The following is a 72,089-nucleotide window of genomic DNA, read 5'->3' as shown; positions in this document are numbered from 1 at the left end:
AATTCTGCCTGCATGATTTGACCTTTGTGTGCACAGAGTGTTTTCCTTGGCTTTTTGGAAATAAGCTGGATCTTCAGATTTTTTTTTCCCCTTACGTTTCCTGGAATTAAATCCCAAGATTTCATTCCGACTTCCTTCAATTAAATGGCCAGCTTTTACTCTTCCACTGCTCCCAAATATTTTTTTGCTAACTATTCAACTGCATGTTTACATTAAAAATGTTTTCCTGTTCAGAGTGTAAAACTATTTCTCGTGATAGGCAGTATGAATACTACAGTTAAGATCAGCCTGAGTGATTTGATTAGTAATTTCAATTGTCTGATATAATGCCTTTGCTATTAGTGCAGTTATTGCTAAAACCTAGGGAAGCGTGTTGTCATTTCACAGTTAGTTACTGTACTTTACTGTGCCTGGAACAGTAGCTGATCAGAGCTTTCAAAACAGAGGTCAGTTGTTATTTCTGATTAGATTCTTTGCTCAGTTCAGGAGGATGTTTTGGCCCTGGCTCCAGCAGCCTTCAGGGAACAGCAGCAGCAGCTTTTGGAAGGACTTCACCATCAGGCTCATCCCCAGAGCCCCCACAGGTGCTGGCCAGCATGGAGTGTGCCGTACACATCTGTACATTTACCCATGGCACATCTGTCATTTACCCGTGGCACATCTGTACATTTACCCGTGGCACATCTGTACATTTACTCGTGGCACATCTGTCATTTACCTGTGGCACATCTGTACATTTACCCGTGGCACATCTGTACATTTACTCGTGGCACATCTGTCATTTCCCTGTGGCACATCTGTACATTTACCCGTGGCACCTCTGTACATTTACCCGTGGCACATCTGCACCATTTACCCATGGCACATCTGTCATTTACCTGTGGCACATCTGTACATTTACCCATGGCACATCTGTACATTTACCCGTGGCACATCTGTACATTTACCCTCTGCTTTACAAGGGCCGGCAGCCTCAGCACAGCAGGGACAAATCAACGGTGCAAAGCAGAAAAAAACATTAGCCCGAAATTCACCAGGCAAAGGTCCCTGCCACCACATCCTGCTTTTGAATGGACCTGAAATCCTCACGGAGATATCTCTTTAATAACAACATTATCTTAAAATTACGTAATGCCTTATCAAGGCAGCACATCTTCTGCACAAGCGATAACAATGATTTAACTACAACTCTGGGAATTTCATTAGCAAAGAGCAGGAGCTCCCCGAGCCCCAGCCCCCGTGGCTGTGCCGTGCACAGGGACCGCGGGAGGAAATGCGGATGCTCGGAGCGGCCGGCACAGCTCCCACCTGGCGCTTTTGGCCGGAGGGGCTCTTCCTTCCTGGAGACCCCAGCTCATAGGTTTGCTCTTTCGCAGGGGAGAGAGAACAAAAGAGAACCTCGGTGTGCACGGCCTTGGTTTAAATGGCAGCAAGGATGAGCTTGGTGTTTTGTTTCCCTGGATCTTTAGCCCTTGAAAAGCCCTCCCTTGCAAGCATCACTTTGTGTAGCAAAGGTGCCACTGTATTTGCCACCTGGTAGGAATATTTGCGGGTGTATTACAAAGTGTGCCTCAAGGATAAAGGCTCCAGAAGAAAAATAAATGTGTAACATGCTATTTTCTGGCCTTCTCATTGTCTTTCAAAGGTTTCTTGCCTCATCTTTCAAATCTCAAAGTTCTTTAGAAACTGTACTCAGTTACTACAGCTTCATTATTAATGTAAAATATCATCGCTGGGGTTGGGATTGGTTTCTAGTGTTTAGTTTGGTTTTTTTTATTTTGGCTCCTCTCCTTTTGCTGTCTTTCTCTGGGTGCTGAGCACCATGAGTCCAGTGGCCTATTTTCCAGTGACTTTTCTGTGATCCATCACCTTGTCTGAGAGTCTGGTACAAAATTGCTTCTAATTACTTGACATTTATTCTTCAAACCTTAACTAATGCACTAATCATATAGTGATAAATGAGATTTTAAAATTAATCACTGACATTTTTAAAGATTTATACACAACTGTAAAAACAGGTTCCCAGCTAGTAAATATAATGTTGTGTGAAGGAAAAAACCCCCAACCCACCATAAATTAAAGCTGTCCTGTATTAATGGGAAGCAGTAGAAGTGAAGACATGGTGAGATGTTACCTGATGAATAGGGGTAGCATCTTATCACAGTTAGTGTCTTCCTGCTACAGATCCCCTTGACAGGAGGAAAACAGCATTTGTAGAAGCCTTGTTACGTGCAGAATTTAATTTAGCTTTTAATGTGTAATTGCTGGAAGTTTGTGGGGCAGGCAGGGAAGTGGCCAAGGGCTGGATTTGGAGTTCACAGTATTTGCAATGGAACATTTATTCCTCGGAAAGCAGCAAGGCAGATTTCTGCCTCTTGTTCAGTAAGATAAATTCAATTATTTTAGCTAATTTAAAAGTCATCAATAAAAAGTTTGAAGGCTGACCAGCCAGCTTGCTAGTTATAATTAATATTTATGTAGATGACAGTGATTTGAATATAACATCAGGCCTATTATGAAACCCAGAACAGCCATTGCACATTGCCAGCATTTTGGATAATCTTTCTCCCTTTGATGACAGAACTGCCATTTGAGCCTGTCTTTTGGATGCTGCTGTTCATTATTAATGGCAAAATCATTTAAGACTGATATTACCAAACACTGTACAGGCATAGAGGGAAAGAGAATCCTGCATCAACTGCAGCAGCTACAAACAAATTTTGCAAATCAGACATTAGCAGTGTTTTACTAGGATCTGTCCTAGTCTGTAGATTTTTGAGGCTTTTTTTTTCCTTTTATCTGCAGTGTACAGACTAGCAAAATAACAGTTGTTAGGAGGAACTTGCATCTTGCATTTTCTGATAATTGCTGAAGAAAGGGAGATGTGTAGAACATCCACCACAGCTCCTGTTTTAAATCACAAAATCACAACTACCACATCAGATACTCACATTTGGCATCTTATCCTGATCCACAGGACTTGCACTGTGTTCCCACAGCTTAGAGCATATTGGGATGCAGTGCATGGCAGTGAAAGGAAAAATGGGCTTAACACATCTGCTTTTGGCTCTCTGGGTCATGAAAAAATGTTTGACAGAAATAGGTGACAAGGACAACCTTTAGATGTGGATGTTTTTTTCCTGGTTACAGTAGAAGTGAATGTCATAAGATCTAATGGGAAAAGCATACAAGCACAGTGTTAATTTTAAAACTAAACTAATACTGTTTACTTGAAATCTAAAGAATGTGATGTGTTTAGACTGATGTTAGGAGAAATTATGCCGTTTTTGAATGGAAGTGCATCAAAGGAAAAAAGCTCCTTCTTGCCTGTGTTTCCTGAATAAAGTCCTTAATGAAAGAATTCTTAAGGATTTTACATCATGACTGCACTTAATTGGATTTCCTAGCAAAGGAAAAAAGCTCCTTCTTGCCTGTGTTTCCTGAATAAAGTCCTTCATGAAAGAATTCTTAAGGACTTTTACATAATGACTGCACTTAATTTGATTTCCTAAATGAGCATAAATGTGTGAGAATTACATCATAAAACAGGTACTGTGCATAGGATATAGTTAATGCTACCTGTGTAGCATGATCTTAAACTTTGATGCTGACATGCACAGCATTTCTCTTGAAGCAGGTTCCAGGTGATCTTTAGAGCTAACAGTATCAAAACTATTTATAATTGCAAAGGGCTTGTTTGGTTTTTTCCCCCTATTTGCAGCTGCTCTGAATACACTTTAACACCAGACTTTTATGAGCTTTCGTATTGCTCATGTGCACACTTATTGGCATATCCCAAAAGCATAGACTTCTAATGTGAAATCAGTAACAAAATTATTGAAATACCAGGAAATCTCAAAATTGATTGCACTTTTGCTCAGATATAAGGGCTACATACTCTATGTTACATTTTCTAAGAATCCTGTGTAAGAAACACAATATGGTTTTGATTTCTTGTTTTATTAAGTGAAATGAACAGGCTAATTAAAGAAATTCCAGGAAGTTTCTGCTTTCTGTCTCCTAAGGACAAGCATCAAGTGTCAAAGGAGATAATACTGATGGCTATAAAACATCCAAGTGTGTTTATACTGGCTATAAAATGCAGCTTATACCTTCTATTTAATTTTCATAATATTTTGTTTTTATACCATGCTGAGAAATTCATGTTAAGCATTAGTTGCAGTAGTGCTTTGTGTATATTTGAAAAAAAACATGGTAATTGCAAGTTAAAAACAGAAGGCAAGCCCCTGGCAAAACAGTCATAGGAATAAACTGTTACGACTATCATTTCATCCATAATCATTAAAAACTAAGCTAGCCATCAAAAAACATAAAACCCTGCAAGATATTCTAGTCCCATGTATCAAAATGTCTTTAACGCTGAGTGATGATCTCCTAGTTGGAGCCATGAGCTGTGCCACAGAACTGGCAGTGGCTCTGCCTGCAATCATTTGAGCCTTCTAGAACTACAGACCCACTTCTAGACCTCCTGGATGGATCTGAGGATTTTTTAAAGAAATTGAACCTTCTCATAACAATTCAGCAATTCTGAAGTGCTGTATAGAACCAACACACTCTTGGTGCAATTATTTGATTTTCTAGTATCAGTCCCTCAAAGTAATTTTACATTCCTCGACAAGCCAATGTATGTGTTACTCAAGCCAGTCAAAAACAATGTTTTTAATGAGGGTATTAGCTATCCCAACTTGCTTCTCAGAGAGGGTTGCACCTTCTGCAATATTTAGTGTTCTTTGAGATAGTGTCCATGATTCAGATCACATGAAATATTTAGAGATATTTTAAGGCTCAGTAATGCACTTCACATGAACAAGGGTGTGTGGGCCCTGGTAAGACAAACTATATCAGATTTGAAGTTGAAGTTTTGTAACTGTTTAGAAAAATAAATAAGAAATTAATTCTAGAAACAGTGAGAATTTTCTGCTGTATAGACAGATGCAATCACATTATCAAGGGCCTTTGTAGAATGAAATTTAATGACTTGAAGATACTTCTGCGTCCAAGCCTCAAAATGTTGAGATAGCAGAAGCACAGAATCACTAATTAGAAGTTAAAAAAAAATCTCTGATACATGTGTTTACTTCCACCAGGAAGACTTTAGAAGGAGAATATAAAAACCTTCCAAAGTGAGCAGGCAAGCACATGCACCACTGGTACCTCCCTGCTTTACTGCACAGCTAACCCTGTGAGCAGCCAGGTAATGGCAGCAGGGCACAAAAGGCAAGAGAGTAATGTTGGAATATCTTTGAAGAACATCATTAGCTCTTCAGCGTTGCAGAGAGATGACATTAACCAAAGCAACTTCAAAGAGCTGAAGGAGATTAAAGTTTTTCATCTTAATGATTCTAAAGTGTTATTGAAGGGATCAATAGCTCTTCCTGTTAAATAAGCTGTTCAAATCAAGTATTCCTGGAGAGGAGATAAACCATTCCTGGAAGTAATAGTGAAATTTAATTAGGATTTGAAGTTTTTCACTATTCGTTAATTTATCTACCAGTATCACAATAGTTTTAGTAAACTGTAAGTTTACAACAGCAAGATTCCTTGTGAAAGGAGAGAATTACCTGATGCCTTCTTAGCCCTTAATTGTGCCAAAATACGTTATTTACTATGTCACCCACACAGAGAGGAGTCTCTCTTTCCTGTACCTGATGCCACTGTTTTTTTTCTGGGGGAGGAGGAAAGAAGGAAGACAGAAAAAACCCACATTATTTCCCCTTTCTTTAATAATAAAATAATTACATCCCATAGTGGTGCATGTTTTGCTTATTGTAAACCAAGACACGTGGAAAGCCCCTTAGCAAATCAAAACTAAATTAGACTATTACTAAGACTTTGCAATTTTTCAGCTGTGCAAGCAGAAGTTTTATTTTAAACAAAATCAGAGAAAACTGATCTTGCAACCTGACTTGCACATCACTACACCAAGCTCAGATCTGGAATTCAACCTCATGTATTCCATTGTAAAATCATGCAATCCTCAATCAAGGACATATATAGAAAACTAATTCCTGGTTGAGTCCTTCCCACACTCAGTTTCTAGTGGTTTTCAACACAGAGATATGATACCAATGCTTTCAGTGCAAACACAATGACTTCAGAATTCAGAGTTTATCTGCACCAATGAGCCACTGATAAGGGAAGCACTTTCCAAAGAGGTTTGGGTTTGTTTTTTCTTTTTTTTCTTAAAGGCCAAAAAATGAAGAAATTACATTTTGAAAAGCCACAACCAAGCAAAACTCTTTGGCAAACCCTGCGCAATATTGCAGGAGCAGAGGCGCCCAGGCCTCAGCATTTCTGTGGGCATTGCAGCAATATTTCAGCTGCCACTTTGCTGCTTGTTGTCAGACAACAGCTTCTTGGGCCCCCACAGGAAAGCTGCTCTCCTTTCTGCTCCCACGTGGATGCATTTTCATGACAAACGTGTCCTAAACTGTTCAAGGGTTCCAAGGGCCAAAAAAATCCTATCAGTTTATTGTCTGAGTGCTCAAATCAAAAGCAATAATCCAGATAATAATGTTACACAATATTAAAATAATTTCCTCCTTACAACATATAACCATTAGCCATATAAAGACAAAAGCCCCTACTAAAACACTGGAAGTAACATTGCCTGCATTCTGCCCAGTTCTTTGAAGGAATTAAAAACATTGGGTAGGCACGACATTCTATTTCACTTGTTTTTGTCTGGAGATAAACAGCTTCAAAAGCAGAAAACAGAAAACCTGAACAGCAAAGTTCAGATGGATCATTACTGAACAGTTGTTTTCCCTAGTCTTTCTCCTTTGTTTCAAGGCTTGATCACAAGGCTACTTGCTCTTAACATTTCTTTACTGTGTGCACAACAGAATGCCTTCCTTCTGACTGTGGAGAATCATAGCCTCCTTAAAGCACCCTGCTGCTCTGAAAACTTGACAGTGAAGGGCAGATACAGCTGTAACAGCTGCAAGACTGCAGTTGTTTCTCAGAGAAAGCCACTATTCTAGCTTTAAGAAATTGTCCCAGATCTAGGGATTTCCTCATCTATTTTTAGCAAGCACAAACAAGACAGATCTGTTGGTGCTTTTCAGACTGCATTTGCCAATCTCCCCAAACTCTTTTTGTTCTGCCTACTTAAATGTGCTTCCATGACAATTTACTCCCACGAAACCAGCGTTGCTCTGGTCCTGTTTCTACTCCCTCCTCTTTCTCTGCAGCTGCACTGGCTGTTGGCCAATGCCAGTGGCTAGGAAAACAACCAGCAGCACTCCAGAGGGACAAAGGAGCACGAGTGCTGCATCACAGCAACAGCAGCGAGCACAGAGCAGCCCACACTCTCAGATGACCCTTTCACTGACCTGTGCTCTGAGTGCCCTTGCAAACCAGGTGCTTTAGTCTGCTGCAGTTTACTCAAATACCATACAAGAGTCAAGGTTAAGGATTCTTTACCCATCCACAAACTCCTTCCCAGCCCACCAAACTGATGTCACGCCATCTTCAGAGACTTCTACAGTGACGTCAGGGGGACAGATTAGATTTCTGCACCAGCCTGCAGAACACATCTCAGAGACTCTCTGACTACAGCCCTGGCAACTGCTGCTGCCAGCATGGTGCAATGGAATAAGGCAGCATGGATGCAGGAATTCAAACACTGCATGGAGAAAGCAGATCCATGAACAACACAACTCCTGTCACAAAGAAGTGCAAACCCATAGAAAGATGAAACACTGCAGAGGTCTTTTCAGTTGGCTCCAGGTATAAAGCCAGACTATCTCCATCAGTGGGCTCATATCACTTGCAGGCTCCTATGCCTTATTTACACTTATGAATATATTTAAATAGAACCATAAAGTTTTATTTCTCTTATTTTTTCTTGCTGTACAAATAAAGTCTGTTATTCAACTCTAAAAGGCAGTTTATGGTCGTTACTTTTTCAGGAATCTATTCTAGAGGCCAAATTTTAGTTTTAAAACTTTTTTTAGAGTTTATATTCTACTCTGAGGAGTCAAGGAGGCAAACTATGTCATGGAGAATCTTATACTGTTCCCTGGTAGTTCATAAGAAGAGCAGAAGGGATGGCTTCCCCTATCTCCTTGGATAACGACAAGCCAGAGGGAAAAGCCTCCTACCAGAAGAGACAGATGAGCAGTCAGGGAAGCAGAGGTGGCTTTCAGCTCTTTTCATACAGTGATGGCCAAATTGTATTTTAGTATCAAGTAACAGTAGGGTGAGGCTACCAACTAGGTATGAAATTTTTTCCAACCCTGGGCAGGGGAATCCTCCCTGACCTGCCTGAGGCCAGTTGCAGAGGCAGAAAGAGAGCTCCCAAGCAGCTGGGCAGCGTGGTGTCCCTGCTGCACCTTCCCTCGAACTCTTTATCTTCTTCTCTCAAAACCTTAATGTGCTGTAAAGTGTAGAATACCGGGAAAAAAAATGAAAACTTGGTGTCAATATAAAAAACGCATTTGCTCAAAATATCCAGTAGTTACCACTAGATGGCATTTTGTTCCTGAGAAACCAGAAACACACAGGTTTGGGATTGTTACACACAGCAGGAAACAGTACAAAATGAAATTACTTACTTCATTCTAATAATCTATTATCCATTGTCTTGTAAGCAAAACATTACTAACAGAAGACATTTCGTTTGCAGATTGATAAATCCTGTTTATTTAACTATACCTTGAGACTCTTCAACCCTCCACTCAGTAGGTAGGGGTTTGAGCTGTTGTCAGCACTTACCAAAAATCTCTTCCACACTTTAAATGAAAGACAAATGTAGCCCAAGTCACAGACTTTGAGCATGCCATGGAAATCTGCCAGAAACTTCTTGCTCCAGTAACTATATACAGTATTTCCTGTGTTATTTTTGGATAAACCCTTAAAACAGATTGCAGTATAAAAAAGAATTTCCATTCAGGAAGAGAGCTGAAATAATAATTTAATAACATTCACTTATTAATATTATACTTTTCTGTGTTTCATTTTAGTTTCAGCTTGTACAAGCTGTGATGATTTACATTTTTAATCTCCACAGGGTACGATGTATCCCACCCAGAGGTGCAATGAAGCTCTGCTGGGTACATCCTGGGGTGACATGTAGGTGGCATTGTTTAATACAACATTGTTTGGCATTTGTAAACCTCTGTGTCAGATTATACCAAGCAGGAGTATTTCCCTTACTCTGCAGCAGGAGTAAGGAGACTGTACCTGATGATGCACAGCAAGTCTGTGCACTGCTCAAATTTTCTTTGACTGAATTGTGTTTACTGACAGAAGCACTGATGGTCATTAGCAGTGGCTAAATCAGATCCCGCTCTCGAACTTGCTTAGAAAAGACTCATTGTAGAAGGAACCTTACTTCACTAAGATAAAATTAATCCTCACTTCTTCATAAAAAAAGGCACAAGCTTCTTTGAAGTTGGGAAAGTACAAAAGCTGCTTTAAGTGAATTATTTTACAAAATTGCATGTTGCAACACTTCAAACAGATTTATATAGCCTTAGTGATTATATACCTGCATATTTTTTTAGTTTAAATTTAGCTTAGTACTATTCTCCATCAATATAAACTGGACTAGATAAATCAGCAGATGTGAAACTGAAAAGTTTTCAATTTGTGAAAGTTTGTAACAATCTAACTCTGACATTTTCTTCAACAGACAAGACCTGTGGGACTTATGCACCCTCCAGAACACGTCCGGGTGCCTGGCACATTATAAAGTGCATTTCCATGAGGGAGGGGTGTGTGCCCTTATCCAATATGTGAAAACAACAACAAAACCTAAACTAGACATGAAATTACAAGAGCGGGTAAAGATTGTGAATTTCTTGCTTGAAACGAAAGAACTGTGCCAGTAACAAGGAAATGTAACAAGGAAATGTACAGAATTTATATAACAAACTGGTACTTACAACATAAGGGAAGCATCCCAGTCAGTATAATGTGTTTGCATCCCAAGAAGCCAGTGCTGTGACAAATACAAGCCTGCAGTCAACTCAGAAACAGTATTCTGCTTGTATGGTGACTGGGAACACAGCTCAAGGCTCTGGGACCAGCAACCTTCCTACACAGCACTCAAGAGAGTGCTGCATAATTTAAAAAAGAGTAAACTCCTATTAGAATCAGGACTCTAAAAAGTTTGGGTAAATAGTTAGATACAGGAAAAAAGAAATGTTTTGCATATTCACAGATGTATTCAAGTCGTAAATTGTAAACTTCATTGCTTAAGAGCCATTAAATAGTCAACAAAATGAGCAAGTGCTCAAAATGTCATCCAGTGAAACAGACAGCATCTCCTCGGTATTTACAAGGGTTATGCAATTTTTCAGCAAAAATCATTAGCCCTCTACAGCAATTCTGCCTGAAAGAAAGGACAGAAAGCAAGAAGACTGAAATATTAGCCTTTTGCTTGTTTTCTAATCATAGCCAGGCTGACTATAAAGTCTCTTGGCATTTTACAGACAGCCAGAATGACTGTACTATACATTATATCACCTTTAAGAGTATCTTTCTCAACACAGCATTATGAATAACAGGATGTTTATACTACTTACCTCAAGTGAGATCAAAACATTTCTAACATCACTGTAAACATTTGGAAGAAACAGATCTTCACAGAATGCATCTTTGTGTCAGAGGAAAGGGCTGCTATAATTGAGCAGTGAAATGCAGCACCTTCTTGGTGCAGACGTCTCCCCCCTCAGTTTCATTTTCTCAGTTTATTTTGTTTGCTGCTAAGGCAGAGGGCTGACGTCTCCCCCCTCAGTTTCATTTTCTCAGTTTATTCAGGGCAGTTTATTTTGTTTGCTGCTAAGGCAGACGGCTCGTTCTCTTCTTGCTCATCTCCTTTTTCTCCTGATTAGAATCCCAGATGTAGGACAGATATATTTTCCTATTTTCTTTTTAAACATAAGCAAATTAGTAGGCTTTTTCCAAATCATTCAGTTAATACAATGCAGCAGCGCAGTTGTTTCTCAAAGGCAGTATTTTTTGCCTCCTGTAATGGTCTAGAGCAAGTGATTCAGCTTAAGGGAGGGAAATACTATTCAAGGACCGTGCCAGTATTAGCTTGCAGCAAAACAAGAGCGGGAACATTTTAGGCAGTAGGAAAAAAATACCCTTAACTTTCATCTTTCAGGTAGCTAAACACAGCCATCAGACCAGCTTTCAGCACATTCCACCCACCTGGGCACAGATGGTGTGAAAGGAGCGGTAATAGCTCATGCTTGTACTTTGATATACTGAGATAGCCACAGGCAAGAGTGAGGTGAGGAAAACCTGGCTACCTGCAATCCTGTTTCTCTGAAAGCTGTCCCTGGCACTGCCTCATTCCTGAAGCTCTCTCAGCCCGGCACTGACAGTCCTCCCTAAGCCAGGGTACTCTCCTTCAAGCTCCTTAATTGCAAACTGAGTATCAGCAGGCCCTGCTGCCCAAGGCGCTTACAAATCCTGCCCCTCTCTGCCCTGCTCTGCTTCTGCTGTTGGTAATAAAACCAAAGAAGAGTTCCTAGAATGACTCCTGTTCTTTGCTTCAAGCTATTCTGTACTTTTTACGCTTGTTAGCATTTTAGTCAGTCTATGCAGCTTAAGCTACTGTCTCTTTACCTATGGACTAAAAATTATAATCGTCCTTGCATAATGATTTTACACCACTTTTCAGATTAATGATTCATCCCCCACTAAATTAAGTTACAGGTAGTTTCTCTAAGAACCTTCTCTCATATGCTTCCTCTTCCCCCAAAAATGAATAGGATAAAGTGCTTATGACAATATACGTCATTATAGAAAATGGTAATAGAAGAGGGATAGTTTTTAAAGGGCACAAATTACAAAAACTGGATCAGGTTATGCATCTTCTTGTTCTACTGACAGCCATGTGATTAGATGATAACTCACCCCACACCTAGGAAGTTAAAACTCTTATTTGGAGAACGTTGCACTTTGCAGAGTTATGAAGTCCTCAGCATACAACCTGCACTCATTAGTTGTGCACAGCTACTGTAATGAAATCTTTTGTAACACTCCAAAGACCTTCCATACCTAATATACATTGTATAATGTAGTTTAGCTAGGAAGATGTAAATATCAAGGTAACATAAGCTTCTCCTATTTTAGCTGAAGACAAGGTACAAAGTGTGCAGAAATTCCTTTTCTGATTTCTAGAAATGCAAGTTTGCTATAGAGGGTTAACACAACTGAGAAGGAAGCAATATGAAAAAATAAAGAATTCCACATTAAATATTATAAACACTTTCTGGGGTTTGTCACACAAAGAAATATATTTTGAAAAGGAAGAAAGTAAAGAAAAAGAAAGGTCATAATCCTACATTCCATACAGGAAGGAAAAAATAAAAGGGGGAAAAAAAAAGAGTCACATTAAACCCTAAAATTAAAAGGAGAGTTACCACTGAAGAATATGAAACTGAAAATTTCATGATAAAATCAGCCGAACCAACCCTACAGTGTCATACAACACAGGTTAAATAAATCTTACCTGTGCTATTTTTGCTACAATGGTTAAAAACAGATGTAAAGACTACTGCAAACCAATCTTACACTGACTGTTCTGCAGTGTAAATGAGCACAGTTCCAATTATGTCTCTACTGAGGGAAGCAACAGGCAGCATATAAATGCAAACAGCCTTCATTAGACACATTGTCATGAGTATATTAATCATGTCAAGAAGCATTGCTCAAGTTTCCTTCAGTGCAATTTAACATACCTTACTTTATTAGGATGCACTTAATTTCACTATGCTTTCTCCTCATTATCATTTATGATGACCAATTAAAATGTTTGTGTCTGTCTCTAAGCAAATTACTCCTGCAATTCAGGTAGCTGAAATCACTGTTCATCCCACACTTCTGTCATCCCCTTCTCTCGGCATAATACATTCCTTTTAGAGACCCAGCCACTCTTAACATTGCAAACAGAAAAAATCCCTTACTTAGATTGGATAATTAAGATAGAAACCTGAGTCTTTTTATGGCACACACATTAAGAAGTGGGCTGGCTCTCACCCCTCACTCCAAGTACCCCTGTTATACAGCCTTTTGTTCCCTTGGAGTCACCAGCACAACTCACAGCCAGAAGAAGAATGTAACAATGCAAGAGAGGCCTTACACATTTTTCTTATATTGGGTTTCTTATATGGGTTAAAAGTTGTGTGCACCTTCACTTCATTTGGTCCATCATGGAACAAATGCAGACACACAGCAACTTTACTCTTTTGTTTCCTCCAAAGCCTCTGCACTGGGGCTCTGGCACAAGCTTTTCAAATGATAACAGAATGTGCCATTCCACACATGTTTCCAACATCCATAAATAAGCCCAAACCATTTTTACTATTCTAAACATCAGGTGTGAGGGCATGATTTTTTCTGAACCCTTGACAACACAACTGTGAGCCATTTATTTGATTACAGCTGTTATTTCTGGCTTCATGTATATTGAAATAAGATTAAAATAACTGGAAGTTAAGTGGAAATTCTGATTACACACAGTGCTTTTGCTGTGGAACTCAGGGCACCCAGGAATGGCTGAGCAACATCTGGGATCACCAAGCTATGTTTATGAACTCATTTATCTGCGGATTACCTTGGGCTCCTGGAACTAATGATACAATGCTTGTTCCTCAGCAGCTGCTGGAGCTCAGCTGCAGAGCAATGGTATTTACCTTATTTTCTCAGGAAACATACGTGTTCTCATTTACATAACATTACTTTGACATTACAGTAATGACTTCCAGAAAAAAGGCTAATAATTGGAAAGATGAAGAAAGAAGTCTGAAGACAGTGCGGCCTTTTAGAACAATTATAATTTCATTAAAATAGGAACATAACTTAAAGATAGATTTTATTCTCTTTGATGATTTACTCATGCAAACTGCACATAAAAGAAAACAGTACAGTTTGTGAAACATGTCAAATGTAAAGACCCAAAATGCTAAGTACAGAAGTAGTGTGACAACGTCTCAAAACGGAATCCATGGTAGTACGGCTAATACCTTTTCTCTATTTGCTGAACACAGATTTTAATGGTTCTTTTTCCAGCCTCATTGTTAAATTCATTAACTGTTTACACATCTCCTATACACTTATGTAGACTTATTTTACAAGCGCAACAGTTTTGTTATAAAAAAACTCCACTTATATGATTTAAAAGCCTTTGTGTTTAGGAGGGCAAATTATAGTATGATCAATGAGGCCGCATCTAGTCCACCAAAACTACAATGAAAAGTGACTGTAGAGCTTTCTTGCAGAATTCACATTTTGTGCCTTTGCAATTCATTTCTTTCTCGCAAGAGGTCCATTGTATTTAACCATCCTGGAAACGTTCAATAACTGTTACAGCTTTTTATCTTGAAATTGGGAAAGTAAGACTTTTAAACACATGAGGTTATCAACACAACTTTCTTAGTTTTAAAATACAAAATATTTAAATTCCCTAATATTTTCATGCTTAAAGCCCTGCAATGATACATATATGACTTAGATACTTTTTTGTCCAGTTTTCATTACAGTATGGTTGTATATATATTGCAGAAATTATATTTTCCCGTGAATCAATTACATTTTTAGATTTAAAACTGAACCAAATAGAAATCTGATGGCACTGACACTTAAAAAACGCATGGCATAGTGTGGAGAAGGAAGAGCAAATGAACTACACAACCCATTATAAATGCATTAAATCTTTGTTATATACATAATGGAATCCTGCTTTACTGCCAGTTGCTACTATGCATTTGTTTTTGCTATTATACAAAGTTTTCCGACCTGAAAGCACACATCTACTTTTTTTAAAACAACTTAATCTATTGTAAAATATTGTACTGTATTTTGAACATGAGTACAGAATCAAAATAGATAATGGCACATTTAAAAAACTCAGTATCCTACAGATGATTGGATAATGAGAAAAAGTGTACCTACAATCATCTCATCAGAAACAAACTACATCATGGAATGTTAGTTATCCAAGTTCGCACAGTAAATAACATTTTAAAACTGCAATCACCTATCAGCCAGCATCACATTGAAGGCATCTTTAAACATTCAAGCAAAAGACTGCTGGCATTAACTACTGAACCATTCTCACACACACACCACACACACCACATTATAATTACATTGTTTCCAAGATACGGTAGATACTGATTTTTTTTTTTTCCACAAGAAAGGTATCAAAATTTTTGCTACTAAAAGATGACAGTGCTTACACAAGAATTAAGTACAAGTTAGCTTGCAAATACAAGACAATGACAAAAAAAAGTCGAGTTGTCTGAAGAAGGATTTTAGGCTTTTCTGGCATCCAAAACCATGAGTAAACTCCTTAGTCTGCGACTCAAAAATCCACAAAATATCAACCTACTTTGGAATAACAAGTATTCCATATTTGATAACCCTGTATTTTACAATATGCTTACTGGTTTCAGCCTAGCAACAAGGGGTGGTTATAGATATCTATTCTGACTGGAGAATTAAAGCTCTCCTCCCACCAGAATCAAGTGTTGGAGTGGGAAAAAAACCCCCACGTGACATCAATTAAAAAAAAAAAAAATCAAATCTATTTAGTAATGATCCTCATCTAGGATTGGTATGTGCATAAGTACTGTATCTCATATACTGTACTGGCCCTATTAAACAAATTAAAGACCCCAACAGTTAAAAGCCAACCAAAATGCTATACATAAAAAACCCAAATGATTTTCTTCCAATGTTCTTCCTCTCATAATGTGCAAAACAACAAAAAGGCAAAAAGACTAAAAGCAAATTTACTGTTACTGTCTTTCTCTTGCCTAGTGCTTTATGACCTTGCTAACTTTACAAAGTCAATAGGGACTATGCAGAACTTTGGTATAAAAATGTCACATAATATTCCTATCACAGTCTTGGGGATGACCTTCAGTAATTCACCCCAATGTTTGTTAAAATAATACCAAATTAAAAATGAAATAAACCACATTGTACTGTACACACACTTTACACATTAAGCACAAAAAAATAACTAGTAAAACTAATACTTAAAAAAAAAAGTCTTTTGCAAAGAGACTAGAACTGGTGTTCTGTCTTATTTCCACCTGCCAATCGTTAAAGCCAAATTTAAGTTGGATTTTTAAAAATTAATAATTTTAAGCTACAATTTCTCCTAGATGGAGATTGGTCTGTTGTTGGTTTCCCTTTAAAGTCACAGATGTGTATCTAAGGAACTGATGCAACGCAAGTTTTTAATCAACTTCCCGACGGCTGGGCCTGGGAGGGAGGCGCCAGGACGATCTGGGACAGCACGGGCTCCGTGCTCTGGTCCGCCATCTGCGTGAGCACCGAGGTGGCCACGGCCTCCGCCTTGGACGTGGAGCTCACGCCGTTGGAAGTGCTGACGGAGCTGTGCTGGATCGCTTCCGTGTGCGGGCTGCTGGGCACCGAGATGTCCTCCGAGCTGTCGTCTTTATCTGCAGCTGAACAACAACAACTCATGTATTCTGTCCTGGAACTCATACTGCCTCCTCCCAGTAACAGCAATCGCCCCCTAAATAACTAACGCTCGTGCTGTAATGCAGCACAAATTGCAAAACAAGCTTATTTCCACTTTTTAAAAGGAAATACTACTTTGTAAGCAGAAAAACCAGACTGCAGTATGGACTATTCAGGAAACCAGAGTATTTTCACATCTTCAAAGCCATGATTAAAATTTCCTGCCTAGTAAATCAGGCAGTGGGTGCTATGCCTAATTCTAAAGATGCATGTTCACATCAGTAAGCATTATTCACAGACTACAAAATGCTATTTGTGGTGTCTGCTTAGTAATCAAACAAGAATAATTCTACATTCAGTTATAAATATTTGCAATCATGACTAAAACATCTGCAAAAGTATCACTTACACCACTATATTTACTGGACAATGCTTACAAGCTTTCAGCCCCTGTTCTTTTAACAGAAAGAAGGTCCATAACTTTACAAACACCTCTCGATAGGCTTGTAAACTGTTAAAACTGGTTTAAAAAATATTTCTGGAGTATTTCAGGTGTTCTCCACATAACCAAAATGAATTAGCCACACAATTATACTATTTTTTCCCATGCCAGAGGGTAAGCAGGTTAAAAAAAAAATCACTGTGCAAAACTAGAATTTCCAAAATTATGATTTAAAATGTCCCTCTTGCACAGACATTCTAGTGATGCTAAAATCATCCTTTTTTCCAGAGCTGCAGAAGTTAGCCAAGGTATTATGCAAACACTGCCAAACTAAAAGATGAGTTCAAAATTAAAAAACCAAGATCAAAAAATTATCCTACTGTTTTTCACTCAAAAACAGAAATACTAATGCTGAATTTCATTACAACTTTTTTGTACCATTTTGTGCTACTTAATGTTTGCAAGTCCTTTTCACACCAGTTTTATAAACAGAACAAAACCAGTACCCAGGTGGAATACTGGAAGTCCCTTTCAAACTACTACTGACTGCTGTGATACAAACATAGCCAGAAGCAGGCATGAACTATTGCTTGGGACAAAGCAATGGAAGAAAGCTTGATCTTCTCCAGTCTTATCTTTGCAATCCCTTTCCGATTTGCTCGAGACTGGCCTGCAAGTTCAGAAGTGTCTCAGAGAAGCAATGGGAAAGGATGGCACCAACATGGGGAGACAAGCAATGCTGTGGTATCACAGAAAGCCAGGATAACAGCAGCAACTAAAAGGAACATTAAGTGTCAAAAACCAATAAGGAAATGAAGTTTATGTTTTACTGAGGTTTATATGACATGCTAGCTCTGGGTAAGAAAATTTACTAACTTAGCAAGTCAAGACCCCAATATAAAGATCTTTGAGCAGCCCTATGCATACTAAGAACAAACTCCTCTTCAAAGCTTGAGAGCAACTGTTCTGTTATCGACTGCTTCTAGAAAAGAATGGTAAAGTCAAAAAGGATGGGTAAGCAAGGAAACTGCTAAATTTTTTTCTAAAAAATACTGCCTACAGGAGCAAGGTGGCAATCTCTCCTACAACTCCACTAAAAGAGCATGGACATAATAGCTTAGAAGTTTGAATGCTCTTATTCACAAGGCCAACTGTTTTACAGATCCTGCACTTTTTAAAAGCAGACCATTCAAACATTAAAGGAGATACTGGTGACACTGAACTAGATCTGCTGACAAGTACTGCATATCCAAAGGTTTCATAATAACTGTATACAGCAAGAAAATTAAGGTAGTTCCAAAAGGCATTTGTGACCCTTAGGAGAGTTTGCCCATTCAAGAACAGAAAGAATATGAACAAGTGTCAATTCAGTTAGAAGTACTCAGCAGGATATAATCCTTACCATACCTCTCTATCAAGACCTACAAGATCTCATGTAAAAATAAGCAAGAAGGAACACATGCAAACTTTGTTAAAAATAGAAATTCTAGTGCCACTTCCTGAAAAATATTCCATTACTAATTATGAGAGTAGCATATTTTTTTCTCAGACAGAATGAAATGGCAGCAAGGGGGATGACATGTATCAAATACAGTCTCCCTGCTGTAACACCTGCTCCTCCTCTTCAGAACTGCTGTTATTCTCCTATGAATCTCAATCTTCCTATCAGCTTCTTTTGCTGATTCCCAATGTCTGTGTTGTCCAAAACCTCCTCATTCTCAATAAAAATGGTTAGTTTTAAATGCTATGAGACAAAGAAGAAGTTGAAGTACATCACTGTCTTTCAGCCAGAGAAGGAAGGTCTTCCGCTGTTCTGTCTTCCTTAACATATATTTCTGAACTGAAAAGAAATGTCTGTAATAATATCACAGCGGTAGAGAACATAAGAAAGGCCTGGTTTTCTGACTTTGATGGGCTCTGGAAGATCCTACAAACAGTTATGAGTACAGAGATGACCACCAATGCACAATTCATATCACAGAGCAGATAAACAAACATGCTGTGCTGAAGACACAAATATATACAAGTCAGGTGTTTCCAGATGCCAGAGGGCAGAGAGGGGGAGCTTACAGCAAACAGGTGATTATATAACACATAGAGCTAACACTAATTTATGTTAATAAACTGGACTGGAAGCATAAATCCTTGTAAAAACTACAAACCAATACTTAGAAATGAGAAAGAATAGCTTCTCCAGCTTTGCCTCAAATCAAGGAAAACAGTCCAAATTAGAGCACTTTCCCAATCCATAGCTGAAGATGTAGTCAGAACCAAAAGCATCGTTGTCTGGAAAATAAAATTTTAAGCTGGCTGACTCAAAGTAAAATATCCATTTTTCTGGTTTCTCTGTCCTGATGACATCCTATTTTGAAGTGGGCACAAGACTCAAAAATAAGGAAAATGTGATCTAAAACAATTTCAGAAGAAAGGGCTGCATGCAGTGTCATGCTTTTCACTTGACCTGAGAAAAAAAGGTGTCTGGGAAATAGAAAAGATCTTAAAAGATACATAAAAGTGAAGGCCAAGTAATAGATTATTTGCTCCTATTTAAGGGCATAATACATGAAAAGCCATCAAATTGTGGACCTGGCTGTTAAAAAGTGGTCTATGCAGTGCACAATAGTCAGCATTGCAGGAGCTCTTTAAGCTGGGGTCTTCAATTTCTTCCAGAGACAAGACTGTTAAACCACTCACTACATTTCTGAAGCAACTGATTATTTGATGAATGCAGTATGTTTATTTAAATACACTTTATAGGAACACCATTTTCATAAACATATTGACTGAAACAATTTTTTTTCTCTCATAAACTCTACTGTGGATATGTCACTTAGCCAACATACTTTCCTAAAAATATTCATGCAGAGATAATGTGACAAAATCCTTTAAGAGGGAAGGCATTACAACTATCACTCATGTTAAGCTTTTACTTTCAACAGACTTTTCAAGAAACTGAGCTATGCTTCCAATTTCCTTGTGTAATACTATTTTCCTCTAAAATGTAGGGGTTTGCCACTGATTAGTATTTTAGTTCTGATTCATTTTGTATTCTTTACTGAATCAGAAGCATAGTCCTTTACTGAGGGCTGAAAACAAGCACTACTAGACAGGCCATTCACTAGTCCTTCAACAAAGAAATCCCTGGCATGGAATCACTTTGACAGTTTATGACTTACGATGAAATATTTTACATCCCAATTCAGGAACATGAATCCTCAAAACATCAACATTTAAGAAACCTATGGTTTGTTTTTTGTGTGGGTTTTTTTGGTTAAAAACCTTGCATGCATAATGCTATCCCCCTAGTAGCTTCTGTATGAAATTATGTTGTTCTGTCAGATGGGAGCCATAATGGCCTCATCCCTGCAGCAATCATTGTTAATATAAATCCCAAACGTATTTCTATACTGTTCCAATTTACTCCAAGATGCTATTTTCTGTCTTGTCAAAATGACTGGAGATCAAAGGACCAAGATTTATAAGCTCAAAACTGACAAAATCAGTATTCTAAATATATATGGCAATACAGAGTTGCTAAATCTCCTGAATCTTTTAAATTAAAAAATATTGCCCATTCTGATGAAATTGCTTACAATGACTACAAGTAAAGATGGTGGCTATTAAGTTTTATCGCAAGCACCTGAGGATCTGTTTGCATGCAGTACAAAATGTTCCTTTATTCTCCTGAATTACTGACACTGGCAAATTAAAATGAAGTGGCTACATATGGCAGAAACAATCTTCACATTTACAAATATCTTGAAATATCACTAAATCATAAAAACGAAAGCTGTGGGTTATATATTATGAATGTTGCCTAATGCATTCCCAGCTCTGTTATTTGTAACAAATTTGTGTACAATGGACAAAATTGGCCATTTATTCTACAGCAGCAGCAGCTGGTTCTGGCACCGTGTATCACAGCCAAAAAGGAAGCTACAAGTCAGGAAAGCATAATTAACCTTTAAAATGCTGGAAGGATGAAAAAAAATAGAACAACTTAAAATAAAAATATCGATTAGAAAATATTGGTATTAACAGTGTCAGTATTCCCCTCAATTCTACAACTGTCTCTAAAAATACCCTCTCTATAGAAAAGCAGTCATTTAATGTGGATATCCAAACAATCTAGAAGACATTGTACAGTAGGAGCCATGAACCTGCATCTGATTATTTTAATGGCTCGACTGATCCTGGATGTTATGGTAAATGAGGACAGCTGTTATAGTACCTCTACTGAAATCTCATTACAATGAAGGAAAAATACCCACAAGGACCTTTCACTGTATTAGGCTATGATAAAGTATAAAAAATGGTTTATCATGTGCTCTTAATACTTTAATTATATTTTCTAAAGCAGGTGTAGTAACTGATAGTCCTTAAATGCTAATTATCATATGCATTCATTAAACCAACACAAACCTTTCAATGTTATGCAACAATTCAATTCTGACTTAAACATATATATTTAAATACCACATAATATTTCCTGTCTTCCAATAACTTCAAGATTATAAAAAGAAGATCTTTAATGTAATATATGTAATATTAGAACTGCACTTCTCAATTTTAATGCTCATTCAGTTCATTTTGGCAGTATTTCATTGATGCAGCCTCAGGCTATAGGTAATGGAACATTACTCACTATGATAGCCAGATTTCTTCTGCATGGCAGTTACAGGGCAATCTTTATGAGCCAGAAGAAGCTGTTTCAGCTGTGCCACTTCATTTCTCAGCAGGGTGACTTCATTCTAAAGGAGAAGAAAGTTATGTACTTTACCAGGCTCAAACTACATGTTTTGAAGGTAAGCATTAAGTTTTACAGGATTTTCAGTTGTTCATTTAGGGGTAGCTGAAATACAAGCAGTTTCAATTTGGTATATATTGCAAATATGTATATATTTACTTTCTCTTAGAAAATGCAAATATTAGCTAGCTTTGCCTTGCTTTGTTACATTTACTGGGAAATGCTTGCGTTTTTAAAAAATATAACATACATTTTTCAGTTTGCAGATGTAGAGTCTACATATAGTCTCATTCACATGATCCAGCTACTGTGAGACTCTTCTAGAAGGTTTTGTGATGAATTCTAATCAGAGTAAACCTACATTTAGCTCCACATATTTCAACAAATGTCACAGCTAACATAAAAAAAAAAGGAAAAATAGAAAACAAAATCCAAAAAGCCAATGCAGAATAATTTTTTTAGTGACTCTATTTATACCTGGACTTCAAAAAAGAAAATCTCATATAGTGGAAAATAATTTAGCAAATATTGGTTGATGTCCAGACTGATTTTTATTTTGGCAGCCATACATAAACATGGTCTCTGAAGGAATCATTGATAATAATGACAAAATCCGGAGATGTCAGCTTGTGTCGCTAAAGCACAGTGCAATCTGAGACAGCACCTGCACAATCCAGGGCCTCGATTCATTTCCACACTCTGCCTTTCCACTGTTGGGTGACCTTGAGCAAGGTCATTTCACTGCTTTGTGCTTCAAGTTGCCCATTTGTAAAGTGGAGAGCTGCAATACTTACCTTCCCTGGAAAGCAGCTTGGTGACCAGAGATGAGGAGTGCTACGTAACTGCATTGCATGTGACAAACCAAATTAAGAATGCTATGGCATTTTGATAGACCCATTTTTACTTTGTAGAGTAGAAAAATATTTATGAATCAAATTATCTGTAATGCTTTGTGATCCCTGTATCTGGACACAATATGTGTTTTTCATGGGTTATTTTATTTTGAATATAAATCTTTTCTATTAACACTTGAAGTTACCTCAAGTACAAGAACCTTTGCATATTATTGTAATATACCACACATGTGACATAATTATTTAGTAATGCTTATGTTTCTGCATTTAGAAGTAAAAGGAAAAAAAAACCAACAGAGGAAAACTAGATTGCATCTGAAATTATCTGCAAAATAAATGACAAGAAAATCAACCTATTTACTTGCAAGCAAGAAATAAGGCAATGCAGCCAGAGATGAGATGAATTACAAGTTAAAGGATTCCAGAAGAAAACAATTCTTCCAGAACAGAACTTATTAGGTTTAATTACACTAAGTAACTAAAATATCAGACTCTTCAAAGAAAAGCCCCTCTTTTGTGTTCTCTCTCTCTCCATTCAGAAGACAACAAATGTCAAGCCTTTATACCTGCAAAATCCTCTTAAGGTCTCCTTTTCTCTTCAATCCTTTTATGTTTAGAATAGCCTTTAGAAACTTTTTATTAAAACCAAAAGCTGGAAGATGCCCAAAAATCTGACTTCACAGACATTTGTAATGAAAGAAAAATGTGACTACAATCAATAAGGTTTGCAATGATAGAAACCCAACCAAAAGCCCCACAAATTCTCTACCAGGTGGCACTAGATGTCCTGAAACCTTAGGCTGTCAAGAAAAGCACAGGACTACTGCCTCCAGCTCTGTCTGCCCTTATAGTTCACCATGTTATTTACTGAGGAGCCACAAATCTTGATACCATGCAGGCAGCTGCACACAACTGACATCGTTTGGGTAGAAAAAAACACATTGATGTAGCTTTGAGGCACCTGATAACCTACAGAAGCAACAGTGTCCAAGACTATGAAATATAGTTCAGTTAGTTCAAAGAAACTCTGGCAACCAGGAAAAGGTTTGCAGAAATTTTCTATTTTGTCTCCCATATTTTAAGGAAGAATTTTATATACAACAGCACATGTAAGTATGAAGTTGCTGTTCATCTGTGGAAGTAAAATTACATGTTTATGAAAAATTTTTATACTACAGTTTATAGATCAATGTCAGTTGTATTAAAAATATTAAGACTGCTGCCAGCATAAATACAAAAAGCAAATACATTATGTTACATTAAAGCAAACTTGAAAAACATGGATCAGCATTCCTATATAAAAGAGATGGGGTTGTTTCTAGAACAATGGTAGCTGTATATTCCATAACAACAACACTGGTGCCAACAGTAGCACATACAATGCACACACCACTCGTGACACTAGAACAGAGTTCTGTCTGCTAGACACATGGATGGGGAATGTCACAGAAAGGCAATCTATGGCTGCCCTTTACATATTACCAGTAAGAACCACTTCTAACTGATAAAGGGGGTTGATTAGAACCCATTCTTATACATATTGCAGTTAATTATCTTGCTTGTGACAACAGCAAGTCCTTCCACCTCATTCAAAACACATGAATGTGTGGTGGTCATTTCATGTGTGGTTAACATGTTGAAAACAGTCTACCAAGAAACACATGAAATAAACACTTTTAACAGGTGGCACGAACAAAGATTATTTCTGATTTTCACACTGGAAAGGTGCTCCTCATTAGTGAGATAGAACCAAGTGCAGGCATCAACAATCCTTTAAAGAAGTATGTAATGTAGTTCACATGCTGTTGAGAATTTCTATGTCCCTGCATTTCAAAGAGTGCTAGCATGAGAAAGCACATTTCCAGAGGAAAGCATATTGACTTGTACCTGCACTCCATCCTTCCAAAGATGCCTTCCCTTCTGCACTCTTATGAAGGGAGGACACAGTGTATGACACATTCTTCTGTACCTGCCTCTTCCTCCCTGCATCCAAAATGCAGATGTAACAGTGGGACCATGGGACCACATTAGGCCTTACTCAGCATGGTGTGAGACAAGACTTGTGATATGTTATTACTCAAAGTATCATCAGAGGCAGGTAAATGTGACTTTTGGGGATAAGGGACTGTCTGTGGCTCAGTTAAACAGCATTCTTCCTGTTTCCTTTTTGGGCAACTTCCTCTATGGGAAAGGATCTTTACTTATGGGCATACTTTCATAATTTAGCCTTCCTAAACAGTTTCTGCAGCATAAGTACAAACCATCACTCAACTGCTGCTCACTGAAAACCCACTGGGACCTCAGGAGGAAGACAGGCCATTCTTCTAAAGCTTCATCCTCTAAGATTATTAAAGCAAGAGGGACCAAATACAGAACATATAATGCACTTTGGCATCTGATCCTGCAATGTGGCTCAGCAGCCACTGTGATCATTGTCAATACCTTCTTATACCCTGCAGGATTGTGCAAGGCACAGAGGCCACACAAGGTGGGGAATAAGATTTAAGATCAATAAACAAGTCAACAATTAATAGAAAACACAGTTCTCAAGAATCAAAACAGTAAATAACCTTCAAAATATTGGAAGCGTGAAAAAATTTACACAGCAGAGCCTATAATAAAGACAGCCTACCTAACCTATATATGTTACTGGTGATGTAATAGATGGAAATTTTCCCCTAAACAAATATTTGAAAAATACTGCTTCAAAATGAAATTCTTCAAACAGAAGAAGCAGGCCTTTCACTATGAACCTGCTCTTGGTAACTTCAGCTGAGCAGGCCACTTACACACTGAACTGAGTATGAACTACTAACCCAAACACAGTCTATAAACCTGCATTAAGGCAAAACTCCAAACTTACTAAATTTTCTATTAAATATCAAGTAAGTAGTCATGGGTCATTACTGCCCACTCTGCTGATCAGCTGTGTTAGCCTGTCAAGTTATTATTATGGAAATATAGGATTAATTAATGTTTTCACATAAAGCACAGTGTAATTATTTCTCCGATATCAAATTTTCTTTTCAAGTTTTTCTGTTCTTTACAGTTAACAGTTTTACTTTTGGTAAACTGTAAGAAAATCTTTCTTGAATTCACTATTACTGAATTAACACTTTGAAACATTTTGTTTATGGCACTTATGTGATTTTTTTTGTTTTAAAACTTGGTATATATATGTGAAAGGCAGTTCACATCACAGCAAACATTACTTTCACTTAATAGTGAATTATGGCCAATTTTTAAAATTCTCCTTCACTCCTTTATTGATTATTTAAGCTACAATGCTACATATAATTATGTAATTAATGGAGTTAATTGAGGACTGTGCATTAAGTGAGTATATCTAAAGACTGTGAACAGGTGTGAGAAGAATATATATTTGCAAGAAATTTAACTAATGCTTGTGCAGAGCGTCATGATTCTTGGAACACAGGAAACCATTTCATGGTGTGTGCTTAGGTAGGAATCTTACATTTCAGGGTCTGGGATGCTGAGTATTTTTAAAGACATGAACATGAAGATGACTGATACACTGTAACTTTGATTACACGATAAAAAACAACCTCAACATGCCCTACTTTCCTGTTAATCAAATTGTGATGCTTTCTACACCAAACAGCAGGAGAGGTGAGTTTTCACAGGAAGATGATCTGTGAATCTGACTCAGTGAACAGCTCTGATAAAGAAAAATAAGTGACACTTAAACATATCAAAATAAGTCTCACTGCATTTTCTAAATGAATGCTTCATAGTTTTTCCTTTCAGCAACTTTCAAAATGAAGATTTTAGACTTTTTATTTTGAAAACAATAATTTCTGCCAATTTTTTACGTGCTGCTGGAAAACATTAGGAAAGTATGCTTTAACATTTAATAGTAGTTTAAACAATAGGGTCATGGATTGTTCTGTGGGGGAAAAGTACATTCACATGATGACTTTATGAGATCAGAGGAGTGGAAAAGTGACCTGCAACATACACTGGCCCTACCCTCTTATAGTGCACTTCATCTCTATAGGATTTAGGAGCTGCTGGCAAAAATTTGCAAGGCCACTGCCGTACCCATTCTGTGGGCAAAAGAGGCCCTCGGTACCCACTGATGTCAACCTGGCACCTTTCACAAGCATTATGTTCACTTTAAAGGAAAAAAAAGGTGAAGTTAAAAAGAACCAAAGGAAATAAGCCCTAAACTTAATAAATACAAACTAAGAGCAAGATGTGTTCATGGTAACACTATTACTTTGCTCAAAAGTGTTTATTCCAACATATCTCGTCATCTTAGTTTAGTATCAAAACCTGAAAGTTACTTCAAATGAAGCAAAGGATAGAAGGATATGATCCTTAAATTTACACATCTTGAAATATGGGTATGCTCTTCTCCTCTAATTTTACTGCTATACACAACTAGTTCTGAATTTGAAGCCTAAGTTGAGCCATGAAATATAAAACCATTTATATTTCAGATTTCATGCAAAGTTTTAAGTTTCACTGATCAAGGATCACTGTGTAAGAACAAAATAACTTACTAATTTTTCCTTGAAAGCAAAAGTATACCTGTAACTGGCCATTTAGTGAGCTCAGGTCCTCAGCTTTTTTCTCCAATGACTGCACCCAGACTTTCCGTTTCTGCCGGCACCTGGAGGCAGCAGCGCGGTTTCTCTCCAAGAACTTTCTCCTTTTCTCATCAGGGTCCTCATTGGCAGCTCTCCTTCGCCGACCGCCTGTATTTGGTGTTTGTGGCGTAGGCTGAGCTGGTGATGCCTGAAAACAGCCAGGACTTAACCTACAGCTCTGGTATGAACAGCCTGCACATCTTGAGAAAAGCATTCAGGGCATTTCTAAATACATTCAGGTGACACACTTTTTTTTTTTCAAAGCTGTGCCCATTTAACTCTGCAGTGATGTTTTTAGAACTTTTATCCATACTTACTCTCCTGATCATCTTACATGAACATATTGCATCCAAAATAGCTTTCAAGCTACATTTAGTAGGAAATGAATTTTCTATTTTTGACTCTTCCCACACACCTAGTCACAACTGAAAAATGACACAATTGCTTATGCCCCCTACACAGAAGCTGTTTGACAAATGCTGGCAGTGCTGAGACTCCCTGGTCCCTGGATCTCCAGATAACAATTTCCTACTCATTGATGTGTTCCCCACACCTGAGTAACAACTTCCCTTAATCTACCCACATTACATGATAGTATCAAAATACTTCAATATTTTAAAATATACATTATACTCATTTCACAGTTGTGTATATATCCTAGACAAAGATTTAATAAAATATAATAACAATATAACAGGTCTTAAAATCCTTTAAAGAGATAAGATAGACAGAACATAACTGTCCACATGACATTCACAGGTGCATCTCCACATTCAGTCTCACACAGCAAGAAAGTTTTATTTTTAAATTAAAAACCCCAAACATGTACCAGCTGGCATATCAATTTGGCATTAATTCTGAAGAACTAAGAATAAAAAACCCCTGGGAACTCAAATCAATGTTTTAAGAATGAAACACTTGCTATTTTTGATTAATACTAATTGTACAATAACGCTAAGACAACCAAACAGCAATTTTCATCCTGAAAATTTTGGTATGTGATATTTTGAAAATATATGGAGGAACAGCAGCTTTAGGAAGAGATCCTTTTAGGATGGGTCACCTTCTTCCCCTGTTCTGTTCCAAACAAATTTGTTTTGATATATTATTTGATTTCACTGGCCAGTGTAAGAATCTGAGGCTTTCATTGCAGATATAAGTCCTGCCAGTTCTAGGCCAGGTGTGTAGCTTTTATAAAATTAATATTACGCTATGAATTCTGAGAATAACTCTTTGAGATTTTTATAAGCAGTCTGAAAACACATTCCAGAAGGTTTTTAGAAATAGAACAGCTGTAATCCTCCAGGATTCACCAGGAAGTGTATGTTTCCTACAGCAGCATGCCCACTTCCTGTCTGACTCAGAGGTTCTGCCTTTTACTCCCCTGTTCTGATCTGTTGTCCCAAAAGGACAACAAATCGCACCTAAAACCAGAGCCCCCCTTCCAGAGCCTGAGATGAATGACACAGCTGAAACTCTTCTGTTTCATGAATTAATGACACAGCTGAAACTCTTCCCATGACAACCCAGAGAAGATCTTCAAGCAAATTAACATGAGCATGATACATGATGCAATAATTTCTAAGTGCATTTACAATATAAAATATAATAAACATAAAACAGATGCAACAGAAACACAGAATAAAAGCACTTGTTTTTTCAAATATATATTGACCAGCTGTAAAAATTTCAGCTGCCACAGACTCTCCTAACAATGAACTTCAGAAATCAGGACTTAGTTCTAAATTTGAGCAGTTGTTTTGAAATCATCATCTTGGATAATAGATAATAGATTTTAGAAGCATTTAAGAACATATAAGACCTGTAAACATTTTACTGCTACAGACTTATTGACTAAAAGAGGAGTCTGTTAACCTCAATTTTACAAACCAAGAGTATAGAAAAAACATATGTATTTGCAAAATAAAAGGAGGAGGTAGGAGGCACATGCCCACTCCTGTCATACCGGTGTTTCAGTTGTTGAAGTTGCAGGCTGTTGGAGTGACTGTGGTCGTGGTTCCTCTGACTGAGTCCTAACCAACCCACTTGCATGTCCCTTGGCAGTATCTCCATTTGTTACCTGAGGGTGCTGCTGGGTCAAGGCTGCTTTCAATCTCTGAAAGCAGAAAATAAAGAAGAAAAAGAAAAGAAATATTCTATCATGCTAGCTTGAATGATTAATCATTTATATAAGCAGTTACTTCCACTTTGGAAACAGGAACTCCAATTCTTAAACATGTGTTTCTTTTTACAGGCTTTCAACAGTGACCTATGCATACACCTAAAAACAGGGTGTAAGTTTCTGCAATCATGACAATAGCAATGAGGTTTATCTAAGATCCCAGAAAGGAAAGGATGGTAAACTGTACGGAGAAGTAAGCAGAAAGCCTCATCTGTAGTGAACTGTGCCCACAAACAGACGAATGTAAAGCCATAAACAGTTGCAGAAACTGGTAGTACCAGAAGAGTAACAATGACACATGAAGGAAACTAGGGAACAACTGGAACACAAGTGTCTTTCCACTTTAAAACTTCTGGTGCTCTCTATTTCTATTAATTTTTAAATAGCTTGTTATGCCTCCACTAATTCACGGTCTTTACAAACACTCACCTCTGTAATTCTTCTTATGATTAATTAGATAAAAGCCAATATCTTTACTGAAACAAACATCTTAATGATGTACAAAATAGTAAGAAGCTTCAGGTTACATGTAAATATTATTTACGTAGAAACATGCAAGATAACTACTAGAGCATGCGGCTTTGCAGTAAAAAACTGCTGAAAGGTTTGATGTTCTTCCTTTATTGCAAACAGCCACTATGAAGAACAGTAATGTGCAAGTTCAGCTGTATATAATACACCCAAGAGTTACTGACAACCTGATGGATGATTTTAGAGCATGTTACTGACTGTCTGTTGAAAAATACTTCACTCAACTTTTGGTGAAATCTATTAAAACTGTAAACATTCTATTTAAAACTATTTATTAATCTTAAATGACAAAGTGTCTAATTTCAGCAGATACAACTGCCTGTAATTCCAGATCCTTTCTTAAAATTCCATTAATACTGTACAATTTATCATTATTTTTTTTGTTTTACTGAAGAATTTACCTTACTAGAGAAACGGTGTTAGAAAATGTTTTTCTACTGAGTACCAGATTTTAAAGAATCCAATACAAGTTTAAGAGAAGATTAATGACTTAAACATGTAAATTTGTGGAAATTCTGGTATCTTGTGACATCACATTTTGAAATATGAACAAAGTGTCGCTCACATACTAAGATTAATAGAACATCTTAAGAATACTAGAGAGAGGCAGCATTTGGCCAGCTCAGAATAAACAGAAAACTTTGCACCTATTTATGTAGACATTATCTATAAACTGTAGCATCCAATGTCTTCCAACAATTAAGTCAGTGAAATACACTAACAGCTCTCTCCTAACTTCCACAGTGACAGACTTTCCTGGATCCTATGCTACAATTAAAACAAGAGATTGCAGATTTGCTCTGTCAAAACTGCAACATATTTTCAGGTCTGAAATACGGCAAGTTACCACCAACTACATGGATTTGGTAGCACATAACCAGCTCCAGCAGGTATCCTAACTGAGGACTACAAAGAGAACCAAGAAACTCCAACCCTCCTCTACTGGCCTTCTATTAAGGAATCCTTAGCCAACGACTTCTGTAGCAAGTCTGTTCTGTAGAGCAAGCTCTGGATTGAATTAGCAGCACATTACATCAGATAGGAACCATTCAACTGCATGTGAAAATTAGGAGTTAATCCCAACAGCTAAATGAGCTGTTCCTCACATCTTTTATCGTATCACCTTCATAAATTTTCCAGAATGAAGACACTTCAGAAAATTACACAAACCAAATTTACTGCAGTTTCCAGTGTTCAACTTTAACAACAAAAATTTGGGATAGCTGCAAGCATTCGGGCAGGATAACAAAAAATTTTAAGATAATATGTCCATAATTTTTAGTATTTGTATAGCACTCTGAAAGCCCTTAGATAGTTAACACTTTAATTAAACTCAAGAATTTACTTGTACCTTCCTAACTCTCCTTGGAAAAACAAGGTAACAAAAACATTTCAGTCCCTGTCTCCAGCAGGCCTAAGTGTTTTCTAAATGTCTAACTAAAATTAGTAAAACCAAACTCTGTGATCTACCTGCAACTGCAAAGTGGATGGTTGATAATTCCTCTTTCTCTTTAACTAATCCTGGTGTCTAAATTGTAAAACCTTCTACACTGGAGATAGGCAAGAACTCTCTGGATGCAAACTTGTGCCATCTGCTCTGGGATGGCCCTGCTGGAACAGGGGGTTGGACCAGATGACCACAGTGGTCCCTTCCAACCTGGCCCAAGCTGTAATTCTGTGAAGAGTGAGAGGAGTCCTCCCCAAGCAGAGGAAGGAGCAGCAGAGATGTCCGAGGAACTGACCACAGCCACTGTTCCCCTTTCCCCTGGGCTGCTGAGGGGCAGGAGGTAGAGAAGAGTTAGGCTCAGGAAGAAACAGGGGAAGGTGTTTTTAAGTTTTGGGTGTATTATCCTACTCAGATGTGATTAGTAATAAATGAAACTGATCTCCTCAAGATGAGTCTGTTTTGCCCATGATGGTAATTGAGTTTGCACTGGGATGTGCAAACAAAGTTGGACTTGACTTTACTTACTGTAATGCCAATTAAATTAATGCCATTTAAACATTATATCCTGTAAATTCACAAGTAAACAAACTCCTTTTGAGCATTACATTGTTAAATATAATGTACTATGAAAATAGGAATAGGAAATACTTGTATTTAATTTCATATTACAATGTTTGAAAGTTTAATTTAAAGTAGTTAGGATTATCCACAAATGCAGACACATTGTGAAAATCTGAGAAATAGTTACAGATTTTCACAAGAAGACTTCCAGCTCGTGTGCTTAATAAGTTTCATATTTTAAAAGGTGATGCTGGAGTAAAATACTATACAGGTGTTGTGCTTCTTATGAGTAGGGAGACAGTTATCCCAAATTCCATGAGAATCTCATTTTTAACAATCAAGAATACAGAAACACATATTAGAATACATGTATATAAGCATTTTTTGCGGGGAAACCTGATGACAACTGAGGCTTTTTTGATATTATTTGGTTATAGGTGAACTAACCAGATAGGTTAATAGCTTTTAAAATCTTGATTAGCAAGGTTTTATCATTCATGTATATCCTTGAAAACAAATCCTCACCACATCTGTCAAAATTTGGTAGGACTGGATCATTCCATCAAGAGCTCACAGAAACAAGATAATATACTCCAGAAACAATTTGTGAAAAACTCAGATCCATATTTCATATCTGCCACAAAAGCTCATCAGAGTAATAACCCTCCTTCTCCTGGGTGTTATCCTACCATCTGCTCCTCTATTACTTATCTTTATTTTGCAACTAATTAACAGCATAATCTTCTAAATTCAGCAAGTTAATTATCATTATTGTGGTCTTTGCAGCATCATCAGTCCTTATGAAGTCTTGTCTCTCCACCCCCAGAGAACATATGAAAATGAAGTAGGTTGTGAGAGGGTCTGTTTCTTTAGAGTAGGCTCATTAGGTGTTTGCTGATTAGCTCGGCATGCAGAGAGACAGGTCAGAAGAATTCTGCTGAACACAAGGTCCCATGCCGGGCTCCAGCAACTTAATGTTGGTTTCTGAACATTTGCCAAGCTGCCCTCTGTCACTTCTCAGTAGAAACCTCCTGCAAAGTCTACTGGTTGCCTACTGAGTGCAAGGTATTTTTCAGATTGTGACAAAAAGTTTTGCATGGGAAAGTGGAGATGGAGGGAAACATTCCATATTAAAGCAATTTTGGAATTCTTCAGAAACTTTTGCAATCCACACTGAAGAATCTGAATGCTAAGTTTGCACCCACAAGCTGCACACTCAAAAAGGATGCAACTCAAACAGCTGCAACTCAAGGCTCATGTTCCATACACAGAAAGCATACAATTACAGATCTTCTCATAAGAGCATCACAAGCAATTCTACAGTTATTTAAAATCATGCATCCTTAACTTCATGAAGAAGTTTTTGGGGGTTTTAAGTTTTTTGGGGTTTTTCTTAAGACAGTTATTGCATCTACTTCTAAGCATATTAAAGCAATTTTGGAATTCTTCAGAAACTTTTGCAATCCACACTGAAGAATCTGAATGCTAAGTTTGCACCCACAAGCTGCACACTCAAAAAGGATGCAACTCAAACAGCTGCAACTCAAGGCTCATGTTCCATACACAGAAAGCATACAATTACAGATCTTCTCATAAGAGCATCACAAGCAATTCTACAGTTATTTAAAATCATGCATCCTTAACTTCATGAAGAAGTTTTTTGGGGGTTTTAAGTTTTTTGGCGTTTTTCTTCAGACAGTTATTGCATCTACTTCTAATCCCCTCTAAAATACCATAAAACTGACATACATATGATTTTACTTAAGTATGCAAAAGTTAGTTGCTTTAGCACACTGACAAACATGGAATCATGTCAGAAAAACTGACAATTTATATTAAGTGCGCCACAGAAATCCGAAATTCATTTCTACTCCTACTGAATGTCATTCTTAGTATAAGATGTAAGAATATTTCCAAAATAGGAGCAGTAAAAGACAAGGCTGTGTCTGAATAAAATCTCTAGTAATTTTGTACTTCAGCTCTACAAGCAGTAGAGAAAAAGGATCCAAGAATGTTCAAAACTATAGTAACAGTGCCTTTCACAGCTGTGAATGGACCAGCTCTGTTCACTACAATAAATTCAATACTGAGGCAATAAAATTAAAATGCAATCTCATTTTATGCAATTCTTTCACAGCACTGAAACACATCAAGCACTGTATATGTTTCTGTGGTGAAAGAGACCCTAAGACTGTACTGAATGCACTCCTTCACTTAATGTCAACTGTTTCAGTTGAGAGCCTCTTGCAAGAATGCCACCAATCATAAGGATTTGGCTCACTGCACATACAATTTTAAAATTTTTGTCTGCCATTGCTTTTATGTATTCCTTTTTTTATGACTATTTTTTCCTCCCAGTTATTAGTCCTTGCAGGTGGTATACATTTTTCTATCTGCCATTTCACTCAGTGAACCTGTTCCCACATACAACTGCTCCTCTATGGAATTCATACAATCATTTAATGTCAAACAACTTGACCAGTAAGCAGAGAAAAGACCATTTCAGCAAAGAACTAACAGAGTTCGAGAGGTGACATCTCAGTAACTCACTTCACATCAATAACCAAAACTGCCATGCTGAAGGAGTCTGACACTTCAGACTGAAAACTTATTGAACACAGAAATAAATACACAGTTTTGATTATTATGCATTAGACCTGGACACCCCTAATAAAAAGTCCTTTCAAATGCTGTAAGAGAGGTAATTTGAAAAAGTAAAAAGTCTCCAAAAGCTGTCCCTTGTGGGAAACAAAATCTCAGCAAGTGCCTCAGTTCCTTTATCCTTAAAGGGTTGTACGACTTCTAGGACAGCTAAAGAAAAATTTTAACTATGCTATAGGAAGGCATCCAATGTTCACTACCAAAGGCCTCTCCTGACAGGTATTTTAAGTTTCAGATTTTGGAAATGAAAACATGAATTTGTTTACTAAAGTTGATTCACGAAAGTATAAAGAAATACATTTCTTCTTTGAACAATTTGGCAACTTGTAAGGAAACAAGGGGTATTCATCAAAATAAAAATGTGTTCTTCTCATGTTAATACAAACACAGAAATGAAGTTATCTAAATTCATATTTAAATTTCAGAGCATTAGGAAAGAAGCACTACAATCTCTAACTTGACTTTTATCTAACTACCTCTCGCGTTCACTTTTAAGAAGAAGTCTACATAACAGTAGCTTTTTGTAAGCAAGCAAGAGTGAAATGAATGATTGAATGAGGAATGTACTCAGAGCAACAAAGTTCTTTTCTTACTACAAACCTCTAAAACGCATTAGCTCCTTGAAATATGCAGAAATAGCCACTGCAAAGAAAGGCACAAAGCACAAAAGAAAGTGCCTGGTTTTTGCCAGGTATTTCATCTGAAACAAAGAGCTGTACCTTCTACACAGGACAGCTCCAGATGTGATAACAGTGCAACAATTTGGTGCTATTACACATTAAATTTACTACCATCAGTTTTTCAGGAATTTTACTCAACCTCTGAAGTTATTAGATTTGTGTCAACTTAGAATACCTTGAAATAGTATTGTGGTATGATAACAGAAAATGCAGAACACCATAATAGCAAGTACGGTCCTTCAATACAGGAGAGACTCAAACAACTACTGCCAACACCAGATATAAATAAACCACCTTAACTTTCCAAACTCTGCATCCCATACAGGACAATGCTTACTTAAATACCCAAGGAAGCCAGGGAAATTAGTCAGGAACCTATTCCTGCATGTTTTTTGTATTTGCCACATATTCTATTCTTACATTTTATAATGCAATACAAAATAATCCATGAGATTGCAAGGTCTGTCTATAAAGAACAACAAAAACTTTCCTCAATAGTAAGTAAGAAATAAAGCAACAGCCAAAAAAATTCCAAACATCTATACTCCTGGGAATGTTTGGAAAGGAACACCACAGCTTCACCCCTTCATCTGACTTTTTGTTCAAAATACACTAAGCATACTATGCTGACAGACTTCATAGGTTCATAAAATTGTTTAGGCTATAAAAGACCTTTAAGATCAAGTCTGACCAATAAGCCAGAACTGCCAAGTCCACCACTAAAACATGGCCCAAAGTGTCACATCTCCATGTCATTTAAACACCTCCAGGGATGGTGACTTCACCATTTCCCTGGGCAGCCTGTTTAGTACTTGACAACCCTTTCTGAAAAGAAATTTTTCCTAAATGTCCAATCTAAACCTTACCTGGTGCAATTTGAGGCTGTTTTCTCTCATTCTATCAGTTGCTGTTTAGAAGAGGCCGAGTCCCACCTGGCTGTTCTCTCCTTCCAGCTCGCTGTACAGAGCATGGACGTCCCCCTTGAGCTTCCTTTTCTCCTGTCTAAACAGCCCCAGCTCCCCCCAGTCACTCTTCAAAGGACTTTCTTCACCTGCTCCACTGCCCTTCTCTGGACATGCTCCAGCACCCCAATGTCTGTCTTGCAGTGAGGGGCCCAGAACTGACCACGGAACCTGAGGTGTGTCTTCACCACTGCCAAGTACAGGGGAACAATTCCTGCCCTGGTCCTGCTTGTCACACTGTTGCTGATTCTGATACAAGCCAGGATGCCACTGGCTGTCTTGGCCACCTGGCCACTGCTGGCTCATGTTAAGTTGGCTGCTGACCAGCACACCCAGGTCCTGTCCCAACAAGCAGCCTTCCAGCCACCCTGCCCACAGCCTGCAGCGCTGCCTGGCGTTGTTGTGACCCAAGAGCAGGACCCAGCACTTCACCATGTAGAACTTCATACCAATGGCCTCAGCCCAGTGATCCAGCCTGTCCAGATCTCTCTGCAGAGCTTTCCTACCATTTTGCACACCAACATTTTTGCCCAACTTGGTGCCATCTGCAAACTGACTGAGGGAGCACCCCACTCCCCCGTCCCAACCACTGATAAAGATACTACACAGAACTGGCCCCAACACAGAGCCCTGGGGAACACTGCTTGTAACTGGCCACCAACTGGATTTAACTCCATTTACCACCACTTTTTTGGACTCAGCCATCCAAGCCATTTTTTTACCCAGCAGACTGTATCTGTCTAAGCCATGAGCAGTTTCCCCAGGAGAATGCTGTGGCAAACAGTGTCAAAGCCTTCATTAAAAGTCCATGCAGACAACACTGACAGCATTTTCCTCATCCACCATAAGTAGGTCACCTTGTCACAGAAGCCAAGCAGGTCAGTCAAGCAGTCTGCCTGTCACAGATCCATGCTGACTGGATCTGATCCTGGCTGTTCTGTGTGTACCACAATGATCAAGATCATCTGCTCCATGACCTTCCTCAGCACAGAGGTCAAGCTCAGAGGCCTGCAGTTCCCTGGATCCTCCTTCTAGCCCCTCCTGAAGATGAGCATCACATTTACCAACCTCCAGTCACCTGAGACCTCCCCAGCTAGCCAGGGCTGCTGGGAAATGATTTAAAGTGGCTTTACTGAGCTTCTTCCCTAGCTCCCTCAGTACCCTAGGGATCCCATCCAGCCCCATAACCTTCTGTGTGTCTTGGGGCTGTAGCAGGTTGGATCAGGGAGGCTTTGCTCTCCTCCACATGGCTGTCTTCCAGCTCAAGGTGCTGGATACCCAGAGAGGAACTAGTCTTACTATTAAAGCCTGAAGCAAAAAAAAGGCATTAAGTACTTCTGTTTTTTCCTCATTCTTTGTCACTGTGCTTCCCCCCATATCCAATCTCCATCCAAGACGGAGATTCTCCTTGGACATCCTTTTGTTGCAAGTGTACTTAGAGAAATATGTTTAGTTATCTTTTACAGTGTAACCAGATGAAGTTTTAGCTGGGCTTTGGCCCTGTGTAACTTCACAACATCCACATAGTCCCGAGTTGCCGGCCCCTCCTCCCACAGGTCACACACTTCCCTTTTTCTGCTGTGTTCCAGCCAAGGCTCTCTGTTCAGCCTGGCCAATCCTCACTGCTGGCTCATCTTCCAGCACCTTTAAGATTTACTTCTTAAAGGATGTCCTGGACTCCTCTGCCCTTCAGAACTGCCTCCCAAGATAAAGGAGAAATGTGGCCATAATAGGCAAAAGTACACAGGGCATGTTCCCAGAGTTAAACTAACTTAACCATACCAATAAATCCACAAATTGCAGCATACCATTAATACATGAAGCATACAATGTTCATTTATTAAATTTCAGTGTATTAGCTTATTTTTCAACATTAAATGTGAACTATTAACCAAATGAAAAGTGAGTTGTAAAACTAAATATTGTCTTCTGTTGGCTTAACCAGGAACACAAGTGAAAAATAAACCTGCTTCAGAGAATTTAGTATGCAGCAAGCAAAATTATTTTTAAGAGAGATATGAAAAGAAAGGGTTCGACATCACAAATATTTGAATTTAAAAATTAAATTGAACTTTACAGTTAATAAACCATCACGTATCTGCCAACAATGCATCCCATGGCACAGTGAATTAGTCTTACTCTTGGAGGCTTTTCTACATAAACATTAAGTTTCTCATTAAATTGCTTTTACTTTCAGGGGGATAAGAAATTAGGTTTTTTATTCTTGTGAATAGGCACTATATAAAAGTAAATGAGCATAAGAAATATACATAATTCTGATATTCTTGAATTCTGCTCATGCTTCATGTTAAGCAACAAGGAAAGGAAATACTGCAAATACCCTTTTTACAGTCTCACTTAAAAAATAGATAAGCAATCACTGAAGTGCATATATTAGCTAAATTGTAATGAGAAGGCTAATGAGACTGTTAAATTTTAAGTCTAATGATCTTTGTTTTCCATTGCATTTGAGTGACTGCTTCTTCCAATGTGAGATCAAAGCCTTCACCACACACATGTATTTCCTCTCCGCCTTTAAATCATTCTAAGAGAAAATCACTCAGTAATATGCTTAAAAACCTAATGCCTTGCCCATCTAAAAAATTATTTCAAACCAATTTCTCCTGGATTTCAAACAGAATTCAGAGCGTGAGTCTCCTGACCCTAAAACACATTCAGTTTCTGAGAAAACAGCTCTTGCTTTCACTTGTTTTACATTCTTCTCTTCTGGATTTAAGGTAAATAAATTTTGCAAGAGCTGGTTACATTTAAGTATTTTCTGAGGTATTAAAAGATTCCTTTTCCCAGGAGAGAAGGATGCACAAAAACAGACCTTCTTCCGTTATGTCCTCCTTTATACTATTACAAAAGTCATTGTGTTCAGCAGAGCAGGGAATTGAAGGAAGACCTGACAGCATCAGGCAGAGCCAGTGCACCTCTCCACAGCAGTTTCAGTATTTGGTGAATGTGGTCTAGGTGTGCTCACTCTACAGGAATCCCTTTACTCCACAAAAACCAGACTCAGTGTTACTCATACTGTGGCTTGAGAAGAGAAAACAGGTAAAGGAAAGAAAGCCCACAGGTTTAGATAAATGAGATATCTAAGAATGTTAAGGGCATCCTCCCACTTACCAATATCAATGCAGAAAAATATATTTTATCTAGCAGGTGTTCCTGATTCTCTGTTAGCAGAAAGTAAGAGCTGAAGGAAGAGGAACACTATTCCAGGATAGACACTGGTCATAAACATGTTAATTATTGTTTAATAATAGATCTTCTACTGCTTTAGAACAGTTGGAATAAACAAGACAAAAAATGAGAGAAGCAACTGCCTAATGCTGTATAAAATATTTCAATAAATTGACAAATTCAAACTACCACCTTAGATGGTCACTAACATTAAGTAAAAAAAACAAACCCCCCATCAAAAACCAAACCAAATTTTTGCTTGTTTTAGACATTTTCCAAATAATCCTCAACTCCCCCCAAAAACACCCAACACAACAGAAACAACCTCCACAGAGAGTAATTTGTTAACTATGTAAGTACTATATATTTAATTGCAGAACTCTTGCCAAATGGATTATATTCAGTTGAAAGTCTGAAAACATTTAAAAAAATTTTTCTTTGTTTTTCAAGAAATATCATTCTTTTTGCAGGTAACATTCTGAAGCATACATTCACATGCTACTAATCTTGTCTGTCTTTCTCCCAGCTAGCATTTCTGATCCTCTGATACGAGAAGTAAGAAGGAGTTTAGTCAGAAAATTTATTTAAAAGAATGACTAAAAATAAGATCAAAATGGCCATTAAGAACGGAATTAACATAGGCTGGAATTGGAAAGAACTGTAAAATAAATGCAGCTGTTATTTTTCTGGTTTTATTAAATTTGCATTTGCAGAATTTAGACTAATAAAAGAAAACTAAAGCTGTTTTAAAAAGCAATAGAATGTAATTAATTTCTCAAGTTATTCTTCTTGAGGAATAATGGAGTTTTTCACTTACCAATTTAGCCTCAGACTGCACTGGCTGTGGGGAGGAAGGCCCTGGGATTCCTGGGATACTAGGCACCATGGTGACAGGTCTAACAAGCTGACCAGATAAAGTATAAAAATGAAGAAAACCTGAGTATGTTATCATAATAGAGAGCATTTGACAGCACTACCCTCTGAAGCCAAAACAGCTATCAAGGTGCTTAAAACTAAGATCTATGCTGCACTTATGCAAATCTGCTCCACTTTCAAATTAATATAGCATCATGCTTACTTACTGGAACTGCAGCAGGGACATGCACATTAGAATTTGTGATAGATGCAGGAATAGCAACAGGCATGGTTTGTCCATTAGGAAGATGTAACAGCAGAGGAAAAGGACCTGGAACTGGACTGAAAAAGGAATGAACTATATAAAAGAAAACTTATCCAGAGAAGAGAACAAGTTTACACATTATTTTAAATTGGTTTGTTTCTTTACAGGTATAATGTATAATTTACTTGGAGATCAAAAATATGAACTTAGTGATGTGGAGAACATGGCATTATATCTCACATGTAGTGAAAGTCCAATGTTTCATGTGTAGTAAAGCATCACATTACACCAAAGCATCTCAAATTCATATATTAACTGCAGAAACAGTAACTGAAAGTAAATCAGATTTTCAAATTCTGCAAGAAAATGTTTTGCTAAGATTTATGTAACTTACACTATTGGTCTGTTAGATGATGGAGCTTGGGTGATAACAGTACTAGAAGTTGGTGATGGTATTGCCTGCTGAATAATAACACTTGAGTCAGAACTCGTAAGCAGAACATTGGGAACCTGGAGCGATGCTGGACGAACTATTGTTGATGTAGGCTGTGCAGTCTGCTGCAGTGACACTTCCTGAGGAAAAATAAAGCTTCATCAGTGTATAAAATACAATTACAGACCACTAATTCCAACTGTTAAATGAATGCAGTTTGATGGAACAAATCAGAATTTCTGTAACATTATGCAAATAGAATCAGTTATACAATTAAAAGCATTCAAAAAACTCCCTCTGGATGAATCATTTAAACCAAAGTAAAATTGTTTCAACAACAGTGATTTTACTTTTATGACAAACCTGCCTCAATTTGTTCTAAGGCTACTATTATTTCTTATTGCTTCTAATTCAGTTTTGATCAGATTTTAATTTTTTCCCCAAGAAACCCATGGTACTACCAGCACCATCATGTTTACCCACACTCCGAATAAGGAAAATGTTTTATGATGTCCTTACGTACATTTCAGTTTCAGTCCATTGTTCTGGATTTAAACAAGAGAAACAAGACATTTATGGTTCAGTAAAAACAATAGCAACAAAAAATTTTTGACCCTTTTTCTGTAGCTCTCTAACTAGAGTGATAAAGAGTACTTGGAATGTTATATTCAGAACTCTGCAAGATATATGCACATCCTGATGCAGAAAAAAAATATTTGAGCACAGAAATAAAACTTTCTTAGGTGAAAACAAAGAGAAGGCAGAAATCCCTATAGCTCTTAGCTTAGCAAGCAGGTAAGCACATTATCAGTTGAATGCTGTATATCTATTTGCTGTTTCTGAAAACCCAGAAAGGCCTTACTGCAACCAATGCTTTCGTTCTCAGGGAACCCTTGATATTGCCAGACTTCAAATTTACCTTCAGCAGACTTGTAGCCAAGTTATTCTTTTGTCAATGCCTACTGCAATCAATGACACATAAAATCACATTCTTAAGACCAGCAAACTTTAGTTGCTCGGCTGCTAAACAGTAATTCAAAGAGAAATCTCTATACCTGTGTCACACAGACAGCACTGATTATTCTTTTCTTTGAATGAAGTTTTGAAAATTCATCCACAAAGCTTTAAGTAGTAAACTCTGAGCTCTCTAAGCAGATTGCTTGTCTTTGTATATATTAATGCAGAAATGTGTGAGATCCTCTGAGCAATTCATAGAACTGTAAGCTTGCTGGCAAACTGTGGGCTTTACAAAACAAAAGACTTTAGATGATGAAATTTTCTCCCTCCAAAAGCTCAGAGGCTAGATTTGTCATCGGGGTTCACTAGTTCATTCATGCTTTTCCCCAAGGGACCTAAAAGACTATTCACAGACTATTCATAGTGAATGAGAGTTTTTGGAGAATAACAGTGAGCTGTGCTGAGGAAAGTGGAATTGTTTTAGTATCAATCTGGGGTATAATATCTGACTGCACTTAGCACTACAGATGAGCATTCAGAAAAAGACAACAAACTAGTACAGAATTGTGGAAACAAAGAAAAAAAGCCCTGTATTGTTAGTACAGGATTAAACACTACTTTGCAAGTAAGGAATTTGGTATAACACCTTACAGATCTTATTCAGGAGACAGAACTGCTTGACTGTGGGAAATTCAGAGCTCAGAGCACCAGATGAACCTTTACGCTAGCACAAACAAGCTGCACAATTCAAGCAACATCACAGTGGTTCTTACATGTGAACAAAGACCACGAGATCATATGTACACCTGATAAAGAACGGACCCTTGGAAGGACTTCCACAGAATCACAGATTGTTTGGAGCTGTAAGCGACCTTTAGAAACCACTCCAGTCCATCTCTTCTGCCATGGCTAGGAAGATTTTTCATGAGATCAGGCTCCTCAGAGTCCCAATCAGCCTGACTGAGCACTTTCTGAACCCAGCCTAGAAGCCACTGGTGTGTCAGTACCACCTCCTACCTCTGGGCAAGCAGCTGGGATTGGTCTCCCAACTGTTGCTGAAAGCAGGTAACTACATACAAGTGAGACAGTAAGTGATGGCATTCTGTCAATTCTTCTTTGCTGCTCCTAACAGAAGCTTTATTAATGCATGTTCTAATAAATACTCATTGTAAAACTTGGCCTTTCCCTGGCTTGAATTCCTATCAGGAAAAGGACAATCTGAAATTTTTAGACACAATGTTCTATGGAAACCAGATTTCAGCAATAGTCAAAATATTAATGCACAAAATTCTGAAATAAATCTGTAAAACTCTGAAAATGAAAACCTCACATACAATCGTTTCTGTGTTTTGAAAGATTACATTAATGCTTTGTTTACATTAATGCTTTGTTTACATTAATGCTTTGTTTACATTAATGCTTTGTTTACAAGACCAGAAACTATCTTCAGCCACTAAAAAAGAACATGTTCATTCATGAGTGTGTTTATACAGCTGAAAAAGTATTTTCAATCTCCTCTTTACACTAACTTAGTCTTTGCTATACTGAAAAATGCATGCAGGTGCCTGTTACTGCAACAACATGGTAAAAACATAAGCTGCAGATTTAAGAAGTATTGCTTTAAAATAAACTGACACTTTAAAAGCATATAAAAACAAAACCAGAGACCCAACAGTCTGATGGAAGATTCTAATGGATCACTAACGCATTGCACTAATGAAGTATAAATTTTGTCTAGAATAAAATACATTGTAAATATACTCTCCTAAACAACAAGAAAAATAGAGTTGAATTTGCAATCATAAGATTAAGCGAAAGTGACCTTACCTTTACCTACCTTTCCTTACAGGACAGAAGTTTAAGCCCACCCAAAGGTACTAGACTTACTAAAAGGACTTCTCCAACTCTTGTAATTCCTATTCTTGAAACTACAACCCACTGAATGGGAAATTATAGAATAGGATAGTTACTTTAAATGTTCTCAGCTGTGCATATTTGCAAGTATTTCCTATCTAAAAGCAAATTTCATGCAATAACTTTGTAATGCTATCAAAAATACATAGAATTCTTTATACAGAAATGTAGATGGCCAGAACTAATACTGTATTTGATTAATACTGTAAGAGAACAACTGGTTTTAAAGTAATTAAATTATGCAGTTAACTACTTGGCAAGAACTAAGCAACTTTTAAAACTCTGTTGAGGTCTGCCCTTTTAAAGTCCTGTTAATAAACAACTATAACGTTTGAAAGCTCTTATTACTTTAAGGCTTAAAGACTTCTAATGATAGCTTGGTCTATTCAAAGCAAAGTATTGACTCTTACTGAAGCTTAACAGAACTCATGGAACTCCCAGAAAACTAGGAAAATAATTAAGCATACTTTTTTGAGAGTTCCCAATTATTTTGACAACTACAAGGACAATTAGAACTGCCTTGCACATACATAAAGAGGCTGTAATCATTTAAAACTACTAAAATATTAGCAGCCAACAAAATGGTTACAGTCAAAACCATCTATACCCTGAAAAAATCCCTTCTCTCCTTCAATACATCTACAAAAGGTGAACACAAAAATCGAACTGAACAACACTCTGCTCACATTTCTCAATGTCTGCAGGTCACATAGAGCTGTACACTCCAAGCAGCACCCTCAGCCTTGCTCAGCTTGTCTCTACAATTAGACATGAGAATGGCATTGAGCAGCAGCACTGTCACAGTGACACACCAAAATTGCATCATCACTGAGACTAGTTTATAAATACTGCCAAGCATTGAGATAGAATTTTCACTTGTAATGATGCTAATGAGATACTGACTGTCTATTGTATGAAGACAGTAACATTATCTCCTTCCAAAGTTAGATTACTTGGAATAAGTATTTGCAGCAAAAAAATAAACTAACCTCTGAAATAAAGACTTATGATTTGAACTATGACTCACTTAATCCAATCTTTACATATATTCCTTTAAAATGTTTTTACTATTTTTGAGATTGCATGATTGCCTTGATTAACCATGATTACTCATCCTTGCTAACTAATGAAACTCAGACAAACTTAGTAAGGACAAATCTGAATTAAAACTCTTTACAACTTCTGTCACACACTTAAGGCTGTCCTCACATTAGTTCTTCTGGCAATATAAGAGCTGAAATAGAGAGGTTCAGACTGGATCTGAAGAAAAACAGTCTACCCACAGGAACAGCCCGGTACTGGAGCAGGTGGCACTGAGTCTCTCTCTCACAGAGGTTTCAAGACCAGACTGTGCAAAGTGCTGAGTAACTTGGTCTCATCTCAGAAATAACCCCAGCTTTGAACAGGAAGTTGGACCGGGAAATGCAGCAGTCCCTTCCAACCTGAATTACCTGGGACCCAAAAAAGTCTTGCTGATTCCTGGGAGTAAGGCACCTAATTCCCTCATACACAGACTGCCCAATGAAGATGCACATAAAGACTGACCAGAGCAATAGCTATGCTTTATTATGGTCTGCTCCTAATGTTTGTGTTTATTGAAGACTAGAAATAATTAACTCCCTAATTTTGCTCCAGTTTCTGTACTTCAAGAGAACTCCACAAGATGAAAACACTGCAAATCACATATTAAAGTGATCACTACTAATGATGAGGCATAAACAAGAATAAAGAGCCCTTTTAATATTTTCTAAGATAGCATAAATCTTAAATTTTATTTCTTTTCTGGCTTTCCTGGATGGCCAGCTTTACTGGAAGCAATTATTCTAGTGAACAAAGCTAGCTGAAAAATTGAACAAGTTACCTATATATCCACTGGAATGTGGCAAATGACAACTCTCTTCCTTTCAACTACCTATGCAGTGTGGCTATCACCATATACAATAAATTTACAGATTATCAGAAAGCTGAAAAATAAATTGCAAGAAGAGAAAAATAAAGGTTCTGACCTTTTCATCATTGGTAGTAGACTCTGGATGAGGTAAAGGACTATCTTGATGAGTTGTCTCTACAACTGAAGGTTCTTCAATTTTATTTCTTATAATTGGTGTTGCAAGAGGGGACAGATCTAGAGGCATCTATGAGCAACAACGTAAAACAAAATTAGTCAATGTTTAAAAACAAAACTGAGCAAAAAAATATAAATATAAATAAGAGAAATACCAGCCCATTACAAGACAGAGGTGCTGATGTTTGAAAGGTCTTGATGCAGATGCATCACCAGTCATGGCTATTTTACCAGCACCGACATGAACACCCATCTTCAGTAACACAAATGTCTTTCAACACCAATGTCAGACTAAATATTTTCTTCTTGAGAATTAAAAACATTCCTAGAGTTTTCCATTTCCAAGGGCCACAAGAAAGTTACAGATGCAGAAGGACTGTGTTGCAGTTTAAAAATTACAGCTAAATTAAGGTATTATCCTTCTGTATATTATTATACCTCCTGCCACAAAGCACAAAATCCTAACCACATTTGCAAATTGAGAAAGTTAGTATAGACAAATTTCAAGCTTATTGCAGCTAATAATTATTGAAAAAGCAAATTTTCTATTAGTACACGGATAAAATTCACCAGGACATCTAGAATGCCTTAAAGAAATTGAGCTACAAAAGTATTTAAAACAAAACTATAGATTTAAGCCTATATTCCTGTCTAGTCTGCTATCCAAATACTTTGGAAGAAATTTCCCCCAAAGAAGCTTTTCCAAATGCCTTTTTTTCAATTAAATTCCTAGTTTTTCTGAGCAACATATTACTAATAGACAGGGAAGACTGTAAGTGGAATTTCTTCTTATATCACAAGTGACTATGAAATATTACAGAAAAAAACTCAACTATCAATCCCCTAGAACGTGAGCTATTTTTCCACACTTTGTCGTGATTGTTCGTGTATACAAATCATTTATAGATATAGCAGGACTGTGTTTCTTCTTGTAACACAGAGGCCAGCTTGGAAAATTAGTATCAATTAAAGAAATAAACAAAACGTCTAAAATATTTTGCAGTAGATACAACCTTCTTCAAAACAGCGGTGAGCTATACAGAAAATAGACTTGGCAAATAAAAAATCAATTTTACCATATGTCATGATCTAGAAACAGTCAGCATACAGCAACTAAAAATGTAAACTTATAAATCCATTATTTGATACAGCTGTTATAAAGCAGGGGTGAGGCTTGGTCAGGAATGAATAATAATCCATCCTATTCACAAGTATCTCTCAAAATCTACACTGAAACAAACAAAATGAAGCCACTGATTCTGCAAAACCTATATAAATAGGTATAAAACCATATTTTTCATCACTACCTATAGAAGTCAACCAGGTAATCAACTAAAGACAAAATCAGTCAAAGGGGACATTGAACAAAATTTTTTACTTGCTTAAGTATTTAAATGTTTAGGTTCCTAACCAGTTATGACTGGGAAGCAGTGAAATGAAAAATAAGAGTAACATTTAAATGTATGGCAAGTTCCTCACAAAAACATGAAGCTGTTAAACAGATAGAGTTCAAGTTTTTATAATATTTCAATCTGTACACTAAAAAATAAGTAGATCTTTATGTTGTAATCAATAGTTTTAGCAAAAGTGTTCATTCAACACACAATGAATATAACCATAACCAAATTACTGACACTGAGTAAAATTCACTCAGTACTTAATTCTCATTATCATGATGACTGATTCTTACAGTAACATCAATACTCAAAACCAATCAAAATGGTCAGTGTTCACATATTATTGTTTCATGTGTGTTTTTCCTTCTGCTAAAAAACTTACTTTTCACAGTCCTTTTTTGCTTATTCAGTACCTCAGGAAATTTCAATCAAAACTGGTGGTTAACTTCAACAGATATAGACTAGATACTTACATGATTAGGACAATGTGTCCCATTATCAATGCTAAATATGAAAAATTAATCAGGTAAACTAAACTTCAGAAGAGTAATCATAGATTTGTATTCTCTACATACAACACATATAAGCAGCTAACATGATTATTGGTATAGTTATAAGACAACATATAAATCCAAAGTCTGTTTTCTCAATAGAATTTCTGATATTAAAAAAGTGGAAGCTCTGAGGAAAAAAAAAATGTTTTGAACATACTTTCTTAATGTCATCTTCAGAAGCCTTTTTAAACTCATTTTCAAAAGGACTTGCTAATTCATTGAATAAGCCCACTTCTTCACAGTTCTTCAAGAATCGAGTTGGTGTTGGTGTCTGATCTGAAAAGAAATGTATAAAACCCCCACAATTTTATTTTTACAATACCATTTATGAACCTACTTGTCCTAAATAATTGTCAGAATATAAACAAACAGAAAGAGATGAGGAGGTGGCTGGGAACCCTCGGGCTGCATCCTGCCCTGCGGGGAGGCACTGGCAGGCAAACTCCACCTGCTGGAGACAGGAGCCTGCAAACCACCCTGACAATTCCAGCAGGGAACCACAGCATTTCCTTTGTGTCCACGAACCACGGGGAGCTATTCTCAAATGCACAGCAGAACACTTCAACGAGCAAGCAGACTCTATTTGCAAACAGAGATAAGGACTACATGAAGGCTTTTAATTAGAAAACCAATGAGAGAAGTGCACACCTCAAAGCCAGCTTGATTCCTTTCCTAATTTGACAGCAGTAGTGGTTATTTCCAAGTGTGTGAACTTCTAAAGGAAAGCGTGGCTGTGCACAAGATCATATTGACTCCTATGATGCCTCTGGATCAAACTGGATTCATAAGACTTCAGGCATCTGGGTGACTATCCCATGAAGCAGCTTCAAAAACATCTTTACATAAAATTCCTCTTAGTATATTTGCCTTATTTCACTGTTATTATCAGGTCAAAATTAAATACACTTGCCATGAAGTTACTTGCATTTAAAATACTGTGAAGTGGCATGATTGTGTGGATTTACTAAGCCTGCTGTCTGCAACAGCTCCTACACTGCAATGTGGCTGCACAGAGACACTCCCATAGTGTCATTTCTAAACACCTGATTATTTGAAAGGTCTCTTTTCTTGCAGTGTAAATGACAAGGAGCACATACAGAATTTTAAAATTTTTAACTGCTAGTTTAGGAGCAATATTTTTTTAATCTGCTCATTGTAACAAATTAGTAATGTACAAGGATAAAAAAAACCCCAAGAAAATGTCTGAAAGTCTTTCTGAAGTTCATTTAGTCTGCTCCACCACTGAAAAAAACCCAGACTGACTGTAACTTCAGAATACTTAGCACATGCTAAGTATGCACACACCATCATTCAAAAACTCTCAAATATATAATGCAGTCAATCATCCATTGGTGATTACTTCTGATCCTGGACAAAAGTTGTAATTACTAAGGGTATAACATGAATTCAGAGGTGGGAATAAAGTATTTTGAATTTAACCCAAAATGAACACCAAAGATCTGATCTTTCTTTTACTATCCCATTGGAAGAATAACCACCGATTCATTCTTCTAATATCATCATGATATGTAAAAGATGCTACATATTTTAAAATTTAAGAGACAAGTAATATCAATGAATAATTAAAACTGAAATACAGTTTAATTTAGTTACAGATCTTCTTAGGAGTAGTCTTTATTAGCATGTTTTTACTCAATGCTTATATAATTAAATCAATTATATAAGTACTGATAATTTAAAAATATTTGGATTATATATCGGATACGGATAAAAGTAACTTATGGAGAATAATACTGGCTTCAAATTCTGACATGCATTATGTAAAAAAACACTGCCTAAGCACACACTGCAGACAAGTATAGTGCAGAAAATGTATCACATTCTCTTCATGTGAATCTATGCATTATGTACAGAAAATGCATAAAGCACATGCCCATTCCAGCAGGAAAGAGAACAAACTTAACACAAGTGTATACTTACCAGCCACAATGACACTGTCATTACGAGCCGGCCCAAATTTCAGTGTCATCTCATGTTTGTGTTTATGGACAGCCAAATGATCCTCATTGGTAAAACGCTGCAGCAGAAAGTTTTAAGAAACAGCTGTAATTGGGAGTGTGAACACAACAAATTTTCCACAGAAAGCAATTTTTACAACACGTTAAACTACCATTACTATGTTAAAATACAACCCTCTAAGGCAGATATATCTTGTTCCTTGGTCAACAGTACCAAGCAGAAATATTATAAAACTCAAATTATGTTCGTAGTAACTAAATATACCAGGGAAATTGCAGTATAAGTACCTGCATTCATCAAAAGTCCAAGATAACATTTCAGAGTGCTGCAGCCTCCATCAACCATCAGCAAACAGCTATTTGCTGTATTAATGGATCTTGACAATGTCTAGTAATTGATCACCACTACTTGATTACTGCATTGTGTGTATTAGCACATTAATGAGAATTGATCTGTAATCACAAACTTCACTGCATTTAACAGCGTAAAGATAAAATAAAATACTGTAGCTCCTGCCCCTGACAATTTACTACATAAAACAAGGGGCAGGTAGAATGGGCAACACTAGAACACTGCCAGACAACTGAAATGCTGTGAATTAACTAAACCTTTACCAGCATTTTAAAAACCTCTCAGGTTTGCTCATTTCATGCATACTTGCCCCAATTTTTGGGATATATGTTATAAAAAAGCAGTAAGCAGACAAACTAAGTGCTGTAGAAGAGACATTCTTACTTTCACTATTTGTTTATTTTCACTAATTTGCTGTGTATCTGTAATTGTGGGTGAAGTTAGTGTTTCAATTGACATAACCTAAGAAAATGTTTCCCAAGATGCAGCTTTCCTAAAAAGAACACATTTTATACAAAACACTGAAATTCTTAATTTTCTTTGTGAACATTTGAGCTCAAATTAATTTTTCTGGTTATGCCTCACTAATTTAAGTCACTCCACATATGAGAGATCCATGCCAAGAATCACCACTCAGGAACTAATACATAAACTGAATTCAGCTCAGAGTACAGTAATTCAGAATGTTTCCATGAAAAAGGACACGTGCATGTGGAACTGTGAAGGAAATTAAAAATGGAGGATCACTGTAAGACAGGGTGAAACATGAAAGGGACTTTTTTTTTTCCTTAGAACTTTACTGCCCAGATCTTCAGCTCTCTATAACTCCGGAGGATCACTGTAAGACAGGGTGAAACATGAAAGGGACTTTTTTTTTTCCTTAGAACTTTACTGCCCAGATTTCAGCTCTCTACAACTCCTGTACCCTATCTCTGCATATAGCATAAGCCAGAATTTTCTGCATTCTATCATGCTGACAGACTTAAGTCTGTCTGTCCTCACTAAGTGGTGGAGCAGCCCTTCCAGAGGGAAGACGATGTCCAGAGCCTGACTCCCTCTCTCTGTTTTACAGGACGAGGCTGGCATCTGGGACATGAACTTCTCTCTTAACCTTCCCTGGAATCATGGGCTGGTGTAGACCCACACGCTATAAATTCTTGCTTTTCAGCAAAACAAAAATACTTAACAGCAATTATCATAAGCCCTTTTTCTTCAATCTCTAAAAATACATTTCACTGTTTCACTTTTATTTGAACAATGCTAATAACTTCAGTTCAGACCATTACCTGGCCACATCCAGGGGCAGTACATAAAAAGGGTTTGTCATCACTCATATTCCACAGGTCGTTGTGCTACCTGTATTGAAATTAGAACATAACAAATTTTACAAATAATGCAAAAAATTATCAATACATCAACAAGGTATTTTAATATTCTATGGGCAAGAATTTCTTCCTTCTGACCACAGTAATATTCTAAATACCCATGATCCAGAGTATGGATTTCAGAACGGCACTACAGAGTGCTTTCTGAACGTACATCTCAAGCAGAAATCCACGTGTTCACATGTAACATGACTAACTGCAAAAAGTATCTGAAAACACGGTAAGAACTTGTCACTGAAATCAAATACATTATTACTTTCAGAAAGGTACTACAGAGTGCTTTCTGAACGTACATCTCAAGCAGAAATCCACGTGTTCACATGTAACATGACTAACTGCAAAAAGTATCTGAAAACACGGTAAGAACAACTTGTCACTGAAATCAAATACATTGCAATAATGATCCAATTCTCAGTTAGAAAGAGATCAAAGCAGCAGACAACACCATGCAGCCAAGGTTCTGGTGCCAACGGATGAAGAAGTAGTGTTCATGCCTTAGCCTTTTAACAATCCTTATTTAAAGCTCATCATTAGAAGTAAGTTGGCACATCGCCCTTTGTGTAAACTGTTATGAATTTAATTACAAAAACATGTACTTTAGTAATGTTTCATGTACTTTAGCAATGTTTCAGCTACTTAATTACTGACAGCCTAAAAATACTTAAGAAGTAAGGTATCAATGATATTTGGCGCTATTTTGCATACTCACCCCACATACTAATACACATACCTGCCAGATTTCACATATAAACCTGTTTCACAGGGCAAACTATCATATCCTCCTTTTCATGGCAATGAACTGTAACTAAAAGAAGATATTAATTACTATGCATGCTAAAAATATAATAATGAATTATTTTTTGTAAAGATAAATGATAAAATGTCCACTATTCACCCATGAAACACAGCAGTTTTTCACATAAATAGTTTACTTCAATACATTCTCTAATTAGTTGTGGAATCTGTAGCTTTGCCTTGGAGGAAATACATTAATCTTTAAATGAGTATTTCTACTGAGAACTAACGGTGTTAGTTCTGGACACTATTTAGACTGATGAAGTAATAAAGGCGAATAAAGATGAATAAAGATGTTTTTATGATTAAAGATCCAGGCAGAATAAACCCATGTCATCCCCAGCATACTGGTCATGTAGAGTTGCAAGGATTCTCAAACTGTCTAACCATCCTAAGAATGTAAACTTCTGGTACACATCTGGGCACTAGACACAAGACATATCAAGTAAGCATAAGCAAATAATTTCAGACTTATTACCTCAGAGATCTGTAGGGAATACTGTATCTGATCCTTCTGGATAAAAAAACCACTGTGTATAGACTTTTTTGGATACTCCTTCAAAGAGGAGGAGATCCCAGTGTCCTTGGTGATGTTCACCCAACAGCAAAAAAAGAAAAGCATGGCATGCAGGAGATTTTAAACTGTCACTTCTAAATATATATGTTTCAAGGAGTGGGGATACTGAGCGGAGATCAGAAGTCAAGAGAGATGAATGGCTGCCAGAAACTTCAGAGTCTTTGGCACAGAAAGCTCCGGGAAACATTTACATCCCAAAGAAAGGATGCCAAAGCAAATCAGAGATGAAGACTGTTCCACTGTCTGCAAAGAGTTCATAACCTGTCTCAAGTTTCTGAAGGAATGAAGTATTTTTTTTTAACTGTCCAAACCGTGAACTTGGTACTTTCACTACTGAGGAATATTAACAAGATTATGGTAAGTCTCAATACTCATCACTAACGCTTCAGGGTAAGAAATAAGGTCCTTATCCATGACAGTTTAAGAGTCTATCCTTACAACATGTGGAACTTCAACACTGTTAACAGCTATCCCACTATTCTTCAGCTATGTAACAATCTAATTTTTTCAAATGCAGGCCCAAAGTAACAGAGTTAGTCTTGTTTAGATCTCCAGAGGAATTAGTTTTTCTGAACCTGTCATCATAGGGCACTGTACACTTATTTAATGGCTACATATGCCAATACAGACATATGGATATGTATGATGAGTAGAAAAGCAATACCCATATAAGAAATGTCTAATGGTTGAAGAAACAATTATGATTTGGTTTCTTTGAATCCAAAGCATGAAGATTTTGATTAACTGAAGTACATGTATGACATTTTTTCCACACTGTTACTATGTCTTGTCAGTCTCAGAGATGCAGTTTTAGCCATAAAATCAACTCCCTCCATGCTGTCAGTATTTTTTGTAGGTGAGAAGATGTAAATTTTTTAGGTCCATTCATTTTCTCTTTTCAAGGAATATTACCACATCTCATATTTGCATGTGAAGCTCTTATCTGGTTCCATGTCTTAAGTTTGTGGAGCCTGTGAATTTTGAATGCCTGATATACAAGTGAAAAATCAATCCTTGTGAAAAAGAAAAGCAGCGCTGTCCTTCTGGCAAACTTACTGGAAAAAAGTTGGAGATAAATTCATTTCCTCATCTTTGTAACATTATTTGACTGCAGGCCACATGGAATTTTGTGAGGTAATCCCTTGTAAAGAGATTCCAGATAATATCTGAAGAGAAAAAATTATGTTGAAGCACTATAATTTTTGCACCTAAAAGAAGTTCACTTGCATTCTAAGCAAGACCTTGGACATTAAAAATCTAAACAGAAACTGGATCTGACAGGATGGGAAAACAAAGGGCTCACATTCATTAGTGCAGCCAAATTGGTAAGAACTGTATTTACTGTTACAATGCCACCATATGCCAATACAGACATATGGATATGTATTATGAGTAGAAAAGCAATACCCATATAAGAAATGTCTAATGGTTGAAGAAACAATTATGATTTGGTTTCTTTGAATCCAAAGCATGAAGATTTTGATTAAGTACATGTATGACATTTTTTCATACGTGAAGTACATGTATGACATTTTTTCCACACTGTTACTATGTCTTGTCAGTCTCAGAGATGCAGTTTTAGCCATAAAATCAACTCCCTCCATGCTGTCAGTATTTTTTGTAGGTGAGAAGATGTAAATTTTTTAGGTCCATTCATTTTCTCTTTTCAAGGAATATTACCACATCTCATATTTGCATGTGAAGCTCTTATCTGGTTCCATGTCTTAAGTTTGTGGAGCCTGTGAATTTTGAATGCCTGATATACAAGTGAAAAATCAATCCTTGTGAAAAAGAAAAGCAGCGCTGTCCTTCTGGCAAACTTACTGGAAAAAAGTTGGAGATAAATTCATTTCCTCATCTTTGTAACATTATTTGACTGCAGGCCACATGGAATTTTGTGAGGTAATCCCTTGTAAAGAGATTCCAGATAATATCTGAAGAGAAAAAATTATGTTGAAGCACTATAATTTTTGCACCTAAAAGAAGTTCACTTGCATTCTAAGCAAGACCTTGGACATTAAAAATCTAAACAGAAACTGGATCTGACAGGATGGGAAAACAAAGGGCTCACATTCATTAGTGCAGCCAAATTGGTAAGAACTGTATTTACTGTTACAAAGACTTGCAAGGCTTGCACTTGGAACAAATAACTCCATGCAACAGTGGAGGCTGAGGGGCAACTGGCTGTCAAGCAGCTTTGGGGCAGAACCTGTAACTCCTGGTGGCCAACAAACCCAACATGATTCAGCGTCATGTCACTTGTAGCACTGAAAGACAAGAGGCTACTGGGATGAATTAACAAAGGCACAGCAACGAGATGAAGGGAAGTGATTGCTGTTCCATATCTGGCACTCTAAGACTACAGCTGAAGTGCCACATCCAGAGTTGAGCCCCTCAAGACAGCTGATGATCTGGAGATCATCTGGGGCCCCACCAAAACAGCTAGGAGGCCGGACTATTACATAACAAGAAGAAGCAAAGTTTGTTCAGAATGGAGAAGGAGTGCTAAGGATCTGCTTGCTGTCATAAACTGTCTAATGTATTGATACAGAAAAGTCAGATCCAGACTTTAGGTAGAGCATAATAAAAGGATGAGATGCAACATTCATGAGACACATCAAGAAAGTTAGGAGCAAGTGTAGAGGAAGAGGAACATAGCATTAAAACAAAAAAATCCCACAACACTGGAACAGGTTGTCAAGCAGGGCTGTGGAACCTCAGCCTTGCAGAAATTCAAAATTTGACTGGATGAAATTCTGTGCACGATAACTGAAATTTCAAGTATACCATAAAGATATCATAGCAAGAAACAGAGGTGAACAATTGCAATGGACAATCCAAACTTGGGTAATGTTCTGACACCTTCAGAGTCTTCTCTGTGTGGTCAAAAACCTGTTGCTACTACAAAATACACACAAACCCCATCCACTGCATCCTCTTTTCCTTCCGGATTGCATGTTGCCTGACAGGCATAAAAAAACTAACACAGAGAAGGCAAATTTTCAGGAAAAAAGGTTGGTAATTGCCACTCTAATTTCAAAGGGGTCTCTCCCTGCTGTAGACTGACTGCTCAAAGTGAGAATATCACAGTAAGAAAGGATAGTTTAGAAAGTACCTTTCCCCTGAAAACCAAAATAGCAACTTAGATGCCATCTTGACAAAAATGTTACTCATCCAGGCAAATGAGAAATATAATACATGAAGTGATAACCCTGTCCCTAGAGGGGAATTAGAGTCACCCTGGACTGTTACCTAGGCAACAGCTAACACCTTGTCCCAGAGAAAAAACGATGGTTCCTGAAGGAATCCAATAGGAATGTAAAACTCCAGCCTTAACTCATCTCTTCAAATAAAATGAACATTCAGTGAAATGATTCTGACTACAGTCCATTGAACTGCAACTTGCTTCTCTAAGTTTCAAACCCTACATTCCTTTCAGCAGCATAAAGAAATCCATATGTAGAATTCCAGTCACACAGTAACAGCATCAGAGCTGAATGCAAGAAAAACCTGAAATAATCTTTACAGTATAATCAACTTCAGTACTAAAATCACACTAATAATCTCACTTTTTTTGTGTTTGCTCTGTACTTTCAACACAAAAGTAAAACACACTCACATCATGCCTATTGAAAATGTAGCAAGCCTCTTTCATGGTGTTTGGAATGTAAACATTACAGTAAACTATATAAATAAGTATATACCCATCTTTAAAGTATATATAGTATGGAGAAATAAAAATGAGCTTCCAAATAATTCACTAATCTTAAGGCAATGTGCTTATTTAAAAAATAAAAATGTCTCCATAAAATGTCACATTAATATGTATCTAAATGTGCTACAAAAATAGCTTCAACAATTATCTGCATATTTCCATAAGATTTTAATTAAACACCTTGGGTACTCTTGGTGGAAACTATTACTACATAGTCTGAGGCTTGCTTCCAAAACCTTTCAGAAGACAATCTTACAAAGAATAGAAGCCTACACCGACTTAAGCCATGTCTTGTTGGCTTATTTAAGTGGTACAGATTCTTCTGATTTCTCTCAATTGCCAACATACAGGAGCATGGAAAATACAACTGACACTTTGTTTCAAATTTTTTTTACTGAACATTTAAGCAGCTGTTTAAAATATATATGAATCAACAGTCCTTGCAAAAACTTCTTCAAATTTGCTGAGAAAAGTAATTCTTGACATGCACCTACTAAAGACTCACCAGACTTGCAGCTAAAGCCTCTACTTTACCTGTAGAAAGCAAGGTGTGAGCAAAAAGATGTCCATTCACGGAGCTGCTCACAGGCTGTGCACTCTTACCCTGGGATTACTTATTTTAAGCACTGTAACAATACAGAGCCTTCTCTCCTGAAACATCAGGGCTGACACAAACAGCACAGAAGAAAACTGCCAGAACTGAGCACAGAAAAGCCAGCTATGAACACACATAACCCCACAAACAAACAAAAACTGTAAAACTTTTGAAGGACAGCATTCTTCTGGCCAACACGCCAAGAGGAGATGCATATTTTCGCAAGTGTGTCAACCTCCTAAACTGGACAGTCCACAGAGGACAATCTGTCAGTCTGCAGCTACAGCAGTAGCTGATTTATCTCCTTCTGCTTAGGCAGAAGCACACCCAAGCCTTGCAGCTACACTGACCACTTGCGTCTGGCTCCAACCCAAGAAATATCTGTACATTCTGGTTTGAAAAACATGAGAGTTGGACAAAAACTGTACCAGGCCATTGAGACAAGCCAGAATTACAGTAGTCCAGCAGCATTCAGTCTGCTCTGAGTCCAAACACTACCAAATGCTTATGTTACAGCACCACTGATGCATTTTCCTACGGATGTTTGCATTTCCTCAAGACCGGCCACGTCTAGTCAACATTTCCTTTTATTCATTACATTGGATCTGGGATTGTGCCCCCTTTTACTGCAAGATACAAAGCCTTACTGTATAGAGAATTATTAACTCTTAATCAACTTTTCTGTTGATCTCATCATAGTGTATAACTACTTTGAGTAATGTAAGACTTTACTTTAAAGTTTAATTTTATAATAGGAAACTGAAGTATAATAGAACCAGGTCAAAATTTTAAACTTTTATCAACTTTTAAGAATTTTACTTAAAAGTACATATTTATTCAAAGTCAAGTGAATGGAACATATTTACGACAGTAAAGAATAATATTCTCTTAATGGTTACCTGGAGAGTTGAATTTAGTGTTTTGCTTAGCTCCTTCCAAGATGTCTTTAGATGGGGGCAGGTAGCTATTTTTGTTTTCTAAATTTCAACACCTCACAACTGAGATGACTTTTTCATGCAACCAAACAAATAATAACAAAAAATGAACACGATGTTTTTACGCTTTCAACACTTGCATATAGCATTCACATCATAAATGCTAATCACTTCCCACATTTAAAGAGTCTATCTTTATTTCCAAAATTTTCTGTACAAGTAGATTTGCAAGTTATGAATTCAGTAACAATCAGAAGTTAGTAGGTAGAATACGCCACTTAAGAAGTGACATAAATTTGAAAAAAAGTAATTTGTATTTTAAAAGAAAGAAAACCCCAGTGTTCTACTTACCTAGAGAGACTGGAGCTATATTTTCTGTTTCCTAGAAAGCAAAAGAAGAAAGGTGAAGCAAAACCAGTGTAATTAATACTTGACCATTTCAGGGCACTTCCAGAAGTGATCTGACTGTATTTGTGTAACACTGTCAAATCTGACAGTCCTAAAAAATAAAACTGAACAATGAAGGAAATGGAGAAGATAAAACTTGAAAATTTAAAACATTCCTCCTCATCATGAAAGTGGGATTGGCAGAAAGTAACCTTGTAGATTGTGCAAGAGAACTATAAGCCCTAGTCCAGAATATTTGAAGTTCATAAACAGCAATGGCTGGCGAACAGAAAAACAGGAGCTCCTTCCTCACATTATGCTGCCAACACAAGGCTCTTTTTTTTTTCTTTTAAAAAATCAAATGTTAGGCACTTTTTTTCTGATATTATTAATTAACTGCTAGTATCTGATGTCTAAAGTTAATTCCATACCATGCATCATTGGTCTAAATTCTACAAAGGGCAGTGCATCTGGACAAGAAGAAAAGATGACTGACTTAAAGACAAAAGACAGGATGATTGACTTAACAAGTTCTAGTAAGAACAAGCCTGCTGGACAGATAGCCACATATACAGAAACAAAGCAATTAAACTCCTTCAGCTGCAGGAATGGCTTCTTCCACAAGAAGATACATTTCTGGCAAACAGAGAGCACTAATGGCATAAAGAAAGGTCCTTTGACCTTGATCTCCTGTTGGCTGAACATGGTGGCTTCCAATTCAACCCACTGGCTTAAAGAAAGATTAGGAGTATCTCTGAAAAATACTTAACTTGCTAAAAATTCAGGCTGTGTGAATACAGCTCTTGTAGATTAGCAAAATATCAATGAACCTCATAAAAGAAATATAGAGGGGTTAATATTCCTCCCATCTTCTCACAATTTGCTGACAGAGGTATTAGGTCTTGCTTTCCCCAGCTCATTTATCTAGGTTTGAGCAGCTTCAATCTAACAAACATTAGAAATCCAACCTCACTTTTCTACACTTGTTTCAACAAAACTTAAAAAAGAAGCTTACCAAAAAGTTACTTGCTTTTCACATTTTCTTAGATTGCATCCCTGAAGTCTAAAGTTCAATTAATTAAGAACTCTAAAAATCTTTAAATATATCAAATATCTCGCTACAGGAATCCCCTTGTTCATTAAAACAGAACAGTCTTTTTCTTTCCTGTAAGCACTTACATGAATGACCACTGGATTTACCTAGGAAGAAAACCCAACACATTGTTTGGGATGCCTTGCTTAAGCAAAGCTCTTATCTGAAGTGAAGCTAATGGAAAAGTTCTCAGGCTGAACTGAAGCTGACACTGAACAAAGCTGAAAACAGTACAGCATAAATGTGAAAAAAACCCAACATTTCTTGCATAATTATTAAATATTGACTAATATCTTTGTCACTAACTATATCCAAAGCCTCCTTGGAGTGCATACTATAGGTTAAAAAAATACAGTTCAATTATGCAGAACAGTGGTAACTTGAAATCTAGTCAATATTAAAATAAGAGTTAAAAGTATTGAACCACATTTGCTCCTTTGAAAATAGAAAATGCATAATTTTTATACAGGAACTCAAGACTATGTTAAGAAACCATTAAGAATGTTGATGCTATAAATAACTAAGTTAGGAAACCTTCATGGAGGTAAAAATGTTCATTTGTAAGTTTAAGTTAATTAGGAGTAGAAGAAAAAAAAGCTGATGACAGAAAAGGAATTTTTAGCACCAGGCCCATTCAAAATTTAATGAAATAAGAATGAAAATAATACCATAGTTCATGCTGTTCAACATGGCCACAAAAGAAAAGTGGCGTGAAAAACAAGATTGTTAATAAAAGTATGTATGATGAAATTTAACATCTGAAAGTATCTTACATTAGATTGTGCACAGTCTAGAAGTTTCTGGAAAAAGACCTACCAAACATATTCATATCTCTAGAATTCAAGTCAGGGTAGAAATATCAACTAAACTACACTGTAAAGATCAAAAGCTCAACTACTTGATTAAGCATTAGCATACAATGTCAGTGTTGAAACATAAAATCCCAACGGCTTTTTAAAAGAGCTGCTTCATTCTATGTACACATTAAGGTCTCTTATTATCTGGCAATTCTTTTGAGGCATTATATAACAACCAGTCCCTGACAAAATTATTGTTTAGTTTTTAACAAGATGTCAATTTTGATTCTGGATTGCATAATTATGAACACTCAGAGTTAATTCCAGTGAATGCCAAACTGGACTACACTTTGTCCCCCCGAAATGATGTTCACTAACAGACAGCAACCTGTTTCAGCAGATGGCTGAAGAAATTCCACCTGGAACACCTGCAGAAGACCAGAACCACAAGGACTGCTCTGATCCTATCTGCTCGTGCTGAATTTAGCATCTAACCAGACCTAGAAGTCTCATAACCCAAACTTCAGAACATTTGTTTTTATTACCTCTTATCCAGCTTTATGCTCAGCAAGTGTGGATGTGACATTCACTGCCATGAGCAGAATATGTCAAGCAAAAAACAAAACCACTGTTTTAAAAGGTGGTAAATAAAATACATTTCAGCCATGTTTGTGGTCGCTGTTTGGAAAGTAGGGGATGATTCAGAATGTTCAGATTACTCAAATTTCTCATTTCAGCACAAGAAAACAGGTGACAAGATCACTACTGGAAGATAAACGCCTCTGGGAGAAAGCAACAGAACGAAAAGCAAGTGAGGGACACAGGGTGCATGAACAGGGCATACAAACACACTAATGATCTCCCTCCAAGAGCAGGGATGCCAAAACGCTGTACAATGAGTAGGACTGCAGAAGCAACATGGCAGCACACATTTCCCCTAACTCCAAACATGACGTTACATCCTGACATAAAACATTTCTGCCTTAAACACCGTGCAGCTACCACCCACTGAGGGTCTGTGACATGCTTTCTCACGTGAAAGCTTCAGAGACCTTTTATTTGACAACTCGAGAGGCATTACGGCACAGTAAGAGGCAAAGCCAAGAGGTACCTGGTCCAGGAGGCTCAGCTCCACGGCCAGACACCAGCAGGCCCGCACCTGGCGCAGAGGAGCTGCGCTTACCCCGCGCCCGGCATCCCCCGCACCCGCACCAGCAGCGGCACGGCCCGAGTTCTGCTTACAGAGGAAGATGGATGCGCACGGAGGCCGCCCCGGAGCAGGGGCGAGGCGGAGAGGCGAGGCCTGCCTGCCCCCTCCTCCCGGCCGCGGGCCGGGCCCGGCGCGGCTGCCGCCGGTGCCCCCGCGGGGCTCCCGCTCCCGGACCCGCCGCAGCGCGGGGGGAGGAGGAGGAGCCGCGCCGCGCCGGGCCGGGCCGGGCCGTGTTTACAAACTCACCCGCGGCGCGGCCGGACCGCACATTAAAGGCCGGGTCCCCCGCGGGCTTCCGTCACCTCTCGCGAGAGCCGCGCTGACACCTCCGCGGGGCGGGGCGGGGCGGTCACGCGGCGCGGGGCGGGGCCGGTCCCGCTGCCCACAGCGACCCCGGCCGGGCCGGCATGGCGGCGGGGCGGCACCGACGGACACTGACAGTGACAGACACCCCCGGCCGCGCTCCGCGCCGCGGCACCACTGCTGCGGCCCTGGCGGGGGGCAGCTCAGCATGAGGTGCCCGTGATCCGCAGGAGGGCCGGCGGCTGGGGACAGCAGGCACCACGCAGTGAATAAACCACTGCAGGCCTCGCTCCGCGGCACGGCCTCAGGCGCCTGTCACATCTCACTTCTGGAATAATGAGCGCTCCAAAGCCCTGGGCTGGCGAGATTGCCCGTGTCCCAACACAGCCGCTCTCAGGGCAGGAGCCAGGTGTGTGCCTGAAGCCGTGGCTGTGCCAAGCATTCACCTTGGTTAATGTATGAAAACGCTGCAGCACTGCAGAATAATGGCAAACGCCTGTATTTTACACAGGAGGAACTAAAAGAATTTCGGATTCGTCAAAAAAGTAGCATAACCCTATATGGCAACACAGTTTAGCTAGTGTGTACTCTGAATCACACATGGAGCTTTAATTCCGTGTGTGTGCATCATTTGATCTTGTTCTGAGACGGATCTGAGAGTGCAAGGCCATAACAACAAAGTACTTCTACAAAAGTAGTATCAGTTCCAGTAAAATACATTTTGGCTGAGTTTCTCTGAACTTGCACAAGACAGTATGGTATGTTTCATTTCTTGCAATGGTTTTGAAGGGCACTGTACAGCACTTCTCCAATGTTCTTTAAGGCATGGTAGGATAGAAAGCATTGCATGAAAGTACATTCTTTACTCAAAGGTGGAATTATTCTTTAAAGTAGCATGTTGCAAGGACTCAGTTGTACTTGCAGAAGAGAGGAATAGAGAACTTTCTTCAGAGAGCAACTAAGACTTGTATTAGAAACAAGTTCTTTTTGATGGTTTAGCTTCATCATTATGTAGCAGCAGCAGTCCTAAGCCTGGACTAAAAAACTGAACTACAGGTGCCTTTCTTCAGCGTGAAATTGATGCAAAAATCAAAGAAAAGGAAAGCAGGAAAAGGGAAAAAACAGCAGCAGGATGTTCAGTTTCACCTGCAGCACGGGATGAATCACTTTTACCTGCAGCACTAACTTAAGAGCATAATTGGTAACTTTAACATTTCCTTCATTTTCCATTAGAATAACATGGCTATTTCAGAAGTGCTGTGATGTCTGATCTCCTGAAGAGCAGGCAGAACAGTTATGCAGATACAGTGAAGATCTCTGCTTTAGCAGGCTTCATCTTCAACAATGAAACATGAACAGTCAGTCTTTCAATCTGGAGAACCTACAAGACAAATTTTCATGAGCTGATCATCTCCAAGTTCAGCATGGTCCATGTCAGAAGAAACTGACAGAGGTTTTGGGGAACTAAAGCCTACAGGAACACGTCATGAGACTTAAGTTTGGTTTCTCTGACCTACAGGAAGATTTCTTGATGGAAACTCTTACAGGAAGATCAAGAGACCTTGGTCTTGCTGCCCTATTAAGGCAGAGAGACTGAGTTGGGGGGTTTTTGTAAGAAAAAGTCCTTTACACATATATAATTGTTACTTTTGTGAGCGTTTTAGGAAAACTGAGGGTACTCTCTGTCAGACCACTCAAACTGACCAGCCAAGCTCTGTGGGAAGGGAATTCCACGTGCCCTGGAACAGTTCACCTGTCAGTATCTGCCCGTCACTCACTGCTCTAAGCCCCTTATTGTCTATAAGGAGGATAATCCTCTGTGTGCAGGTTTGTTGCCTTGTTTTCAAAGTCCCCATTAATCTTTATCTGCAGAATGCAGATCTGATTCTGTCATGACTGCTGTAACTAAACAGCCACTTGGCCTGAGTTTGGCCCATGCTCACCAGTCTGAGTGAGTTAAAAGGCAAAAAGCCTGGGGGGAGGCTACTACTAAAACAACCTTCACATCCACATTTAGGGTCACCCAAGGTGTCCACTGCCTTTTAGGCAAGGCTGGTCACAAGAAAAAGGGTTCATGTTGAAAGGGTGGTAAAAGATGGGATGTAAATCCAAAACTCATTATTCACACCTGATTCCAGTAACTCACGGTGACTCAGGTGGCTTTCTCTGTGAACTTACAGAGCAGTAATCCAGCCAGGTCTTCTATCTACACCAAACACCGTTACAGCTCAGCAGAAACATTTTATGTGCAAACAAGTTCCTAAGTTGAATTAGCAGGGCTGGAGCTGGACTTGACCAAGACCAATCTGAAGATGCCTGTTTGGCCAAATCCCAGCGATAGAGAAACCTGAAGCTTGAATTAAGCTAGTCCACTGGACTGTCCATGATTTTAGGATTGCCACCTCAGATGCCTGTAGAGATCCCTGCTGCACTGAAAGAGAAAAAAAGTTCACCACCTACCAGAACAGCAATACACAGATGAAATTTAGAGTCTAGATTACCTTTCAGCCAGGACAAATGCACTGTGAGCTTTGCAAATCAATGGCTTCCAGGAATGAGTAATAGCAAGTCCCTAAGGTCACCACTGCATGAGCACAGACCACGTGGAAGATACCTGCAATGTGGTTCACCTCCTATCCTCTCACTCCTCAAAACCCCCACTTCCTGATCTACTCATGCAAGACACTACTAATATTGTTCCAATTTGCTTCATATTCTACACTTCTGAAGTCCACATATATAAAATAACATTCTCTGTATTAGAGATTACTGTTTTCTACTAAGAACATGTGGAGGACCTTATTTCTCGTGCTAGGTTCTAGAATTTTGCTACACAAATTCTGTAATCATTTAGGTTGGGAAACACCTTGAAGGAAAGGTGTTTTAGACCTTTAAGATCATTAAGTCCAACTGTTAACACTGCAAAGTCCACCATAAACTGAAGTTGACTAAAGTCCACTAAACCATATCTCTTTGAATACCCACTTGGTGCTTTTTAATTCAGATTAAAACAAAATCTTACCCACACCTTTCACATATCTGAGTCATTAATAATTTCTCCATTTCCTCCAGTAAAAATTCCTATATTTAATTCAGTAATTACTTAACAGCAAGATGACAAAACATTTAACAAGCTTGACTTACATTTGACTTACATTCTTACTAAGTTCAGCTTTTTTTTTTCGTTATATGATCAGATTATTTAGTATTCTGGGTAAGGTTTGAGATGCTATCAACCCCCCCACCAGGTAAGTACAGTAGCACACAGTGCTTTCCTCCAAATATAGGTGACACCATAAATCCATTTAGACTGCTACAAGAGAAGTGAAGGTAGATACTGCAGCTATTTTTTAACCAAAATGCTTTAATCCTAATGCTCTTCAAAGAATGTGTGAGAAAATGCAAGGCTGACTACAAAACTGGAAAGCTGGAAATTCTCTTTGAATTAGGTGATGCCAAAAATGCAGTAACTAAATAAAATATAATGTCCACGTGTCACAACTAAATGCCTTGGACCATACTAAAGCAGTTGCTTATTTAGCTCAATGGGGACACTGGTGAGATCCAAGTGGAAAACCTACCATGGTAATCAAAAATATCTGGTGTAGTTGAAAACTGATACCAAGTGTCCTGTCACTTTCATTGGCTCACTCTATCAAGAGGTGCCAGGTGTGTGTTCCAGCTAGCTTAGGAAAAAACAAAAACACAAGTGAAGGAACAAGGCCAAGAGTACAGCCTTGCACACTTAATCTCTGCATCCTTTGATCTTTTAGGTATATGTCACATTAATTTTAATGAAGAAAATGTGTGACTGGAAGAGTGCTATGCAATATGTTATTATCAGGAGCAATCCATGGAGACTGAATTACAAAATGTCATCTTCCAGATACCCTAGTGAGAAAGACAATAAATGAAGGCAACAAGTTGACAGTTAAAGTTGTTATCTTTAATGAAATGACTTTGGAAATAGCATCAATTTCCATGACACCAACATTTTGGGAGTCCCATAAAATGCAGTTACATTCCAATGCCAATATTACAGGCAGGTCTCCATTCACATGGCAAACAGGATCAGGAAAGCAACCATCAGACAGAAGAGACCCATAGCTTCAGACAGGGCGAATCCCAGGATAGCATATGAGAACAGCTGCTGCTTCAGAGAAGGATTTCTAGAAGAAAGAGAAGGTGTAAGTCCTTTTTATCCTTACGATTTTTTCATGCAGTTTAACCTCACAGTACCTTGCTACAGATTTTGTAACAGGAAAATCCAATAAATCCAAGCAACTTTTTGCTAGGATTTCACTGAAGACAAATTAGTTGGCAATTAAGACTAGACTCAGGTCTGATTTAGAAATTTCTTTCACATCTGTGACATGAGAACCATACTCCCAAGGAATTTCATGTGTATCATGTTTTAACCAGCTGTCAAGGCAAATACAGGAACTGAAACCACTCAAGAGTAGGAAAAAAAATTTGCAGCAGTTGGTTGCAAAAATGCAATGAATATGCCTTCAAGAAGTGAGAGGAGAGAATCTCCAATATAAAACGATGAAGCAATGTTCTACAACTGCTTATTGACATGTTCATGCCAAATTCAAAACTTGATATATTATTTTTGTACTGAAAACACTTGCTTATTCAAGTGGAAAGTGAGCTTTCTTGTCTTCAATAAGGCTTAAAAATCTTTATTAAGAAGTCAAGACTTAACTGGTTGAAAAAGTAGTGAAAAACATGAAACCTCTTTTATGCCTGTATCAGTTCTGCTCTTCCATGTCATGTGAACTACTTCTATTACAGGAAGATTAAAATTACTTGGAAGTTCATCCCCACTACAAAATTCTCACCCTTACCCCCTTCATATTTCTAGAAGGAACGATAACTCATTTGCTATAATTTGCATATTCTGAGATGCCAAGCTGAATGTGTTAGAAAACATCCATTCCTAAACAATGATTCTGACTATGAAGACTATTTAGGACTTTTCCTCTTACATGGGCTGATACAGGCTGGATTTTTATTTCAGTTCTGAACTGAATGCTCAAACACTGGACTTCAGTGACCAAAAGACCAACCAAGTCTAATGATGCAATTTCTTTCATGGCTCTCCTCCAGGAAGAGTGTACAAAGTTCTGAATTTAACAACAGAGCCATCCTGATGAATATGGTACAGTTTCATAAGACTCTCTTCAGCCATGTGTATCAGTAACAGTAATCATTAACAGAATTTATTACAGTGCCTTTATCTTTTCTACAGTTCTGCTGTCTCAAGATACATCTGCATACAATTAAAGTTTTTAAAGAGAGAGATTGATTACCTGGCATAACCAATGATTAGACTACCGAAGACTGTTCCAATTCCAGCACCAGAACCAGCCACACCTACTGTGGCTGCACCAGCACCAATGAATTTGGCAGCAGTGTCAATGTCCCTGCTGATAGCACTAGTCTGGAATTCCCTAAGTGCTAGCTGGGAGACAGTATTTTGGGCCCCGTTAACTGTTGACTTGCCCTAAGAAAACAAAACATGAAAAACCATTATATTCAGACAAAACACCATGTGATAGTGTTATTATGCAGTTTTAAAAGTTGTATTAGATCCAATGTCTACTTATTCTTCAGAGTGATGAGACTGTAAGTCATAAACTTCAGAATGTTACCTGTTCCACCTGAAAGTATCAACTTTAAATGTGAAAGACTTCCCAGGGGAAAGAGCAAGACAGCAACAAGTATTATTAGGTGTTTGACTTGAAGCAAGTTTCACACTATAGGTATTGAGTTAGTACAAGTGAACTCTAGGTTGAGGACATTTAGGCTCACCAGGTAATTTAGGAAGATACAGAATTTTGTTTATAAGGTACCTCTCCATTCTTGACCTCTGGCCTAGACAACACAGATGCCGAAATTGGTCTGTACAAGATTCTTGATCCAGCACGGATCTGTAAAGAGAAAGAAAAAAACTATAAAAAAAGAATCATTTGATCACAGCTGTTCCATACAATAGCCTGTAAGACAGTAAGACTATTAGCTACTAAGCCATTTGTCTCCCTTGAAAGACAGCAATCTCTGAAAGCTGGATATACAATAAACGATACAGAAGCACTGCATGCAACGTGACATCACTGCTTTCAGAAGATATATAGTAAATAGGTACTATATTTAGTATATATAGCCACACCATTCATGTTCATTCAGTGAACATATACATGCTGACAGAAACCAGAGCAAAACAGCGACAAAAAATCCTGACCGACCAGGAAGCAGTGAAACACATCTTGAAATGAACAAATAAAAGCCATCAAAATTATTTTCGAAGTTGTTAAATGCACAGATGTAACCTAGACTTTTAAATTTAGCAAGGCACAAATGAATGAATCCTTTTTCACAAGCGGCCTGCATGTGTCCTTGGGCTCGCAGCAGTCTAAGGTCATATCGGCTCTTGCACAAAGCTCTTCCTGCAGGGGAAACCCGGGCCTGGACCATGCAAAATGAGACCTTCTGCAGGCCACAGAGGGCATTCTCATGCAGGACAGCCTTTTATCTCGGCAAGGGCAAAGAATTCCGGCCTTGCACAGGACAAGCAACAGGCTGGAGTTTGACCTAGAGCGGGGCAGGGAGCGCAGCAGGCCCGGGGCTGCTGGCTGCGCTGACCCGCCCCTCCTCCGCCGCTCGTGTGCGAGGGCCCTCACCTTGGCAGCGGCCCCGGCCGCCAAGGAGGCGGGAAGGAGAACGCGGCCCTGCCGCAGTCCGCCCGACCCCCACCCCCGCCTTCGCTCCCGGCGGCCGCGCTCGGCCCGGGCTCGGCCCCGGGCGCTGCCGCGGGGCTCGGAGGCCCGCCCGACCCGCGATCGCCCCGCGGCCGTCACCGACCCCGCCGCCGGCACCCACGGGCCCGGTGACGAAGCGCAGGGGCCCCCCGCGCACCCCCACCCACCAGGGAGGGCGAGGTGGCGAGCTTGGCGCAGGCGAACATCTTGGCGGGCGGCGTCCCGGGGCTCAGGATCCGGCGTCTCTGCGGAGAGAGGGAGAGGGTGAGGGTGCGGCGGGCGGCGGCGGCGATGGGCGCGGATGGCGCGGGCGGCGCGACTCTCACCGCTGCGGTGCCGCGCTCGGGGGCGGCCCCGCCGTGAGGGCGGCCCCAATGTCGGTGTCACTGTCGGTATCAGTGTCGGTGTCGGTGTTCCCGGCGCCGTGTTGGTGCCGAGCCCCCTCCCCGGCGCTCGGGTCACGGCAGGCAAAGGGGGGCGCGTCCGAGGACACCCGCTGTGTGCAAAAAGCCCTTACCGTTCAATTAGGCATTTCTGCACGATGAGCAGATTCACACCCAAGTAGCGAAAGAATCCTTTTTAATCAAGATTAACCGAAATAGGATTATCTTCACTGAGCTGAGCATGTGTTCCTGAGATTCCCGCTTTAATCACTTACATGTGCTTTGATGTTTTTCATTTGATAACGGGATGGTTATTTTAATCGTCATCTGCTACTGTAAGTGGTATTAGTGCCAGCTAGGAAAGATGCTGAAAAATCGACGTTGTGACTAAAACACTGGAAAACATTTATCTGAATTGTACGATTTTCATTGGATACAATTTTTGCAATAAAAATAAATTCTAAAATTGTGTGCTGCGAGTGGACTCCAATGCACCAAGTAAGGGGCTGTGTGTGTATTTAGGGATGGGAACAGTCTCAGGATAGGAGCTGGATTCCCGCAAACTTACAGGACAACCGATGTGGCTGTCACTGGTTAATCCACAGGTGCTACAAGGCTGAGACATGCTGCATGCCAGCAGCCTGAACCCTCCAAACAAACATGATCGACCAAGTAAGGGGCTGTGTGTGTATTTAGGGATGGGAACAGTCTCAGGATAGGAGCTGGATTCCCGCAAACTTACAGGACAACCGATGTTGCTGTCACTGGTTAACCCACAGGTGCTACAAGGCTGAGACATGCTCCATGCCAGCAGCCTGAACCCCCCAACAAACACGATCAATAGGTGCTTTCAGCAGCTGCATACCAGCGTTAACCATAATGTTGCTTTTATAACCTACAACGCAGTGTCTTCTGATCCATAGGTACAGGGGAGAGGCGTCAGTTGTAGGTCAGAAGGTGAGAGGCAACAGCACAATTTGAATTTTCCAGCCTTCTGCTCCCTGCCTCAACCCAGCAGCGAGTTTGGTTTGGTTCAACTGTGCATCCAGTGTTAGTAACAGCAGTAAAAAGTCAGTCTGTAAAAAGGCCAGCAGAAAAGGTTATAAGCCAGTGGTTTTGTTATTTTAGTTTTTTTCCTTGACACAGCTTACACATACTTTTTGGGAACTGAGGTGCATGGACAGATCTGCCACATGGTTCTTCCACAGACAAACACTAAGAAATAACTATCAATGGCAAAACCTTTTAATGGTTGTGCAGAACTTTTCATTCATTCATTCATTCATTCATTCATTCATTCATTCATTCATTCATTCAAAAAAAAATCATAAAATCATTCCATATGCTATTGTGGGAATAAGTATTTCCATCACCATGAATAAAACCATGAAGCAAAGACAAATGCTGCAGAGTTGGAATGACTTGGATGTGACATGCTGCTGCACAGTGACATTCAGAGTACCCATTTCTGAAGACGGGTGCTTCACCTTAGGAAGTGCAGCAGCCAGCAGGGTGTCTGCAACAAAGAAACTCACTTCCTCACAGAAGGAAGCACAGCAGTTAGAGACGTGCTTTCTCCTTGGGAAACTGGAGGTCTGGACCTCCAGCCATGAAACAAATCTTCCCCCAGCTCTCATGAATGGAGAAGAAAGTGAAAATTACACCCCTGTGTACACACAGCACAAAGTCACACAGACTCAAAACCACACTGAACAGAAACCCTCTTCTTTCACAAAAGAAGTGCTCTCTTCTGCCACAATTCCCACCCCAGAATGTGTTTTTTTTAAAAGATGCATTCACAAGCCATTTGTTGTGAGCCGTGTCAAAACCACTATTAAACACTGGTTTATTGTTGCTTTTAAGGCATAACATCTGATACTGTATTGTGAATGTGACTCAGCTGTTCCTTTCAGGAGGATTTTGAAGAGCTCTTACTGATCTCTGGGGGCCAGGCTGAGTTTAATTCAAGAAGATCTTCATAAAGAACTCTTGTTAATCTCATACCATTTCCTATCCTATGGCTGACCTGCTGGTAGGTCCCCAAGGAAGGGCATCAGTGCACTAAAGACAGTGTAGTTTCTAGTTGCTCACCACATTTCTGAAAATCTTTTTGACCAGGTTCCCAGTTTTCCAATTGTCTCTCCCTGTCAGGACCAGTTATGCATGTGGGCAGTAGCCAAGGTTGCCAGAGGAGATATTCTCCCCATTTTGCCCCTGGCGAGGAAGATGGAGTGCAGATGATTGAACAGTATGTGGTGCCTGAAGAGCCAGTCCTCTCCCACAGCTCCTGTGGCCTTACAACTCCCTGCTGCTGAGCTAGGTTTATGTCAGAGCAGTAAGAAGAGCAAGTGGCCACTAGCTGTGGCTCCACCAGTATGGCCTTCTCCTTTCCCAGAAAGGAAAGAGAAAAGGTCATCCCAAATTTTCCAAGCTTTCTAAAAATCCTCTCCTGGAACCATAAAGCTTCTCCCAGTCTTTTTGGACTTATTTTAAGAAAAAAACCCATCTGTTTCACCCTCACTGCCAAGCAGCTCATTTACTAGGCTCACTGATGGATCCACATATCAGTCCTACAGTGACATGAACTTTCCCTTCATAACCCTGAAATGAACTGGTACCTTCACATATCAGGCCCTGAATGTTACCACACATGAGTATCAGCAGAATGGATCTTGCATACAAATGGCATTTTTCTGGTGACTTCTTACAGTGCTGTCAAGCCTTATATCTGTCCAGAAAGCAGGTCATAAGGAAGCTGGGAACAGTAGGCATAAACTGGGATGCCTGCCTGATGGATGCTGGTTGGTTTTCCTCCAGGTACAGGCAAATGATGGTAGTTGTCTACTGGTTCAGTTGAGCAAGTAGAATCCTGTGCAATGCTAAATAAATGAGCATGTCCTGAGTGCTTTGCACTGGAGGATCTGCCAGAATTCAACATTTATTATTAATAACTCATAAAAGATGAATATCTATATCTGAATGTTCTATATTTGCTGAAGGAGAAATCTTGGCTAGTTGAGAGAAATACCATTGT

At 38.5% G+C, this 72,089-nt stretch overlaps 2 protein-coding genes across 8 annotated transcripts; both read right to left on the bottom strand.

Moving 5' to 3' along the window:
• Window positions 1-13,798: 13,798 nt before the first annotated feature.
• ATF2 (activating transcription factor 2) lies at window positions 13,799-61,951 on the bottom strand. Of its 6 annotated transcripts, none has more exons than XM_039705958.1 (14): window positions 61,852-61,951; window positions 58,470-58,500; window positions 52,232-52,306; window positions 51,403-51,472; window positions 49,727-49,823; window positions 47,943-48,061; window positions 45,776-45,904; window positions 40,860-41,038; window positions 40,428-40,542; window positions 40,163-40,249; window positions 29,099-29,248; window positions 27,074-27,280; window positions 21,564-21,669; window positions 13,799-16,460 (listed from the first exon to the last, which is right to left on the bottom strand). In XM_039705958.1, exons 4-14 carry the CDS (start codon window positions 51,448-51,450, stop codon window positions 16,234-16,236), a joined length of 1,464 nt encoding a protein of 487 aa, XP_039561892.1. In that variant the 5' UTR covers window positions 51,451-51,472; window positions 52,232-52,306; window positions 58,470-58,500; window positions 61,852-61,951; the 3' UTR covers window positions 13,799-16,233. The 6 variants fall into 6 exon arrangements, with proteins under 6 accessions (XP_039561892.1, XP_039562083.1, XP_039561979.1 ...); XM_039706149.1 differs by lacking the exon at window positions 61,852-61,951 and adding an exon at window positions 61,638-61,783; XM_039706045.1 differs by lacking the exon at window positions 61,852-61,951 and adding an exon at window positions 61,507-61,629.
• Window positions 61,952-65,832: 3,881 nt separating this feature from the next.
• On the bottom strand, window positions 65,833-69,035 carry ATP5MC3 (ATP synthase membrane subunit c locus 3). Of its 2 annotated transcripts, XM_039698993.1 has the most exons (5): window positions 68,999-69,035; window positions 68,840-68,917; window positions 67,767-67,844; window positions 67,224-67,417; window positions 65,833-66,077 (listed from the first exon to the last, which is right to left on the bottom strand). In XM_039698993.1, exons 2-5 carry the CDS (start codon window positions 68,876-68,878, stop codon window positions 65,963-65,965), a joined length of 426 nt encoding a protein of 141 aa, XP_039554927.1. In that variant the 5' UTR covers window positions 68,879-68,917; window positions 68,999-69,035; the 3' UTR covers window positions 65,833-65,962. The 2 variants fall into 2 exon arrangements, with proteins under 2 accessions (XP_039554927.1, XP_039554935.1); XM_039699001.1 differs by lacking the exon at window positions 68,999-69,035 and having other exon boundaries at window positions 68,840-68,992.
• Window positions 69,036-72,089: the final 3,054 nt, after the last annotated feature.

The sequence above is a fragment of the Passer montanus genome, unplaced genomic scaffold, assembly GCF_014805655.1.
Source record: "Passer montanus isolate IOZ18808 unplaced genomic scaffold, ASM1480565v1 scaffold1, whole genome shotgun sequence".
NCBI classification, from domain to species: domain Eukaryota; kingdom Metazoa; phylum Chordata; class Aves; order Passeriformes; family Passeridae; genus Passer; species Passer montanus.
The sequence above is the reverse complement of the archived record's forward strand: the minus strand, read 5'-3'. Positions and strand labels throughout refer to the sequence as shown.

Coding starts and splice junctions, on each gene's coding strand:
- ATF2 (XM_039705958.1), bottom strand. CDS start 51,450: ATGAGTGATGACAAACCCTTTTTATGTACTGCCCCTGGATGTGGCCAG. Junction 45,905..47,942: donor CTGAAGATGACATTAAGAAA/GTATGTTCAAAA, acceptor TGTTGCTCATAG/ATGCCTCTAGATCTGTCCCC. Junction 16,461..21,563: donor GAAGAAATCTGGCTATCATA/GTGAGTAATGTT, acceptor GTTGTTGTTCAG/CTGCAGATAAAGACGACAGC.
- ATP5MC3 (XM_039698993.1), bottom strand. CDS start 68,878: ATGTTCGCCTGCGCCAAGCTCGCCACCTCGCCCTCCCTG. Junction 67,418..67,766: donor CAGAGGTCAAGAATGGAGAG/GTACCTTATAAA, acceptor TTGTTTTCTTAG/GGCAAGTCAACAGTTAACGG. Junction 66,078..67,223: donor CTAATCATTGGTTATGCCAG/GTAATCAATCTC, acceptor TCTTTCTTCTAG/AAATCCTTCTCTGAAGCAGC.